The 72089-nt window shown below is 35.7% G+C and overlaps 4 protein-coding genes across 4 annotated transcripts; all 4 read left to right on the forward strand.

Moving 5' to 3' along the window:
• The first annotated feature begins 7582 nt into the window (after positions 1-7582).
• On the forward strand, positions 7583-8826 carry LOC106082246 (uncharacterized). The gene is made up of 2 exons (XM_059363367.1): positions 7583-8013; positions 8053-8826. The coding sequence occupies exons 1-2, from the start codon at positions 7596-7598 to the stop codon at positions 8499-8501; spliced, it is 867 nt and encodes a 288-aa protein (XP_059219350.1). The 5' UTR covers positions 7583-7595; the 3' UTR covers positions 8502-8826.
• A 5238-nt stretch (positions 8827-14064) lies between these two features.
• LOC106082250 (uncharacterized) lies at positions 14065-15681 on the forward strand. Its single transcript, XM_013244641.2, has 2 exons — positions 14065-15042; positions 15121-15681. Exons 1-2 carry the CDS (start codon positions 14658-14660, stop codon positions 15465-15467), a joined length of 732 nt encoding a protein of 243 aa, XP_013100095.2. The 5' UTR covers positions 14065-14657; the 3' UTR covers positions 15468-15681.
• A 4697-nt stretch (positions 15682-20378) lies between these two features.
• On the forward strand, positions 20379-21589 carry LOC106082253 (protein D3). Its single transcript, XM_013244644.2, has 2 exons — positions 20379-20633; positions 20712-21589. Exons 1-2 carry the CDS (start codon positions 20490-20492, stop codon positions 21186-21188), a joined length of 621 nt encoding a protein of 206 aa, XP_013100098.1. The 5' UTR covers positions 20379-20489; the 3' UTR covers positions 21189-21589.
• Positions 21590-36482: 14893 nt separating this feature from the next.
• On the forward strand, positions 36483-37370 carry LOC106082254 (protein D3). Its single transcript, XM_013244645.2, has 2 exons — positions 36483-36653; positions 36714-37370. The coding sequence occupies exons 1-2, from the start codon at positions 36513-36515 to the stop codon at positions 37188-37190; spliced, it is 618 nt and encodes a 205-aa protein (XP_013100099.2). The 5' UTR covers positions 36483-36512; the 3' UTR covers positions 37191-37370.
• The last annotated feature ends 34719 nt before the right edge of the window (positions 37371-72089 follow it).

Consider the following 72089-nt stretch of genomic DNA (forward strand, 5'->3'; position numbering starts at 1 on the left):
ATATTCGGACCAAATCGGAACATATTGCGATATAGTTGGTTTGGGGCATAAGGTATGAATTTTTCACCGGATTTTGACGAAAGGTAGTTTATATATATACCCGAGCTGGTGGGTATCCAAAGTTCGGCCCGGCCGAACTTAACGCGTTTTTACTTGTTTTTAAATCTCATATAAACCCGATTTCATAGCTGAATAATCGCTAAAAGTACCAAAATATGCAAATGTTTTCAAGAATTGGGTATGGATGTGTGTGATATGCGCATTCATGTATACGCATGTATGCTTGTGTATGTTACTTAAATCCCCAAAAACGCAGTGTAAACGGATATATTTAAATAATTTAAAATTTTCTATTTTATTGCAGGATATTGTCCAGCTTAAGACTATTGTTTAATGCTTTCTATTCGAAGAATAGTATAGCAAAAAACATTTAAAAAGTCAGCAAAAAGTGTGTTGTTGCTAGAAGCATTTGACTGGTTTCCTTTATCGCGATTTCATTTTCAACCAAGAAAACTCATCAGAGGGATTTGTCAAATGGATCAAGGTGCTTTACAACCATTCCAACTAGAGTAAGATGTAAAGCACACATCTGAATTTGAACAGGGCTCTTTAAGTCGACTTGTTTCATAAGCGCAATAGAGACTTAAAGAGCCCTGTTCAAATTCAGATGTGTGCTTTACAACTTACTCTAGTTGGAATGGTTGTAAAGCACCTTGATCCATTTGACAAATCCCTCTGATGAGTTTTCTTGGTTGAAAATGAAATCGCTAATACAAATACAGTTCCCAAGTAAGTATACCACCATCCTATGCCAGAGGCTATTCAACTAGGCACAAACTTTTCAATGATAACAAAATTGTGAGAATTTTCTTATATATACGCTACCTATTGTTGCCACAAACAACAAAGACTTCAGCTTGTACTTCATAATATTGTAGCATGTGCTTTCCATGGATATCAAACCAATCAATTTCTTAGCATAAATTTAAATTCACAATCATTTTCTCAAAATAAATTAAAATTCAATAAACATTCCATGTGGCACAAAGCATCCTTAATCAAACCTTACCGCAAACGTGTTGTTAAACAAAATTTCGTCAAAATGCGTCTTTAAACAAAATTTTAATTATGAGACCTTTTTTATTGGATTTTGTTTCAATTTTGTGGTTAGACGCAACCTGAAATTCTCATCGACGAAGAACACCTTGCCACAAATACAGTTACGCAGTTGTTGTCACACATAAAAAGTTCATTTACATAGACTTGCCAATATGAATGACGATACATGAACGTGCGCATAATTCCAAAAAAAAAATAATCAAACTGATAAAAACGCTGACAGAAAAAGAACTGAACTGAGTTGTGTTGTATTGTATTGAGTTGATTGAATTCACTTGAGCTGAAACGGAAATTAAAACTTTTCACTTTTCATAACGGGGGAAGCGAGAAAAGGGAAGGTCTTTAGAAAATTTCAATTGTATTTGTAAAGCCAAAACCTTGGTTTTCTTGCCAGCACGAGGGTAATGGAAGGAATAGTAGGAGGATGGATGGCATGGCGCTGAATTTGGCACTTATTAACAAAAGTAAGTAAACAAAATTTTTAAGCGTTCGAATAGGGAAACATTTACAGAAGAGGGAGGTATGCCAATTGAGACTTCTTCGGTCTCAAGAAAAAGTTAGGGTATAGGTTTTTAAGGGGTGATAAGCACCCCTCCATAATTTTTGTTAGAGTAAACTACTGTTAACTATTGAATGTATTCCCCTGTATTTCAAACCTTCCGATTCTAAAAATAAACCGTTGAGGAAAACTTTATTTGTTTGCGAAAGTCGTTCGCGTACTTTATTTGCAAACCAGTGGGCAGTGTACCAAACTGCCATATTTACTGGAAGTTCTTTCCAAAAATATCGAAAAAACCTACAAACAAGGTGGGGGAGTAGTAGTATAGGAAAAAAAAAACATGTAAAAAGCGTTAAGTTCGGCCGGGTCGAACTTGGATATCCACCACATCGGGTATATAAATAAACCACCTTTCGCCATTATCCGGTGAAAAATGAGTAACTTATGCCCCCATAGCAGCTTTATCGAAATATGGACCAAATTCGTCACGGATATTGAGTGGCCTAATAAGTACAAGTCATTGTCCAAATTTGTTTGGTAGCCAAATCCAAATATAGACCGATCGGAACCATATACGACACGGATGTCGAAAAGCCTAACATAAATCACTGTGTCAGATATTTAGCGAAATCGGACAATAAGTGCGCCTTTTATGGGCCCAAAACCTTAAATCGAGAGATCGGTCAATATGGCAAATCTGGACCGATCTGCGCCAAATTGCAGAAAGTTTTTGAAGAGCCTAATGCAACTCACTCTTCCTAATTTCGGCGAAATCGGACAATAAATGAGCTTTTTCTGGGCCTAAGAACCTAAATCGGAGGATCGGTCTATATGGCAGCTATATCCAAATCTGGACCGATCTGGGCCAAATTGACGAAGGATGTCGAAGGGCCTAACACAACTCAGTGTCCCAAATTTCAGCAAAATCGGATAATAAATATGACATTTATGGGCCTAAGACCCTAAATCGGAGGATCGGTCTATATGGCAGCTGTATCCAAATCGGGACCGATCTGGGCCAAATTAAAGTAGGATGTCGAAGGGCCTAACACAACTCAATGTCCCAAATTTCAGCATAATCGTTTAAAATATGTGGCTTTAAGAGCCTAAGACCCTAAATCGGAGGATCGGTATATATGGCAGCTATATCCAAATCTAGCCAGATCTGGGCCAAAATGAAGAAGGATGTCGAAGGGCCTAACACAACTTACTGTCCCGAATTTCAGCAAAATGGGATCGTAAATGTGGCTTTTATGGGCCTATGACCCTAAATCGGCGGATCGATCTATATGGCAGCTATATCCTAATCTGAACCGATCTGGGCCAAACAAACAAACCAATGGATCAATAATTATACCCTACAACACCATTGTGGTACAGGGTATTGCAACTTTGTGCAATTGCTTGCAAAGCTAAGAAGGAGAAGAGCTAGACCCATCGATAAGTATACCGATCGGTTTAGAATCACTTCCTGATTCGATTTAGCTATGTCTGTTGTCTGTCTGTCCTTGTATTCTTGTCATCAAGGTACAGGTTGCATTTGTTATCCGAATTTCCTTAAATTTTGTACAAAAAGGGTTTATGGTCCAAAAATTAACGCTATTGATATTGAAAAAAATCGGCCCAGATTTAGATATAGCTCCAATATTTAAATTTCATCTGATATGCCCTTTTAAAGCTGTAGAAGCCGTAATGTTGGTCTGATCTTTACTAAATTTGGCATCAAATGTTTTCTTTTCACGTCCCAATATGTGTGGAAAATTTCATCAAAATCGGTTCAGATTTAGATATAGCTCCCATATATATCTTTCATCCGATTTAACTTATTAAGCCTGTAGAAGCCACAATTTTGGTCCAATCTTTATGTTATCTTTTAGAATGAGATGTTTCGTGTGACATCTGAATGCAAATTTGGAACTAAGGAACAGTTGGCCATGAATATTCCACTAAGGAACAGTAAAAACTTCTCATATATCAATGAGTGCAGTCCGATTCAAGTTTAAGCTCAATGATAAGGACCCTCCTTTTTATAGCCGAGTCCGAACGGGGTGCCGCAGTGCGACACCTCTTTGGAGAAAAGATTTACATGGCATAGTACCCCACAAATGTTGCCAGCACTAGGAGGGGAAAACCACCTCTGAAAATTTTTTCTGATGGTCTCGCCAGGATTCGAACCCAGGCGTTCAGCGTCATAGGCGGACATGCTAACCTCTGCGCTACGGTGGCGTATTAATACGTGTGCAAAATTTTATCAAAATCGGATCAAATTTAGATATAGCTGCCATATATATCTTTCATCCGATATGGCCATTTTGGTTTGATCTTTATAAGTTTTAGCGTGAGGTGTTTTATTTTACGTCCTAGCGTGTGTGATAAATTTCTTTAAATTCGGGCAAGATTTAGATCTATCTCCGCTTTATTTTTCATCTGATATGGCCCTTAAAGTCTGTAGTTGCGACCATTTAAGTCCCATCGAAAAAAAATCTTGCAAGGATCTATTTAGTTTCTCAACGGGTTTCATATATTGAAAGTAGTATGTATGTTGACTCGGTGGTGTAGGGTATTATACAGTCGGCTTCGTCCGACTTTTGCCTATCCCTTCTGGTGTCATTTTAGAAACCATTATAAAGGGTGGTTTTTTAGCTATTATACTTTTGGCAATACTGGTTTAAACAGCTCACGCACTATTCGTGTTTTTTCTTAATGTCAAATATCTTCAGTTTGGTTTATAATTTAAAAAATTTTTGGTTCAATGGGTACGTAAAAAAGCAGAATTGTCAATTTTGGAGTTAAGATCAGAGCTACCAGTGCATCCAGAAAAAGTCACAGTTTGGTGCGGTTTATGGGCTGGTGGCATCATTGGGACGTACTTCTTCAAAGATGATGCCAATCGTAACGTGACTGTGAATGGTGAGCGCTATCGTGAGATGATATCCAACTTGCCAGAGCTTGAATTGCATGACATGTTGCTTGAACAAGACGGTGCCACATGCTACACAGCACGCATAGCAATGGACTTATTGAAAGGCGAGTTCGGTGAACATTTTATTTCACGTTTGGGACCGTTCAATTGGCTGCCTAGATCAAGCGATTTAACGCCTTTAGACTATTTTTTGTGGGGCTATGTTATAGCTCATGTCTATACAGACAAGCCCGCTTCAATTGACGCATTGGAATACAACATTGAAGTATTTATTCGTGATATACCGGCCGAAATGTTGGAAAGAGTATGCCAAAATTGAATTAATTGGTTGGACCATTTGAGACGCAATCACGGTCAACATTTCCATGATTTAGGACACTAAAGAAAAAGCTTGAAAAGTTCTAAAAAACATGCATAATGTTCAATGCCATTGTATACCGTTAACGAGGTATGAATTTTTATACCCTCCACCATAGGATGGGGGGTATACTAATTTCTTCATTCCATTTGTAATACCTCGAAATATGCGTCAAAGACCTCATAAAGCTTATATATTCTTGATCGTCGGGACATTTTAAGTCGATCTAGCCATGTCCATCTGTCCACCCGTCTGTCCGTCCGCCCGTCCATCCGTCTGTCGAAAGCACGCTATCTTTCGAAGGAGTAAAGCTAGGCGCTTGAAATTTTGCACAAATACCTCTTATTAGTGTAGGTCGGTTGGGATTGTAAATGGGTCAAATCGGTCCATGTTTTTATCTAGCTGTCATATAAACCGATCTTGGGTAGTGACTTCTTGAGCTTCTTGGGGGCGCAATTTTTACCAGATTTGGCTGAAATTTTGCACGTAATGTTTTGGTATCACTTCCAACAACTAGGATTCGAACCTGAGCACACGGAGCAACCGCGAAAGCCGTTGCCGTTGTCTAGCGTTCGAAGCCATCCATACAACTTCCAACAGATGCACAAAAGCATGTGTATTACGGAAGAAGTGTAATAGCCACAGAAAAAAGTCTATCATTACACAAAAACACATGCATTGGGAAAAAGTACAGCTAATAGACAGGGTTGTCGAGCGTGCTTAATGTGGTAATTGTAACGATTCAAATACAACATAACAACGAAGACGAAACGCGTCCCATAGTGGTTGGTATGTGTTGCTATGTTTGGCTTTCCTTTTCCATTTGCAATCTCCGATCATTGAGCTCATGTCGAAAGAAAAACTAACAAAATTTGAAAAATTTAATAATCTTCGCCTAACAGGCAAAAAACTTTAAAACTGATTTCATAAAATAAAAATTAAAAGTCGAATATCCCCGAAACCAGTGAAAATATTTTGGTGTGGATTTTTAAGCACTCTCTAGCAAAAAATTTTCTTGGACACTTTAACAGCACTTTCCTCCAGAAATGTCTATAACATTTTGTACCGCTAATATCAACAGACAAAAAAAAGGAGACTTATTTCCAATATGGCTTTGGCTTGTTCATGTTCTCAGAATGAATAAAGAAACTCCAGTGACTAAGTCTTTTGAAGGCGATGACGGTGGTACTCGCAAACCAGGACAACCAAAAGCCCGATGGAAACATCACGTAGTGAAAGAAATCTGAAAACTTGGTGACAGAGATTGAAGAAGGCACGCAAAAGATCGAGGCGCGTGGAAGGCAATTCAAAGTTCAACTAAGGGACTATTGTACTGTATAGCCATTTTAAATAAAGAAAGATATTCATAACGGTCGGTGATGATGAACAAAAAAAACATATTGGAAATATTTTCAACAACGCCTGTTCCTCATAATGACACCGTTGGAGCAGACTTATGCAACTTTATTTCTATCAGTGTAGGATCACAATGGGCCAATACTGGCCTGAACCTAAACCTCACATATGCCATTATAACTCTGTTGTGGCATTGCTCCCATTTATTTTTTTTTTTTTTCAACACTGATCATACCAACCTCATCACACTGCACTTTGGCAGCGAACGACTTCAGTCTGTTTAGTGTCTTTCTTAGCTATTGTCAATTGTAATTTAACGTCGTAAGACATATAAGTCTCGCATACTAATTACCCCCCCGATAATGTTCAAAGTCCTAACAATTCAATATTTGTGTAGCAGAAGACATTGTAAGAAAGGGAAAAAATAACACCATCTACACATTAAAGGTAAAAAGAAGGAGCATACACTGAATCGTCACCCACAATCATAGCAGTGGGCTGGCTGACAGGTGTCGAGGTCGGGGTGGGATGGGATGGGAGAGAAAAGGAAAAAATTCAATTAATGTGTACAAGAGCAGGTAAAACTAAGTAAGTATGGCCAAAATGCACTTTCTGGTGGGGGAAGGCTTCAATTTGGACATAACCATGGTAGTGAAGACGACGTAACTCGCTATGTGTTGAAATCGCATACGAAAAATCTGATGACAAAAATTTGAATTTATTGGCATTGGTTACAAATATTCACCAAAATGGTCAGTGGATAGATGGGATGGCTGGTGGTGTGGCGTGGTGTGGTTGGTGGGTAGTGGGTTGCTTGGATAGAAAGTGCTGTAGGTAGTGGCGGTGTTTTGACCAATTACCAAAAACAAAAATCAATCAAAAAAATCTAAAAAAGACATTTTTAATATTTGTTTGAAGAAAAAAAAAATTCAACTACAAAACTGTGCCGTTCAACTAAAAGGGGCTTCGGACAAAATCGAACCCATGTTTCGCCATAGCCCCAAAAATAGTTTAATTCAGTATTACTGTGTTTTTATTTTTTGGGGACAAACGCCAGAGGTGGCGTCTGTTGTTGAAGCACAACAGCGTGCGGACTCTCTTCTGCCGGTCGGCCGGTCGTTGGGTGACTTTGACTTTGGCTCTTGAGCACAGTGTGTGTTGTAGACCAACTTTAGCCATTGGCTGTTTCTTATGTATGGGGGAGCGGCAGTATAAAATCTTGAGTACTGTTTGAAATTTAAATCATTGTTTTCCTACCGATTCCATTGTAAAGACTAGCACAACACGGCACCAGCACTAGAATAGTTAAAAAGATAGTTAATTGCAAAAGTAGCTTAACCATGGCTTATCGTTACACATCCTTTTTGGCCATTGGCTGTATGCTGGTCACCATTGGCTGTAATGCTGCAGCCATTCAAGACAATGGGGTGGCCGAGCCACGCATTCACTCATCGGAGGAACTGATTTCGACCATTGTGGAAGATTGTTTCCATGCAAATGCCATGCATTGCTTGCAAGAGAAAGTTTTGACCTATTTGGATACGGTGGCTGGTGTAGATGAGGATGTAAGTGGTCGCGCTCTCAGTGATGATGTTGTGGATAAGGTTATTGTAGATCGTGTGGCCCGCATCTTGAATGCCAACGAAATTCGTGTTCAATTGCCTCAGACTTTCTTTGCCAATTCTGTAATCTCTTATCGTGCTGATCGTGGTTTCGATTTGGAACTTCCTCAAAATGAAGGTAAGGTTGAGTCAGAGAGTTTCTATGAACTTGCGATTACATTGTCTTCTTTTCCAGCTCGTGACCGCAAGAAGGATGACAACAACAAAGCTTTCTTGCCCTTGTTGTTATTGATGAAATTGAAAATGAAGGTGGTCATGCCCATCTTGATGGGTTTGATTGGACTTAAAGCTACCAAGGCTTTGATTTTGTCTAAAATCGCCATCAAGTTGGTCTTGGGCTTCCTCATCTATAACATTATTCAAAAATTGGGTGGCATGAAAATGACCATGCAACCCATGATGCCTCCTATGCCCGCTGCCGAATATGGTGTACCCACCACCACAGCCTCCTCTTATGATCCCAGCAGTTGGGAACCCTCCAACGGTGGTCCCTATGCTCGTGCTGATGCCCAATATATGGCCTACAACAACTATCATCCCAGCAGCAGCAGCAGCACTGGTAGCAGTTCGCACTCGAGCACCGGCTCCTCAGCGTCTTCCAGCAGCTACAGCAGTTCTTCTTAAAAATCTGAAAATCTAAGCGGCAAACAGGAGAACCAAACGAAATTCTCCTTTGTCCCTTGGTTAAAACAAACTCATGTTAGATGATTGAGTCATCCTTGTCCTCTGAAGAACAAAAACCCTTAGGTACAATGCGTGAAAAGGATATTGGTAACCCTGCCATACAAAATAATATTCTTTTATTTTTATGGTAATTGTAAATTATTGTATTTATTTATGAAATTTTCTATTCATTTTCACACCAAAACTCTTTGATAAGAGCCCATGTAAGCCATAAACTTTCGAACTTTTCTAGTCTATTCACTTAGGTATTCTTCAACTTTATTTCGGTTTCTACAACAAATCTTTCCCTTTTCTCTGTTAAAACATTCCAAGAATGTTTTTCAGTTTCCATTCCCTCTCTCTGTATCGATTTTTTTCATTTTCACTCTCAACGACCAAATAACTTTTACAAAACCAAACCAAGTTTAAGTTAATATTTATTTAATTTATTTACAAAAATGCAAACTAAAAAATCCGCAAAAAAAAAATAAATTTGAAAAATATTTTTCTAATTATTGTTTATGTTTTTATGAAACAGGTGGGTAACAATCAAATCAAAAATCGCTTTGAACTCAGTGCCTTAGTGGAATGCAAAATTTGCATTTACAAGAAATTTGTAGCCAAAAGCCAATCTTGACTTCCCCTAACTATTGTTTTTAATTTTTCTCGATTTTTATACATGGCTCAGTGGGATACAACTGAAAAAAACTATTAAAAAAATATGCAGTGTGAAAACGAGTAGAGATATCTCTTTGGAAATTGGAATGTCTTGAGCTAAGGTGTTAGCGAGAGATGTGAGAAATTTCAAGGCCTTAGGTTGCCCGAGCGCCTTTTGGCAGTCCCCTAACTTGGGTCACGTCGGTACTTCGACACCAAACCATCGTTTGTGGTCCGATACCCAATACAAAAAAGTCTGCTGAGGTCTACAATATCTCGTCTTGTTTGGAGGATATTCAACTTTTCATTTTTTATACCCACCACTGAAGGATGGGGGCATATTCAATTTGTCATTCCGTTTGCAACACATCGAAATATCCATTTCCGACCCTATAAAGTATATATATTCTTGATCAGCGTAAAAATCTAAGACGATCTAGACATGTCCGTCCGTCTGTCTGTTGAAATCACGCTACAGTCTTCAAAAATAGAGATATTGAGCTGAAACTTCGCACAGATTCTTATTTTTTGTCCATAAGCAGGTTAATTTCGAAGATGGGCTATATCGGACTATATCTTGATTTAGCCCCCATATAGACCGATCCGCCGATTTAGGGTCTTTGGCCGATAAAAGCCACATTTATTATCCGATTTTGCTGAAATTTGGTACAGTGAGTTGTGCTAGGCCCTTCGACATCCTTAGTCAATTTGGCTCAGATCGGTTCAGATTTGGATATAGCTGCCATATAGACCGATCCTCCGATTTAGGGTCTTAGGCCCATAAAAGCCACATTTATTATCCGATTGTGCTGAAATTGGGGACAACGAGTTGTGTTAGGCCCTATGACATCCTTCGTCAATTTGGCCCGGATCGGTCCAGATTTGGATATAGCTGCCATGTAGACCGATCCTCCGATTTAGGGTCTTAGGCCCATAAAAGCCACATTTATTATCCGATTTTGCTGAAATTTGGGACAGTGAGTTGTGACATCCTTCGTCAATTTGGCTCAGATCGGTCCAGATTTGGATATAGCTGCCATACAGACCGATCTCTCGGCTTTAGGTTTTGGGGCCATAAAAGGCGCATTTATTATCCGATTTTGCTGAAATTTGGGGCAATGAGTTATGTTAGGCCCTTCAACATCCTTCGTCAATTTGGATCAAATCGGTACAGATTTTGATATAGCTGCCATATAGACCGATCCTCCGATTTAGGGTTTTAGGCCCATAAAAGACGCATTTATTGTCCGATGTTGCCGAAATTTGTGACAGTGAGTTAAGTTAAGCCCCTTGACATACTTCTGATTTATGGCACAGATCGGTTCAGATTCGGATATAGCTGCCATATAAACCGATCTCTCGGCTTTAGGTTTTGGGGCCATAAAATGCGCATTTATTGTCCGATTTCGCCGCAATTTGGGACAGTGAGTTGTGTTAGGTCCTTCGACATTCTTCTTCAATTTCACTCAGATCGGTCCAAATTTGGATATAGCTGCCATATAGCCCGATCTCTCGATTTAATGTTTTGGACCCATAAAAGGCGCATTTATTGTCCAATGTTGAAGAAATTTGGGACAGAGAGTTAAGTTAAGCCCCTTGATATATATCTGCAATTTGGTCTAGATCGATCAAAATTGGCATATAGCTGCCATATAGACCGATAACTCGATTTAAGGTCTTGGCCCCAAAAAAGGCGCATTTAAATCCGATTTAACTGAAGTTTGATCCATTGACTTATGTTAGGCTTTTCGACAATGACTTGTACCTATTAGTATTTGATCCAAATCGGATTATATTTCGATATAACTGCTTTGGGACGTAAGGTATGCAATTTTCAGCGGATTTTGATGAAAGTGGTTTACATATATACCCGAGGTGGTGGGTATCCAAAATTCGGCCCGGCCGAACTTAACGTCTTTTTATTTGTTTTGCAATTTTGACCTAGACCTGCTTTTTCATGCAAATTTTCAGACAAAGTAGATAATAGTTGGGCTTCAAGAGGCTCAAGTAGTAAAGAGTGATTTTTTAGCTATTACTTTTTTGGCAACACTGCTATAAACAGCTCACGTACGTTACGATTTTTTTTCACTGTCAAACATCTTCAGATTGGTCTATAATTAACCATGAATCGTCTTACAAACAAACAAATCTTGAAAATGATTGAATTTTATTATCAAACTGCGTGCTCTGCTAAGAAAGATTATCGCGCGCTTCTTCCATTTTACGACGAAGCTCATTTTTGTCTCAATGGATACGTAAATAAGCAGAATTGTAAATTTTGGAGTGTAGATCAGCCAGAAGCATTGCAAGAGCCACCAATGCATCCACAAAAAGTCAGAGTTTGCTTTGGTTTATGGGCTGGTGGCATCATTGGACCGTACTTCTTCAAAGATGATGCGAACCGTAACGTAACTGGGAATGGTGAGCGCTATCCCGAGATGATATCCAACTTTTTTTTTTGCCCAAATTGCTAGAGCTTGATTTTCATGACATGTGGTTTCAACGAGACGGTGCCATATGCCACACAGCACGGGTAACAATGGACTTGGACAATGGCCGCCTAGATCGTGCGATTTAACGCCTTAAGACTATTTTTTGTGGGGCTATGTTAAAGCTCATATACAAAATTGAACCATGCGGATGGACCATTTGAGGCGCAGCCATTATTGCATGAAATAATCTTCAAACATTAAATTACTATCGATTCAAAAAAAGATTTTATGCCTTTTTCAGAATTTAATGTGTTTTTTTTTAATATCTTTCCTATAGCTCTTAAAAAATCACCCTTTACAATCAGAAGATCGGTTTATACATGAGCTATTTCAGGTTATGAACCGATTTTGACCACTGTTGTTGGAAGTCATGACAAACCACCTCATGCAAAATTTCAGACCAAATCGGGTAAGAATTGCGCTCTCTCGAGGCTTGGGAAATCAAGATCCCAGATGGATTTTTATGGCAGCTATATCAGGTTCGAATTTCACAGGAAACCAGTGGAGTTATTGTAGACCATTTTTCTGAAAGGATTTTTGAGCACTATCAAGAAAAGAATTTTGGAAATCGGGCTACTAAAGCAGCCTTAGAGGCCTGCCAAAAGGCACCCGGACAACCCAGGTACTTGAAAATTTGCAAACGATTTTGCTTAGGTCTCAGCTCTAACCTTTTTAAATTTCCAAGAAATATCACTATCCGTAGCGTAGAGGCTAGCATGTCCGCCTATGACGCTGAACGCCTGGGTTCGAATCCTGGCGAGACCATCAGAAAAATTTTTCAGCGGTGGTTTTCCCCTCCTAATGCTGGCAACATTTGTGAGGAACTATGCCATGTAAAACTTCTCTCCAAAGAGTTGTCGCACTGCGGCACGCCGTCCGGATTCGTCTATAAAAAGGAGGCCCCTTATCATTGAACTTAAACTAGAATCGGACTGCTCTGATTGATATGTGAGAAGTTTGCCCCTGTTTCTTAGTGGAATATTCATGGGCAAAATTTGCATTTGCAGGAACCGAACAATGATGATCGACCGACCGGTTTACATTGGACCTATATCAGGTTATAGACTGGTTCGGACCGCACTTGGCAAAGTTGTTGGAAGTCATAACAGAACACTACAAGCTCAATTTCAGCCAAATCGGACAAAAATTGCGGAGTGTAAAGTCTCAAGAAGTCAAATCGGGTGATAGATTTATATGAGAGCTATATCAGGTTATAAACCGATTTGAACCGTAATGGGCACAGTTATTGGAAGTCATGGTGGAACACCACATGCAAAATTTCAGCCAAATCGGATAAAATTGCGGCTTGTAAGGGCCCATGAAGTCAAATCGGGAGATCAGTTTATATGGGAGCTATATCAGGTTATAGACCGATTTGGACCGTACTTGGCACAGTTATTAGAAGTCGTGGTGGAACACCACATGCAAAATTTCAGCCAAATCGGATAAAAATTGCGGCTTGTAAGGGTTCAAGAAATAAAATCGGGAGATCGGTTTATATGGGAGCTATATCAGGTTATGGACTGATACCGTACATGGCACAGTTGTTTCTATGACAGAACATTACATACAAAATTTCAGCAAATTCGGACAAAAATTTTGGCTTCCAGGGACTAAAGAAGTCAAATCGGGACATCGGTTTATATGGCAGCTATATCTTAATCTGAACCGATATGGCCCATTTGCAATGCCCAATAACCTACATTAATATTAAGTATCTGTGCAAAATTTCGTGATTTCGACGGTCGGACGAACATGGCCAGATCGACTCAGAACGTCGAGACGATCAAGAATATGGGATCTTAGACGAATATTTCGAGGTGTTATAATCACCCATCCTGTGTATACAAAGCACCCATCCTATGGTGGTGGGTCTAAAAATAAATAGTAAATTTTAAAGGATAGGAGAGTGTAGCGGAGCGAAGGATAATTTGCCGGAGCGGAACGGAAAAATGTTTGCCGGAGCGAAAGGGGGAAAAAAACTACCCGTTTAAAACACACAGGACTCTTTCTATACAAGATCCCCTCGATCGACATTTCAACTTTCATCGCCTTGCATGGAGTTTCAAGTGAAAATTTCCTAGCGATCATTTTATTTCAAATTCAATGTCAACTTGGACATGTAATCCAAGGGAATTACCAAGATTATGTCATGATGTTAAAAAAAAAACTTCCAGTAGGATGTAAATTACAATTCCGGCAAGCAAACAAGTGAAACAAACAGTGAAGAAATTATCACCATGCACTCTCTGAGTGGGAATTAATTAAATCGAAATTGCCATCCATTTTTTTATTTAGTTCAAAGCAATTACGCGCAGCACTTGGTTTAGTGTCATCGCTTGTTTTGACAAATTATTCGAAAATTTGTTATCGTATTGGTCGGTGTGAAAAATTATGTGCGCCATTGAAGACGGTGTCGACAGCGACGACAATAGCGGTGGCGGCAATTGGCGGACAGAGCATAACGCATAGCGCATAGCAGCATAGCAATTGGACTTGTTACTCCATAAACTAAAATAAGTGCGTACATATTAAAAAGCCAAAAAAAAACCATGGTGGTTTTAGAGGTGGAGGTGTTGGGATGGATGGCCAATACCGCTGCCGCCTTACCAATATTATTGCTGCCGCTGTTGCATGTAGTTGTTGCTGTGGTGGTGGGTTAATTGTTTGTTGATGGCGGTGGTGTTGGTAGTACCTTTGCAAAGCGCAGCGATTTCCCATGCGCCATGGACACTTTTGGACTCTCTGCTCTAGGCATTGACGTTTTCATTTCGCCGTACCTTACCCTAATGGGGGTGGCCTTCGATTTCTTTGGCTTGGCTTGGCGGTAGTATAAAATCATGAGTATTTGGTGAAATTTGTATCATTGTTTTCGTATCAATTCCATTGTCAACATCGGTGTTGGAGAGGCCGGATTTTTTCAGTTACAAATTTTTTTTTTGGGAAAAATAAAACAACTTTGGTAAAAATGATCCCCCATCGTAGTGTTCAAATTTTCACAGTGCTTCTGGCCATTTCCGCTGTCTGGGCTGAAAATTCGGTGGGTGAGCCCCGCATACACTCCTCGGAGGAATTAATTTCGACCATTGTGGATAATTGCTTTACGGTCAATGGCATGTATTGTCTGAAAGAGAAAGTTCTGACTTATTTGGATACCGTGGCTGGCATTGAGGAGGATGTAAGTGGACGTGCCTTCAACGATGATGTCATCGACACTGTGATTGTGGATCGTGTGGCCCGCATCTTGAATAGCAATGAGATTCGTGTGCAATTGCCCGAAACCGTTTTCGCCAGTTCCGTTTTGTCTTACCGTGCTGATCGTGGTTTCGATTTGGAAATTCCCCAAAATGAAGGTAAGTGAAAAGCTTCACAGCCTGGCCCAATATTTTATGAAATGTTTCTTTTTTTTTTGTTTGGAAAAAAAATTTCAGCCCGCGAAAAGAAGAAGAACAACAATAAACTGATGTTGCCTTTGTTGTTGCTGTTGAAATTGAAAATGGGTGTCATCATGCCCATCTTTATGGCTTTGCTGAAATTGAAGGTCATCAAGGCTTTGATTTTGTCCAAGATTGCCATCAAATTGGTTTTGGCTTTCCTTTTCTATAACTTGATTCAGAAATTGGGAGGAGCCAAAATGAGCATGACTCCCATGCCAGCACCGTCTTCGTATGAGCCCAGCAGTTGGGAAGCCCCCAATGGAGGTCCCTATGCCCGTTCAGATGCCCATTACATGGCCTATAACAATTATCATCCCAGCAGTTATAGCAGTTCATCTTAAACAACGACTTCTATTAGTAAAACAGAGAGAGAGAGAGAGAGAGTAAGAAAGAGAGCCTACTTTCTCTCTCTCTCTCCCATTTAACCCCTAATCTCTAAGAGGTTGATAGAAGAAAGACACACCAAACATTTGAACTGATTACTCCCTTCCATTACCCCCCAAAAAAAAACCTCGAACCCCTTTCCCCAGGAAACAAAACATAGGTAAAATTTGAAAAAAATAGGGAACCCCTCCCTTCCCCCGACACTTAAGTTGTTATTTATTTTTGTAGTATTTGTAAATTAATTTAATTATTTTTTTTTTTAGTTTTTTTTTCTTTTAATTTATTTATCAAAGCTCTTTACGAAGAGGCCATAAAGTCATTTTCCTAACAGGTCTGAATTTTTCCCCAACCTATCTCTTACTACTCTCCTATGCTAACTGCACTTTCAACATGTTCCTCCGTCCCTTTCTGCTATCTTCTCTTATTCTCCTTATAAGACTGTCTTTAGTTTTCAAAACTTTCTAAACCCACTTTCCTCCTAAACGACCAAATGACATCCCAAAAAAAAAAACAAGAACCAACAAAGATTAAGCTAATATTTATTTAATTTATTAAAGAAAAAAGTTGAAAAATATGAAAAGAGAAGAAACACAAAAATAAATGTGAAGAAAAAATTTTATAAAGTCAAAATGTTGTGCATTATTCAAAAAAGCTTCAATAATATTTTCATCATATCTTTTGATGGGAAATATAAGAAGAAAATCGAGGCCACCTTAGAACAAAATTAGCATGTCCGCCTATGACGCTGTATGCCAGGGTTCGAATTATGGTGAAAACATCAAAAACCAGTAAGGAAAGGCAAAAGTCGGGCGGTGCCGACGTTATAATACCCTACACCTATCCAATAAGTGATAGCTATATCTAATTCTGAAGCAATTTTGATGCACCCCGGCGGATGTTTTCAGATAGGTTATTAAACAATCCATATTAAACTTCGAGCAAATATATTCAAACTATAATAAACTAGCTGTCCCGGGCCCGCTCCGCGGCACCTTCTTTTACTTTATATGGGACAAAAGTTTCCTTGGAACATATATTTTCGACAATTAAAGATCTTTTAGTGAAATGCCATGCTACGAAAATAGTATATCGATTGACTAACAGTTTACCAATATAAGTGCCTTTATCTGAATCCCATATGATCTTTATTGGTCTACGAATTTAAGTTTGGATGTAAGGTGTACTCCAGAGATGGTCCGTAAGACGATTTTTTAGGTTTCCGACTGTCAAAAAGTTGTAAAAGTCGAAAACGTCGTATACTTGTATAAAACGTAGAAAAAGTCGCAAACGTCATAAACCTTAATAACTCAGTGTAAAAGTTTGATTTTTAACAAATATTATTGTTACTTATTTGTTGTATATAGAAGAGTTTATATGTAAAAAAATTTCGCAATAAAAGAAATATTAAGTTTTTTTTTAAATTTTTGCATTTACATTTTTCACACAATAAATTGGAAATATACGCAAATTTCAAGTCAATTTATAAAGTAACGTTTAAGGATTTTTTGTGAAGCAAAAAATCAATAAATTATTAGTTTTCATCAATTATATTTAGAAATTGCAATTATTTTGTATCCTTTTGCAAAATTATTTGCTTCTCCCATTTTAATTTGCTTTTTGAAAGCTGTTGTAAACGACATATGTTAAAAATGCATGACATCTGAGGAAGTGTCAAGTGAAATGGTACATGGAGTGTTAATTATGTTATTCAATAACAATACTTAAAAATAACATTACTTATTCAATAAAATACTTAACACGCCATCTTCCATTTCACTTGACATTACCTCACATTAGCATACTTAACACGCCATCTACCATTTCACTTGACACTACCTCAGATGTCATTCATTTTATAACAATATTGGTAAAAATCGTGTAAACCTACGGTAGCTTTTTCTAATTCTGAACCGATTTTTTCCAATTTCAATGTTGTTCGTCTCCAGGAGGAAAAAATTACTTATGCCAAAATTTTTAGTTAATCAGATCAAAAATTCGACATTTTTTCGTTGGAATTTTTTTTTCTGTCAGAAACCTAGTTTTTTGGCTAGGTTTACGACGTTTTCGACGTATGTAATATACGTCGGAAATGTATGTCATATACGTCACTGTTTCTGACAGGCCATCTCTGGTGTACTCCATTCTTAAAATACTTTATTGCAGCCCGCTACTCTCATGATATCTGATTTAGGGGTGTTTTCGAGGGTGAGGTGGTCCCCCAGGCACATGGCCCTGAAAAAAGATCAGCATCGTGCTCTTCTCTAAAATACCATTTATTTAAACCCCATATTGCCATTGGCTTAAGAGGAGTTTACAGGATGAGGCGTCCGCCAAACACATGGCCCCAAAATAGGTTATCAAATTCGTTTTCTAATCTCAAATAACTTTCATTTGAGCCACATATTGGCATGGTCGAAAAATGTAACCTTTTGGGGAAGGGTTATACCTTTATTTGAGCCCCATATTGCGATGGTCACTAAAAAATTGCAGTTTGTGGGGTATTTTGGGGGTAGATCCCCAGAAAATTGGTCCCGAAAATGGGTATCAATTCTTGCTCTACCCCCCAATACCTTTCTTTTAAGCTCCACATTGTCATGGTGGGTAAATATGCCCGATTTAGAATAGAATATTGAAATATTTTCAGTGCAAAGCGTTTGGGTGACCACCCCAATCGCCAAAACAGGGGGTGTTTTGGCGATTGGGGTGGTCTCCCAAACGCTATGCCCTGAAAATATTTCTATTCTCATATATTTGAATCCCATATTGCCATTGGCCTCAAAATTGGATATCAAATTCGTTTTCTAATCTCAAATACCATTCACTTAAACCCCTTATTGAAAAAGCCAGGAAATATGTCCCGTTTTAGGTATGGGCCCTAAAAGCTATGAATATCGAGTTCCACTGTCTTGATTACCTAAATTGTCTTGGTGACCAAATACGTCCTATTTGGGGGTTGTTATGGTGGTGGAACGTCCGCTAGACAGTTGGTCCCTAATGTTGATATCAGATACGTGGCCTACTCCCACATACCTTTAATTTGAGCCCCATATTTCCATGGTCGGCAAACATGACCGGCTTGGGGGGTGTTTTGGGGGATGTCAACTCAATGAGTTGACCTTGAAAATATATCAGATCCGTGTTCTACTTTAAAAACCCTCTTATTGGAGCCTCATATTGCAATAGTCAGAAAATACTTACTATTTGGGTGGTGTTATGGGGGTGGCGTGGCCCCGTAGACACTTTTGCCGAATATTGATATCAAATTCGTGCTTTACTCCCAAAGACTTTTCATTTGAGACCCATATTGCTATGGTCGTAAATTTGTCCCCTTTGGGGATATTTTTGGTGAGAGGCAGCCCCCCAAACACTTGGTCCCATATTTGGATATCAGATTCGTATTCTACATTTAAATACCTTTTATTTAAGCCCCATATTCCCATGGTCACTAAATAAGTCCTGTTTGGGGCTCCACATTTGGATATCAGATTCGTATTCTACTCGCAAATACCTTTCATTTGAGTCATTTGAGTGTTTTGGGGCTTGGGGTGGTTCCCCTAGCACTTGGTCCGACAATTGGATATCAGATACGATTTCTTATCCCAAATACCTTTCGTTTGAGTCTAATATTGTCGTGATTGGTCTAAATATATGTGCCCCTACCGAAATTTGGGTACCAAATTTTTAATTTTAGGGTACTATATGAAAGCACACAAAATTTCGCTTAAATCGCACCAACCATCTCCAAGATCTGGCGTTTCTGAAAATTATGGTAATGGGGAGGGTCCGCCCCCCCTTCAGATATCAAGAAATGTAGTACCCTATTTTCACCACGGGGTCATTATGCACCATCTGTGAAAATTTCAAGAAAATCGGTTCAGCCGTTACTGAGTCTTTAAGAAACACACAAACATACAAACAAACCTACAAACAAACACAAATTGATTTTTATATAAATATAAGAAGATTGTTATGAAATTTTGCAAGTCTTTTTTTTTGGTACAAGGACGAACGCTATTGATTTTAAACAAAAACGGTTCAAATTTAGATATAGCTCTCATATAGCCACAATTTTGGTCCGATCTTTGCAAAATTTGGCATGGGGTGTTGTATTCAACGTAGTATGACGACGTGTGCAAAATTTCGTCAAAATCGGGCCAGATTTAAATATAGCTTCCATATACATCTTTCATCCGATAAGACCTTTTAGACTGTAGAAGGCACAGTTTTTGTCCGATCTTTACAAAAGTTAGCATAAGATGTTTTATGTAACGCCCCAATTCCTTTTCCAAAATTAAAATCGGTTCAAATTTCGATATAGCTCCCATATATATCTTTCATCCAATATGGCCTATTAAGGCTGTGACTCTATTCAATATTTCAATAGGTATGCAAAATAAAAGTTTAAATAGATTTCAACAAAGGTTCATGTATTTGGTATAATATAGTCGGCTCCGCCCGACTTCTGACTTTACTTACTGGTTTTTTCTTAAATAGAAAAATGTGAACGGCCATATCTCCTAAACAAAAAATCTGACATGCCCGTACCATTATGCCACGGTTAATAATTGTTACTGAATTTGTGTGAGTTATAAATTTATCATAAACATCTCTTAAATTTCTCTCAATGTATTAATTACTCACATTATCCCCTAACGTATACATATCGCACAAAAACTTGCGTGCATTGCGTGACTGCAGTACAAAAGCTTTGACTCAGTCAGTACGAAAAGAAAGAAAAAAAAAACAACACACACACACACGCAAGAAAAAAAGCTCCACTTTGCAACGAAGCTTAGACATCAGATCGAACACGAAACATGTTGAACGGACAGCAGCAGCTGTTCGAAACTTAAAAATGAGATTTTAATCAATTAGAAATTCAGTTAAGATTTAACATTAAATCCAAACAGATCTCAAAGTTTTCAAAATTCAATAGAGCTCCGAGCTGCGGCTGCTAAGGCGAAAGAGAATTTGGAAAGATGACCTTTAAAGTGTTGTTGGCCATATGTCTTGTCAGTGGCTTGGCCGCTGTTAATGCTGAGGATAGTGAGATAACAAAGTTCATGAAACATTTGGAGGTGATACCCGATGTTCTGGATGAGGGACCCAAGCATTTTCTAAAGGTGGGTAGAAAAAACCAACATCAGGGAGAAAAAAGGACTTGAACAAGAGTTTTTTCTTTTGTCTGCCTCCCTTCTTAGATTACCTATGACAATGGCATTTTGGCGGACAAGGGTGTTGAGCTGACCCCTACACAAGTGAAAAATCAACCCAAAATCGAATGGCAAGCTGAGGCTGGCACCTATTATACCCTTATCATGACCGATCCTGATGCACCCTCTCGCAAGGAACCCACCATGAGAGAATGGCACCATTGGCTGGTGGGCAATATACCCGGTGACCAATTGAACAAGGGCGAAGTTCTTACCGAATATGTGGGCTCTGGTGCACCCAAGGATACCGGCTTGCATCGCTATACCTTCCTGTTGTTCAAACAACCCAAGAAATTGGAATTCGATGAGAAACGCCTAACCAAGAACCAAGGGGCTGGACGTGAGAATTTCTCCACACGCAAATTCTGTGAGAAATACAAATTGGGTGAACCTTTGGCGGGCAATTTCTTCCAGGCTCAATATGATGATTCTGTGCCTGGTTTGTACAAGCAATTGGGTTTCTAGGCAAAGGGTGAGGATAAAACTCCCCCATAACCTCTCCTCAAAATAGACATTTTTGCCTTGTTCCATGCAGTGTGTGTGAATTTTGTAATCTCACAAATAAGTCAAAGTTTGTGTTTCAAAATCAAAATCGAAAAAAAAAATATTACCAAAATTTCAAACTAGTTTCGTGTGGTTGAGAAAGACTATCCACATCCATCCATCTATCTCTCTATCTATCCATCCACAGCGGCAAACCACCATGCACAACCAACCGGTAGATTTAAGCTATAAACCTAATAAATCTTTTAATTAGCATTAGCCGATCGATGCTTTTGCCGCCGCGGCGAAAGCAACAATACCAACAACAAAACAAAAATAAAATAAAAGTTAACAAAAATTAAAAACTAAGCATAAATTTTAAATGCAAATCTTTCATCACATTTGGTCTTTGAAAATGCTCACATAAATCCCCTCCAACAAATCGCTGCTGTATACCTCCCAACAAAAGCTAACAACGAAAAGAGGCGGGCGCTGCGATCTACTGATCTGTTTTATAGCCGATACTTGCATGCTGAGTTTCTTTCCCATATTTTCAAGTTTATTATCTCTTTTTTCAAGGCCATGTGTGAGTTATGCAGCCTAAGCCCCCATTGACGTCTTTCTCTACATTCAAGTACACCCAAGAAATGTACTTAGTTTTGGTTAATAACCAACTTTTTTTTTCTTTCTTCAAAGAACAGTTAAATACCACCGACCGGTGTTCTTTTTCACAGTGGGTCGTTTGGTTGGCTGGTCTGTAGTTCTGCTATTTGGCAGGTTGTCAAGTTGTCAGCTGCTGCATCTGGTCCAACTGGTTCGGTGGTGAATAAAATGGTAGCTGAACTTTATTGCCTGCCATTGGTATCATCGAAACATTTTTTTTTTTTTTTACTTTTTTATAATAATTTTTCCATCAATTAGAATATGCACACAAACGTTTGTTTCTAATTTTTTAGACGGCTAATATTGAAAGCGGTGGTTTCTTATGCCGGCATTTAGCTGCATGCGCAAACGAGTAGGTTCAAATTCATATGGCGCACAGTGGGTTGGAATCCGAAAAAACTAGTAAAAAGTCTGCCATTAAAGAACGGGCCAAGATGACTTTGAACGAAATTAAATGCAAAATTTCAAGGCCCTAGCGTCTCTTGGTAGGCCTATCAGTAGGGGTATCAAATCTTCATTTGTGGTCCGATTTCCGATTGCTAGCTAGTGCTCAAAAATCCCTGCAAACAAGTCTGCTTGAGATCTTTAATATCTCGTCTGATCTCGGTGATTTTCGATTTGTTTATACACACCACCGAATGATGGGGGTATATAATTTAGTCATTCCGTTTGCAACTTATCGAAATATTCATTTCCGACCCTATAAAATATGTATATATTCTTGGTCCTCGTAAGATGGGTTATTAAACAATCCGTATCAAATTTTGAGCAAATATGTTCACACCGTAATAACTACGGTTGACAAATGACAACATTATCGCAAATTATAAAAAATCTAACAAAAATATATATGGGAGCTATATCTAAATCTGAACTGATTTCTATGAAATTCACTAGTAATATCGAAAGTCAATTATCGGGAGAATCGAATAACACATGAGCACTTTATTGCAATATTTCTCAAAATCGAACGAAAATATACATGGGACCTATATCTGAATCTGAACCGATTTTGAACAAACTTCTCAGATGTTGTGGTAGTCATCGAAGAAAGCGTTGTGCAAATTTTCAGCAAGATTGGTCAATAAATGGGCTCGGGCGAGATATATATATATGGCAGCTATATCTAAATCTGAACCGATTTCTATGAAATTGATCAGTAATGTCGAGAGCCAAAATAAAATCCTTCCTGATATAATTCGTGAGAATCGGTTAACAAATGCCGATTTTATTGCATTATTGCTGCAAATCGGACGAATATATATATGGGAGCTATATCATAATGTGAACCGATTTTTCCAACTTCAATAGGCTTTGTCTCTTGGCCGAAAAACGTGTCTGTACCAAATTTAAAGGGGATGGGACGAAAACTGCGACCTCTACTTAGTACACAAATTAACAAGGACATACGGACAGACAGACAGACGGACGGAAAGCTTAATCGGATCAGAAGTGATTCTGAGTCGATCGGTATACTTATCAAGGGGTCTATCTCCTTCCTTCTGGGTGTTACAAACAAATGCACTAAGTATAGGGTATAAAAACGTCCCTTATCATCGAGTTTAAACTTAAATCGGAAAGCACTCATTGGTGTGTGAAAAGTTGCCCCTGCTCGGTTCCTGGACAAATTTTTACTGTACTCCCAAATGCCTTTCTTTTGAGTCCTATATAACTGTATTGGTAAATATTTCCGATTTAGTACGTTTTCCGGTGGTGGGGTAGCCACCCAGATACTTGGCACTTGAAGAAAATATAATATTCGTGCTCTGCTTTCAAATACATTTTATATGAGCACCATAATGGCATGATTGGATAAAAAAAGTTTTGTTTGAGGGTGGTGTGGACCCCTGGATTTTTGTCCCGAAAATGAGTATTAATATCCCAAAAATCAATCAATCAATCCACCACAAATTGATTTTATATATTAGGGAGGTATAATAGGTTCGGGCGGCTCCCCAAACACATGGCTCTTCAATTGGATATAAAATTCGTTTTTTTTTCTTTCAAGCTCCTTTCGTTTGAGCTCTATATTGTCGTGATTGGTCTATATATCCATTTGGCGGATTTTGGGCGGCCCCCGAGACCCTCGACCACAACAACAGAAACCATATTTCGTTTTTGGTGACTTGGAGAGCGCAAAAAAAATTGAAATGAATCACATTACCAATCTCCGAGATTTGGTGTTTTTGAATATTAGAGTAATGAGAAGTGCTTTTTAGGGAGTGATGGCACCTTAGACATTTCGAACCAAAAATGGATGACAAATTCGTGCTCCACTCCCAAATCCCTTTAATTTAAGCCCAATATTGCCGTGGTCGGCAAATATGAACCGTTTGCAGGGTGTTTTGGGCTGGGGCGGCCCCCGGCACTTTGCCCTGAAAATAGATATCCAATTCGTTCTTTACTCCCTAATTTCGCTATAGTCGGACATGAAGTTCAGTTTAGGGCGTGGTTTAGGGCGTATCCCCAAACACTTGGCTACGAAATTGTATATAAATTCGTTTTCTCCTTTCATTTGAGTCCCAAATTGCCATAATGGGTCAATTAACCTATTTTACTTATTTTTATATCGAAAAACGCCACCTAGAGTTCAACGCAAATTTTAATAATATTCTTAATCTACTCTCAAATACCTCTCATTTGAGTCCCATATAGCCATGGTCGGCTAGTATGCCCATTGGCGGTATTTGGGGGTGGGACGACCCCCCATTACTTGGCCTTTATGCGATATTTGTAATCTACTGCCAAATAGCTTTTTTTGAGTTCCATATTGACATGAACGTTGAATATATCTGTTGGGATGAGTTTTGACGTTGGGTGCCCCGCCGGGAACTTGAACCCCAATTTGAATCTACTCCTGAATACCTTTCATTTGAATCCCATATTGACCTGATCGGTACACTTTTGTTTTTGGATGGTACTTTTGTGGTTAGGGGGAGGGTCCGCCCCCCTTCCAATATCAAAAAATTATATAGCCTATGTTTCCTTTTAGACCAACCTACACAATCTGTGAAAATTTCAAGAAAATCGGTTCAGCCGTTTAAGAGTCTATACGGAACAAACAAACAATCCGACAAACAAACACAAATTCATTTTTATTTTTTTTATAATTTGTCTTTGAAAAAGATTTCATTGAAAAAATCTTTAAAAAAAATTACATTTATATGTTGTGTAAAAAACAAAAACCTCATTGAAATTTAATGTATGGAAAAAGCCGTCATTAATGCTTCAAAAAAAAAAATCATTGAAATTGTATCTTTAAAAAAATCAATGAAATTTTGTTTTTGGAAAAATTTTATTAAAACCTGGTATCACAGGACAAAAATAAATTTTCTTTTTTTGTGAAATATAGGGGGATACAACTACATGGGAGCTATGTCTAATATAGCATACCTGATTTCTATGAAATTCACCAGTTACGGCGGGAGTCATAGAATCTTATGTGCCAAATTTCGTGAGAATCGGTAAACAAATGACTAAAGAATTGCAATTCTAGTCCAAATCGAACGAACTATGGGAGCTGTGTCCAAATCTATACCGATTTCTTCCAATTTGAATCCCACGACTATAGGATGGTAGCCATTCTAATCTAGTGATTCCATTTGTAACACCTAGACATATTGATCTGAGAGCCTATAGAGTATATATATTCTTCACCGCTTTGACATTCTAAGTCGATGTCCATGCGTCTGTCGAAATCACGGTGGCATTCTAACGAATAAAGATATCCGATTAAAATTTTGCACAGGTACTTCTTATCGATGTAGGTCGTTGGGGATTGCAAACGACCCATATCGGTTCAGATCTGAATATATAGCTACCATTTAAACCGATGATTAGTTTTGACTTCTTGAGATATTCATGCGATTTGGCTGACATTTGACACAAGGACTTGGGTACTGATTTCCTATATCATTGGCGAAAATGATCCGCATCGGTCTATAAACTGATATAGCCCCCAAACAAACCGATCCCCGGATTTAACTTCTTGAGCCCCTAGAAGCGTCAGCATTCATCCGATTTGTCTAAAATTTGGCACAAAGACTTCCTAGTATGATCCGAATCTGTTTATAAACTGATATAGCCCCATATAAACCCATTCCCAGATTTGACTTCTTGAGCCGCTAAAAGCTTTAGTTTTCATCCAATTTTCCTAAAACTTGGCACAAGGTCTTCTTTTCTGACTTCCAAAACATTTCCGTGTATTATCCGAGTCGGTCTATAAACTTATATGGCTTATATAACTTCTTGAGCTCTTAGAGCCCTCAATATTCACCTGATTTGGCTGAAATTTGACACAAAGACTTCTGCTAAGACTTCCAGCGTTCGTGCCAAGTATGATCCAAAGCGGCCTATATACTAATATAGACTGGTTTAGACCCAGAGGTCTCAATGTAAGCCCAGAGAAAACTGAAATATGTCTGTTCACGAGAAGGACGAAGGTGGGCCTATTTCGCGCACCACGTTTCCTCAATAAGATGATTTCGATATCTAACAAGGTCAAATACCAAGGTGTGATCTTGGAAAGGAAACGGAATTGGGAGTGTCACATTTAGGAGCGTACTGAGAAGGCTCGCAGATGTTGGGCACTAGGTAGACTGAAGGTCGGCTCGAATTGGGCCGAATCCGAGGATAGTTCACTGGGTCTACAGCAGTGCGGTCAGACCAATACTTACATAGGCCTCAGTATGTAAGTAGTTTGGTGGACTGCTATGGAGAAAAAGTGAAACATAAGGCCCATAAAACAAGTTCAGAGAACATGTTGTCTTGGCATAGGTGGAGCGAAGAAGACCACGCCCACTAGGGCACTGGAGACTATTCTAGATATCCGACCATTAATATACAGATTAAGTGTAAGGCAGCCACTGCAGCTATGAGACTTAAGGAGATAGGAGAATGGATTGAGGATGGGAGCAGCTCATACCATCGCGGTATAATCGAAGCGACGAAAGCAAACCTAGAAGGAAGGGAAGAGGTTTCCGATCTGAGATAACTGAGATGAAACTTATGGTCGAGTGCTAGGCACTGCTGTCAGCGGCACAGTCTTGGATTGACGGAACCCTAGTATTGTCATCTGCAAGATCATGTTACACGGATGGATCAAAGCTAGAGGACAGAGTGGTCCTGAGGGTCTACATTGAGATCCCAGGGACTGAGATTTGTTTCAGACTGCCTGACCATAGTACGGTCCTGCAGGTGGAAATCCTGGCAATCACGGAATGCGTGATGTGGTGTGGTACTAGCGCGAGGACGTCGAGTGCGAACATCTTTACGGACAGTCAAATGGCCATATGCGCAATAACAACCAGGAGGGCACGGTCGCGAACAGTCTTGCGGTGTTAGAAGGAGATTAACGCCTTCTCTGAGAATGGCAAAATCCGTATCGATTAGGTGTCGGGCATAACGATATAAGGGGGAATGAAAGGGCAGACGATTTGGCGGTGAAGGCCAGAGGACTGTCGTCAATAAGCCTTTCAGGTCGACGCATTCCGAGTTAAGGGCGTGGGCGACGAATGCGCATGCAACCCTGTGGAACAGCGAAACGGTCTGTAAAACGGCGGAAATCCTATGGGGGGATCCAGATCGTGAGAAGATGTGGCTATTACTGAAAGGAAGCAAGAAGGTGGTCAGTATAGCTATTGGTTTCTTAACTTAATCGGTGCGGCAAGTGATAGCATGTGTAGGCCATGCGGGGAAGATGGTGAGACGCTGGAGCATTTCCTTTGTCATTGCCCGGCTTTCGAGTCTAACAAATACCAGCACTTAAGTGGGGACACTATACCAGACATGAACCAACTTAGGGGAGTTGCATGGAAAACAATTAGGGAATTTGTAAGTAGCACGGAATTCCTAACTTAAATTTTCTTTTTCGATGTTACTTTTTTTGTATTTAGAGCGCACAACAAGCCGATTACTGGCTTAGGTGTATGTCCATAGTGACATTATTATCTGCACCCTCTTTTGAACCTAACCTAACCTTGTTTCGACGACTTTGGCCCCATACCCAATGTGGTGTAGGGTATGAAAAGTTTGGCATCGTTCGGCTTTAGCCCGTCCTTACTTGTTTTCACGTGAATTGGATTAGATTTGAGCCTAAGAAGTCAAATCGAAAGGTCAGTGTAAATTGGAGCTATATATAAGCATGGGCCGAATTAAGCTATTAGCAATCGGTCCATTCTTACTTATAACTCCAATTTACACCGATCTTCTCATTTGATTTCTTATGCTCAAAATCTAATCCAATTTACCTAAAAATTGCGCAATTACTTTTTTATGGCTTCCAACAGTCGTGGCTAGAGCAGAAATCTCAGTCCTTGTGTCCGTCATGGCTGGTCACTGCAAACAGACTGAAGGTTGCAAGTAATGACTTTTGCAGAAGCTGTAAGGACGTTGAGGAAAAAGAGACCTACAGAATAGATCTCCTGTGTGTGTGTGTCGGTCACTGCCTGTTAGAATAAGTTCCACTTTAGGTTCTCATTTTCTTGAGAACTCGGCTTAATTAATGAATGTGAGTTGTTGGGCTTTTTAAAGCAATCTCGATGGTTCAAGGGTAGGAACTATAAGGCATCTTTCTTCTCCTGATACTGAGTGTATCACAATGGACGAAAAAGTCTAAGAGAGTTTGATGGCAGATTGCCATTTAAATCCAACCTAACCTAACAATCATGTTCAGTATGATCCAAATCGGATAAAAACCTTATATAGCTCCCATATCAACCAATAGCATGATCTGATTTTTGGGTTTCTAGAAGGCGGAATTCTTATTAAATTTCGCTGAAGTTTTGTTGATGTCTTCGGAGTTTTTAAACCCATCTATATGGTTCAATGGTAGGAACTAGAAGGCATCTCTCTTCTCTTGTTCCTGTGTGTATCACAAGGAACGTCTAAGTGGGTTTGATGGCAGACTGCCACTTAAATCCGACCTAACCTTACAATCATGTAAAGTATGGTTCAAACCGGATTAAAACCTTATATAGCTCCCAAATCAACCGATTTGACTTTTTTGGTTTGTAGGATACGCCATTCTTATTAGATTTCGTTGAAGTTTTGTATGAAGTCTTAGGTTATGACCTCCAACATTCAATTCAAATATGGTTCATATAGGTCCCATGCCGCGATTTGACTATATATCTAAAAAAAATTCGGCTTCCAGGGGCTCAAGAAGACAAATCGGGAGATCGGTTTTGTATGGAAGCTATATCAGGTTCTTGACCGATTTGGATTTGACTCCCTACGCAACTAGATGTTTCAATTCTCATTAGATTTTTATTTTCTAGCTATAAAATAGGAATCGCCCAAAGACCTCGGCTAATGCGATTCATGATGAAGGGCACATAAGTTTCGATTCAGTCGAGCTTAACGCACTTTTACTTGTGTTTCAATACGCCTTTGAATACATTTTGTAATGACAGCTTGGCATATCCCCTTCTGAATAGAACTTCAAATTCATTTTTAACACAAAAAAGGTACTTGATTTAAATGGCACCTTTATAATTTTTAAATTACACATATTTTATGGCCCATTGCAAAATGGCAATTTTAAAAACTAAACTATTATAATCAATAGATTTAATACATCTAATAGACACTGAATAACAAAAATATACACATATGTACTTCAATAACCATTGAGTATAGGCAGTAAGTTGAGGAAATTGAGAACAATATACCAATTCATAAATAAAACCACATTGCGTGGGAAATAACAAAATTGGATGATTAAATTTTTTTCTTTTCCATTCAAGCATCATTTATCGAATCGTATCATTATCTTCATCGGCATCGACCACAAAGTGCATTGAAATGAAAATAATGCAAAAATAGAAATAATATGTTGGTCGCACACACCATTAATTATGGGCCTAGTATGCAATTAACTTTTGTTTTTTTTTTTGCATTTTGTGGTTGTTGCTCTTTGCTGGTTATTATGTAAATACAATATATCACGATACATATGAATATTCAAATCATTGTGGTCAGGCGATAATTGCTACAATTCTAGTTAACTGTTTCTGCCAATTATTTACGCAAATTATATTAAAACCTTATATTAAACTAAAACCAATTTCGATTAGAGTTCCATTCATGCTAATGTTGAAGGAAATATTTTCGATACGAATGAGATGGCATCGATTGATTTGAAATCGTAAAAAGTTCCAGCATACTATTACACTCTAAGAATTTTGCTTAGAAATAACAATAAAATGCTGGTAACACTCACCTCTGTGAAACGCATTTGTGAAGTTCTCATGCAATTAGCAATACGTATACAGCTGTATACGTATTGCTTACTGCAGTTGCTCAAGATGTAAATTGAGAAGTTCTTAGTTTTTGGTTTTACAAATTACGCCACTGACCATATTAGGAATAACTGTTAGAAATCATGATGGAGCTTAACATGGCAAATATTTACCAATTTGAATAATAATTACATCTTTAAGGGTTGTAGGGTTTAAGCCACGAAACTAGTGGCCGAACCCTATAAACTTCTGACCTGGATGAGTGACGTTGAGTGCTTAATCGTAGAAAACTTTGATGGTAATATCATATTGGGTTGCCCAAAAAGTAATTGTCAGTAATATACAATTCAACGGCTTGTGACTCTGTAATTGCATTCTTTCTTCTGTCAGTTATCAGCTGTTACTTTTAGCTTGCTTTAGAAAAAAAGTGCGCGAAATTTTGTTTACATTTGTTTGTTTGGCGTCAATTTTAATATGGCTACCACATGTATTGAAAGAAATTCATGTAACAAACCGAATCAACGCTTGTGATATGCACCTTAAACGCAATGAATTCGATCCGTTTTTAAAACGAATCACAACTGGAGATGCAAAATGGATTGTTTACAACAACGTTAGTCGAAAACGATCATGGTCCCAGCATGGTGAACCAGCACAAACCACTTCAAAGGCTGATATCCACCAAAAGAAGGTTATGCTGTCTGTTTGGTGGGATTGCAAGGGTGTGGTATATTTTGAGTTGCTTCCAAGAAACCAAACGATTAATTCGGATGTTTACTGTCAACAATTGGTCAAATTGAATACAGCCATCAAGGAGAAGCGACCAGAATTGGTCAATCGTAAAGGTGTCATATTCCACCAGGACAACGCTAGACCGCACACATCTTTGGTCACTCGCCAAAAACTGGGTGAGCTTGGCTGGGAACTTTTGATGCATCCACCATATAGCCCTGACCTTGCACCATCAAAATACTATTTATTTCGATCTTTGCAGAACTTCTTAAATGGTAAAACTTTCGGCAATGATGAGGCTATAAAATCGCACTTGGTTCAGTTTTTTGCACATAAAGGCCAGAAGTTCGATGAGCGTGGAATACTAAATTTGCCAGAAAGATATCAAAAGGTTATCTATCAAAATGGCAATTATATATTTGATTAAAGTTCATTCTAAGTTTTATTAAAAATGCATTTACTTTCTTTTAAAAAATCCGCAATTAATTTTTGGGCAACCCAATATATATGTATAAACCAAAGAGATGGCAAGAAATAATGGTATTCATACCCAAGTCGGTGAAGGCTTTTGAAACCTCGAATAATTATAGGCAAATAACATTTATGATTTACTAGCTGACCCGGGCCCGCTCCGCTGCGTCTTTTTATACCCTCCACCATAGGATGGGAGGTATACTAATTTGGTATTTCTGTTTGTAACTACTCGAAATATTCGTCTGAGACCCCATAAAGTATATATATTCTTGATCGTCGCGACATTTTATGTCCATCTAGCCGATCCGTCCGTGATATCCAATAACTGAGCTAAGTATGGTTCAAATCGGTTCATAATCTGGAATAGCTGTCATATAAACCGATCTTGGATCTTGACTTCTTTAGCCTCTAGATTTTATCCGAGTTTATTGAAATTTTGATTGTTGTGTTTTGGTATCACTTCCAACAACTACGCCAAGTATGGTTAAAATCGGTTCATAACCTGATATAGCTGTCATATAAACCGATCTGGGGTCTTGACTTCTTGAGCCTCTAGAGGGCGCAATTCTCGTCCGATTTAACTGACAATTTGCACGTAGTGTTTTGGTATTACTTTCAACAACTGTGCTAAGTATGATTCAAATCGGTTTATAATCTGGTACAGCTGTCATATAAACCGATCTTGGATCTTGAGCCAATTGAGCGCACAATTCTCATCCGATTTGGCTGAAATTTTGCATGAGGTGTTTGGTTAGGACTTCCAATAACTGTGCTTAGTATGACGTAAATCGATATAAAGGGTGATTTTTTTGAGGTTAGGATTTTCATGCATTAGTATTTGACAGATCACGTGGGATTTCAGACATGGTGTCAAAGAGAAAGATGCTCAGTATGCTTTGACATTTCATCATGAATAGACTTACTAACGAGCAACGCTTGCAAATCATTGAATTTTATTACCAAAATCAGTGTTCGGTTCGAAATGTGTTCATTCACCGTTCAGCGATGAGGCTCATTTCTGGTTGAATGGCTACGTAAATAAGCAAAATTGCCGCATTTGGAGTGAAGAGCAACCAGAAGCCGTTCAAGAACTGCCCATGCATCCCGAAAAATGCACTGTTTGGTGTGGTTTGTACGCTGGTGGAATCATTGGACCGTATTTTTTCAAAGATGCTGTTGGACGCAACGTTACGGTGAATGAACACATTTCGAACCGAACACTGATTTTGGTAATAAAATTCAATGATTTGCAAGCGTTGCTCGTTAGTAAGTCTATTCATGATGAAATGTCAAAGCATACTGAGCATCTTTCTCTTTGACACCATGTCTGAAATCCCACGTGATCTGTCAAATACTAATGCATGAAAATCCTAACCTCAAAAAAATCACCCTTTATAACCTGATATAGCTGCCATATTAACCGAACTGGGATCTTGACTTATTGTACCTCTAGAGGGCGCAATTCTCATCCGATTTGGCTGAAATTTTGTACAACGGCTTCTCTCATGACCTTCAACATACGTGTCTAATATGGTCTGAATCGATCAATAGCTTAATACAGCTCCCATATAAACCTATCTCCCGATTTTGCTTCTTGAGACCCCACAAGGCGCAATTCTTATCCGAATGAACTGAAATATTACACAATGACTTCTACAATGTTCAGCATTCATTTATGGTCCGAATCGGACTATAACTTGATATAGCTCAAATAGCATAACAGTTCTTATTCATTCTTCTATGTTTGCCTAAAAAGAGATACCGCGCAAAGAACTCGACAAATGCGATCCATGGTGGAAGGTATATAAGATTCGGCCCGGCTGAACTTAGCAATTAACACATCGAATCTCTTATTAGTGAGGGAGACTCATCAGCCAAGATCTACTCTTTATTTCTCTCAGGTGATGGAACCTAATCCTTCTATGTTGCAGGCATTTTGGATTACATATTGATAAAACCGTCTAAAAGAGCTGCATTACTAGCTTAGATTAGGTTTATGTATCATTAGAGTCACTTAGACGTTTTCGTTCATTGTCATACCATAGGAACAGCAGAAGGGAGATGCCTTTCGGCGGTTTGAATTTAAGCCCCAATGCAATTAAGCCCCTAACGGAAAATGAAACAAGTAAAAACATGCTAAGTTCGGCCGGGCCAAATCTTGGGAACCCACCATCATGGATTCTGCTAAAAACGTATACAAAACAAATTTAGTTGAAGGGCATAATTTTATTCTGTATACCAAACTTCTGCCAAACCAGCAAAAATTAAAGTTCTAGGAACCGAACAGAATCGAGAGGATCGGTTTACAAGTTCTTTACCGTACTTGGCACAATAATGGGAAGTCATAACAGAACACTATGTCCAAAATTTCAGCCAAATCGGACAAAAATTGCGGCTTCCAGGGGATCAATATGTCAAATCGAGCGATCGGTTTATATAGGAGCTATATCAGGTTATTGACCAATTTAGACCGTACATAGCACAGTTGTTGGAAATCATGAAAGAACACCAAGTCAAATCGGGCGATCGGTTTATATGGGAGCTATATCAGGTTATTGAACGATTTGGACCGTACCTAGCACACTTGTTGGAAATCATAAAAGAACACCACGGACTCAAAAAGTCAAATTGGGAGATCGGTTTATATGAGAGCTGTATCAGCTTAAAGACCGATTTAGACCGCACTTGGCACAGTTGTTGGAAATTATAACGGAACAATACATGCAAAATTTCAGCCAAATCGGATAAAAATTGCGGCTATCAGGGGCTCAAGAAGTCAAATCAAAGTCCCCAACGGCCTACGTAGATATTAAGTACCTGTGAAAAATTGCAGGCGGCTAGTTTTACGCGTTCGATCTTTATTTTGATTTCGACAGACGGATAACCACCACTGAAGAATCGGGGTATTTTCATTTTGTCATTTCGTTTGCAACACATCCAAATATCCATTTCCTACCCTATAAGTTACATATATTCTTAATCGTCGTACAAATCTAAAACGATAGCCATCTCCGTCCGTCCGTCCCTCAGTCTGTTGAAATCATGCTACAGTCTGTAAAAATAGAGATATTGAGCTGAAACTTTGCACAGATTCTTTTTTTGTCCATAGGCAGGTTAAGTTCGAAGATGGGCTATATCGGACAATATCTTGATATAGCCCCCATACGGACCGATCGCTCGATATCGTTCTTCAATTTGGCCCAGATCGGCCCAGATTTGGATGTAGCTGCCATAGAGACCGATCTCTCGATTTAAGGTTTTGAGCCCATAAAAGGCACATTTATTTTCCGATGTCACTGAAATTTGGGACAGTGAGTTAATTTACGCCCCCCGACAAACTTCTGCAATATGGCACAAATCGGTCCAGATTTGGATATAGCTGCCATATAGATCCATCACTCGATTTAAGGTTTTGGGCCCATAAAAGGCGCATTTATTGTCCACTGTCGCCGAAATTTGGAACAGCGCTTTGTGTTAGGCTCTTCGACAGTTTTCTGCAACTTGGCCCAAATCGGTCCAGATTTGGATATAGCTGCCATATAGACCGATCTCTCGATTTAAAGTCTTGGCCCCATAAAAGGCGCATTTAAATTCGATTTCACTGAAATTTGACACAGTGACTTATGTTAGACTTTTCGACATCCGTGTCGTATATGGTTCAAATCGGTTTATTTTTAGATATAGCTACTAAAAAGATCAATATTTTTTTATACACAATTGATCAATGACTTGTTTTTATAAGTATTTGTTCAAATCGGATCACATTTCGATATAGCTGTTATGGTGCATAAGGTATGCATTTTTCACCGGATTTTGACGAAAGATGGTTTACATATATACCCGAGGTGGTGGGAACCACAACTTTGAGACAGTCAGTAACTTTATCTATCTCGGCATCGCCGTAACCGAAACGAATGACCCCAGTTTTGAGATAAAGCGAACAATAATACTGACAAACAGATGCTACTTTGGACTAAGTAAGCAGTGTAGAAACAAGGCCACCTCTCGACAGACGAAGATTACACTATACAAGACACTGACACTACCCGTGCTGTTATATGGTACTTGTGAAAGCATATGAGAAAGTGCTTGGAGTATTTGAGAGAAAGATTCTTCGTAAAATATATAGACCAGTTTGCGGTAATGGAGAATATAGGCGACGTATGAACCACGAGTTGTATGAGCTGTATGACGACGATAGTTACACGCATCAAAATACAACGGCTGCGTTGGCTAGGTCATGTTGTCAGAATTTATGAAGAAGCTCCAGCAAAGAAGTCTTTTGAAGGCAAACCCGTTGGTACACGCAAACCGGGAAGTCCAAAAGCCCGATGGAAAGATCAAGTGGTGGGAGACACCTCGAAACTTGATGTCACAGATTTTAGAATGAGCGCAGAAGATCGAGGCGCTTGGCAGGCTATTCTACGTTCGGCTAGTGGAACAAATATTCTGTCATAGCCAATTAAAGTAAAGTAAAAGGTTTTGGTCGTGTTTGGTAGGATTTTTCTTAAATTTTGGTAGGAAATAATTTTATTGAGTGGCAACACTGGTCAGGTCACTGTCTAATCTGAAAACGATGACGTCCAAGAAGAGATCATATAACATCTGCTGTGTGTGTCTCCTGCACTGACAAGCAGAAGAAGTTTCACTTTTAGTTCTCATTTCTTTGAAAAGTTATCTTAATTATCGAAAATGTTGGGGTTGGAACTAGCGGACATTTTCTTTCCTAAATAAGAGGAAGTGAACCATTCGCAAGTGTTGGGCTTTTTGGATACTTTAACGGCAGGAACTTTATGGCGTTTTCCTTCTTCTGTTCCTATGGTAATAATGGACGAAATTGTTTAAATGAGTCTGATGGCCAACAGCCACTTAAACCTAACCTTATTTTGACTTGTTTGCCTTATTTACACTGGCATATAATATGACCGGAATGTTGGCCATTTTAGAAATTGGATTACTCCCAAAGCAATGACAATCAGCATGCTTGCAATAACAAATTACACATCTGGGAAAATCACACCACTGGGTTTCACACCACTGTATGATTTTTTTTCTGTGTTCATAATAGAGCTGAACTGAAAGCTTTTAACAAAAAGCTCACAGCCAATCAAAAGCAAAAATGCAAATATAAATATAATGGCCAATCGAAGCGTTAACTTCACTTTAAATTTAAATTTACAATTGAAGACATTTTACAATGACATCGTTGGCCGCAAGCATTGTCGTATTAACGATATTGCATTTGATTCAAGCGCAAGAAAATGAAATTGTCAAAGCCATGTTGTTGAATGAAGTTATTCCAGATGTCTTGGACGAAGGACCAAAGGAAGTGCTAAAGGTATCATTGATACAAAGTAATATTTGAAATTAATTTAAATCAACTTCAATTGAAATGCAGGTCACATTTGACAATGGCGCCAAAGTTAATATGGGCAACGAATTAACACCCACTCAAGTACAAAATCAACCTCATGTCGAATGGGAGAGTGAGGAAGGAGCCTATTACACTCTTCTAATGACCGAATCAGATGCTCCATCTCGTGCCGATAAAAGTGTGGGAGAATGGCAACATTGGCTGGTCGGAAATATTGCGGGTAATAATGTAGCGAAGGGCACCCTGCTATCCGGCTACCAAGGTTCTGGTCCTATGCTAGGCACTGGCCTACATCGCTATGTTTATTTGTTGTTTAAGCAACCGCATCAGCTAGAATTTGATGAGAAATTTTCTCCCAACACAACCACTGAAGGACGGCCACTTTTTTCTACACGAAAATTTATGAAAAAATACAATTTGGAGACTCCGATAGCGGGGAATTTTTATGAAGCCCAATACGATGAAATCGCCGGTGTACTTTTGGCTCAATTGGGATTTTAAACTAAAATTTCTTCTCTAAGCTATGTTTGTGGATATAAGGTTTTAGATTTCAGTTTGCAAGGATTTAGTCAATGTTGTTAGTCATTTCACTGTTAAATTTAGGAAAACTTGCACATTTTATATGATGGAAAATGGTTTTGCATGGATGAACAGAAACAATAAAAAATCTGCAGGACAATATATGGGGTATTGAAGGAAAGATATTGGGAGTTGAGTACGAATATGGTAAGAAAAAAAAAAAAGAATTTGAGGTCAATGAATATGAATCCGCCCACCTGTTAAGTATCCTTTAATGGCCACGCTCTACAAATATCAATTAAAATCATCCTGGTAATCGAAAAAACCAATCATATAAACAGAATATTTTATCAATTATACTCAAACAATAATATAAATATTTTCCAATTAGTAGAGAATTTAATTAAATTTTTAATTGTTTATTTTGCCACAGAATTAATAACGTCGTAATCATCATCATATTGAAAATGGATACGGTCAAAGAAATTACGATAAATACCTTTCAAACTATTAATTTGTATTTGTACTTTTAGTTATGATTCCATGACAGTACAAAAAGTATTAACTTATAATTAGTACTGTCAGTTGGGCCAAAATGCCCCTACAAAGTATTATAAACAATTTATTAAATTATGTGACTTAAAATAATAATAGAATGGAAAGTAAAGGAAATAAGTTTAATAAATAAATTAAATTTAACAAGTAAAATCGTGCTTAGTTCGGCCGGGCCGAATGTTATATACCCTCCACCATGGATCGCATCTGTCTAGTTCTTTTCCCGGTATCTCTTGTTAGGCAAATATATGGTAAAAGAAAAAAATTACTGTGATATTGGAGCTATATCAACTTACGGTCCGATGGTCCGGATCATAATTAAACGGAATGTAGAAGTTGGTGTGTAAAATTTCAGCCAATTCGAATAAAAATTGCGCCCTTTAGGGGCTCAAGAAGTAAAATAGAAGTCGTTGCACAAAATTTCAGCAAAATCTGATTATATTGGGTTGCCCAAAAAGTAATTGCGGATTTTTTAAAAGAAAGTAAATGCATTTTTAATAAAACTTAGAATGAACTTTAATCAAATATATAATTGCCATTTTGTTCGATAACCTTTTGTCATCTTCCTGGCAATTTTAGTATTCCACGCTCATAGAACTTCTGGCCTTTATCTGCAAAAAACTGAACCAAGTGCGATTTTATAGCCTCATCATTGCCGAAAGTTTTACCATTTAAGGAGTTCTGCAAAGATCGAAATAAATGGTAGTCTGATGGTGCAAGGTCAGGACTATATGGTGGATGCATCAAAAGTTCCCAGTCAAGCTCACTCAGTTTTTGGCGAGTGACCAAAGATGTGTGCGGTCTAGCGTTGTCCTGGTGGAATATGACACCTTTACGATTGACCAACTCTGGTCGCTTCTCCTTGATGGCTGTATTCAATATGTCCAATTGTTGACAGTAAACATCCGAATTAATCGTTTGTTTCCTTGGAAGCAGCTCAAAATATACCACACCCTTCCAATCCCACCAAACAGACAGCATAACCATGCTTGGACCATGATCGTTTTCGACTAACGTTGTTGTAAACAATCCATTTTTCATCTCCAGTTATGATTCATATAAGAAACGGATCGAATTCATTGCGTTTAAGGTGCATATCACAAGCGTTGATTCGGTTTGTTACATGAATTTCTTTCAATACATGTGGTACCCATATTAAAATTGACGCCAAACAAACAAATGTAAACAAAATTTCGCGCACTTTTTTTCTAAAGTAAGCTAAAAAGTAACAGCTGATAACTGACAGAAGAAAGAATGCAATTACAGAGTCACAAGCCGTTGAAAAAATTGTCAACGCCGACTATATTACCGACAATTACTTTTTGGACAACCCATAATTGCGACCTCTAGAGGCTCCAGAAGTCAAGATCCTAGATCGGTTTATATGGCAGCTATATAAGGTTATGAACCAATTAAAACCATATTTGGCACAACTGTTGGAAGTCATAACAAAATACATCATGCAAAATTTCAGCCAAATCGAATGAGAATTGCGCCCTCTAGAGGCTCAAGAAGTCAAGATCCCAGATCGCTCATGAAGTCAAGATCCCAGCTATTTCAGGTTATGAACCAATTAAAACCATATTTGGCACAACTATTGGAAGTCATAACAAAACACGTACTGCAAAATTTCAGCCAAATCGGATGAGAATTGCGCCCTCTAGAGGCTCAAGAAGTCAAGAACCCAGAACAGTTTATATGGCGGCTACATCAGGTTATGAACCAATTAACACCATATTTGGCACAACTGTTGCAAGTCATAACAAAATACATCATGCAAAATTTTGGCCAAATCGGGTGAGAATTGCGCCCTCTAGACGCTCAAGATGTCAAGACCCCAGATCGGTTTATATGAGAGCTATATCAGATTATGGACCGATTTGAACCACACTTAGCGCAGTAATTGGAGATGATAACAAAACACCTCATGCTAAATTTCAGCCAAATCGGATGAGAATTGCGCCCTCTAGTGGCTCAAGAAATCAAGATCCAAGATCGGTTTATGTGGCAGCTATATCTAAATATGGACCTATGTGGCCCATTTACAATCCCAACCGACTAATAAGATAATATTCGTGCAAAATTTCAAGCGCCTAGCTTTACTCCTTCGAAAGTTAGCATGCTTTCGACAGACAGACGGACGGCCGGACGGACATGGCCAGATCGACTTAAAATGTCATGACTATCAATAATATTTTGGGTTGCCCAAAAAGTAATTGCGGATTTTTTAAAAGAAAGTAAATGCATTTTTAATAAAACTTAGAATGAAATTGATTCAAACAAACTTTTTTTACACTTTTTTTCTAAAGCAAGCTAAAAGTAACAGCTGATAACATGATGACAGAAGAGAGAATGCAATTACAGAGGCACAAGCCGTTGAAAAAATTTGTCAACGCCGACTATATGAAATATCCGCAATTACTTTTTGGGCAACCCTATATATACTTTATGGGGTCTCAGAGGAATATTTCGAGAGTTACAAACAGAATGGAGGCCACCGTAGCGCAGAGGTAAGCATGTCCGCCTATGACGCTGAACGCCTGGGTTCGAATCCTGGCGAGACCATCCGAAAAAATTATCAGCGGTGGTTTTCCCCTCCTAATGCTGCCGACATTTGTAAGGTACTATGCCATGTAAAACTTCTCTCCAAAGAGATGTCGCACTGCGGCTTGCCGTTCGGACTCGGCTATAAAAAGGAGGCCCCTTATCATTGAGCTTAAACTTGAATCTAAACTCATTGATATGTGAGAAGTTTGCCCCTGTTGCTTAGTCGAATGTTCATGGGCAAAATTTGCAATTTGCATTTACAAACAGAATGACGAAATTAGTATACCCCCAGCCTATGGTGGAGGGTATAAAAATGAATAAATATAAAAAATTTTTAACAAAAATTTATTTTTAAACCTAGTAAAGACTATTTCACCATAATAGTAACTAAATGAAATGCCTAACAAATAAAAGCGTGCTAAGTTCGACCAGGACGAATCTTGGATAACCACCACCAAGGATTCTGCTTAAAAATTCATCTAAACTAAATTTAGTTGAAGGGCACAATTTCATTTAACATACGAAACTTCTGTCGAAGCACAAAAATTATAGCTTCTAGAATAATCGAGAGACCGGTTTATTGGCAGCTACATCAGGTTATAGACCGATTTGGACCGTATTAAACACAAATGTTTAAAGAATGTTCAGAGAAAATTTCATTGAATTTTTGTCTTTAGAGAAAATTTCATTGAAATTTTGTCTTTAGAGAAAATTTCATTGAAATTTTGTCTTTAGAGAAAATTTCATTGAAATTTTGTCTTTAGAGAAAATTTCATTGAAATTTTGTCTTTAGAGAAAATTTCATTGAAATTTTGTCTGTATAGAGAATTTCATTGAAATTTTGTCTTTAGAGAGAATTTCATTGAAATTTTGTCGAAAGAAAAAGAAATATTCTCTAAAAACAAAATTTCAATGAAATTTTCTCTAAAAACAAAATTTCAATTAAATTTTCTCTACAGACAAAATTTCAATGAAATTTTCTTTAAAGACAAAATTTCAATAAAATTTTCTCTAAAGTTAAAATTTCAATGAAATTTTCTCTAAAGACACAATTTCAAAGAAATTTTCTCTAAAGACACAATTTCAAAGAAATTTTCTCTAAAGACACAATTTCAAAGAAATTTTCTCTAAAGACAAAATTTTATTAAAATTTTCTCTAAAGACAAAATTTTAATGAAATTTTCTCTAAAGACAAAACTTCAATGAAATTTTCTCTAAAGACAAAATTTCAATTAAATTTTCTCTACAGACAAAATCTCAATGAAATTTTCTTTAAAGACAAAATTTCAATAAAATTTTCTCTAAAGACAAAATTTCAATGAAATTTTCTCTAAAGACACAATTTCAAAGAAATTTTCTCTAAAGACACAATTTCAAAGAAATTTTCTCTAAAGACACAATTTCAAAGAAATTTTCTCTAAAGACAAAATTTCATTAAAATTTTCTCTAAAGACAAAATTTCAATGAAATTTTCTCTAAAGACAAAATTGCAATGAAATTTTCTCTAATGATAAAATTTCAATGAAATTTTCTCTATAGACAAAATATCAATAAAATTTTCACTAAAGGCAAAATAAATGAATGACAATGAAACACAAATAGTAGAATGACTAAAAACCAGTAAAAATTTACTAACAAAAACGTTATTATTAGCAATTGTATTAAATGTTACCCTAAATTGTACACACAATCCACAGTATAAATAATGCAACACTGATGTTGATGAATAATGCTAGGATAGGGCCCAGTATGCAACTCAAGCGAAATTTTCGGTAGCACACACAGGATGACAAAAACCATGCATTCTTCGTTTAGCCAATCTGCCACACTTTTTTGCTAATGAAGTAGGCATTTGGGAAAATAAAGCGGTATTTTGTAGAAATAAAACCATTATGTGGTGCAAAAAATTATCAAAGCAACTCTTCTCTTGCAATGAAACCAAAAAAATATCCAATGCTTTTAATGCCACCATTGGAGACAAAATAAACCGAAAATTTCGCTTAAGAAATTCAATGCATTTGCTATGACAACGAAAATTTCATTTGAGGTTCATACCGCCCCTATGGCTGGTACTATGCTGGGTTTTCACAGCTGAAGACACATGTATTTCGCGATAATCTAAAAAAGTTATCAAGAGAAAATTTACCGAAAAGCGAACATAGTACCAGCCTTTAAAGAAAAACTAATCTCATTCCATAATAACAATGAATTACATTATAAGAGCAATGCCATGTTTATCATTTTTAAAATATTTTCTTTTTAACTTACCGCGAAGAAGATTACTTGTAGACCGACTGCGTAATGGTGAAATGTCAATCAAAGCCTGAAAAGAAACGACAAATTAAAAACTACTTTCGATGCGGAAAATAATATTTTCGCTAGTATTTATTTTTTTTTTTTTGGTTGTTTTCATTCAATAAGTCATTAATGAAGGAATGACCAACTGAATGAAATCTTCAAATCGTTTTGTTTTAAAATCTGTTATCTAAAAAAAACTAATCGCTAAAGTTTTCATCGGAACAAAAGGAACAGTACCATCCTTTATACACAAAAACATTAAATGCATGCATTTTTCCGTTACACAAGGTTTCCCCTTTTTTTCTATTCATAAGCCCAGTATTACTACCACATAATGTAAGAACAACTTTTTCACTTACAGAACAAAACAAAAAAACCTAAACAGGCTTATCTTTGAAATGAAAACACTGCAAAAGCAAATTGTATAATAGTTTTACCAACTCCGTCAACCAAATATAACAACAGCAGCAAAAAACCACTTCGTTCCCTTATTTACTCCCAAAAGATACGGAAGAGAGAGAGAGAGAGAAAGAGAGCATACAAATGCCAATCATTTATGTTGAAGAGTTCATAACACGAATAAGATCTGAGGGCAGACATTAGCCTTGCAAAAACACACACACATACACCACCCCAACCCCAACTACACAGCTGAAATATAAAAAACATACTTACATGACGTCACAGAAACAAAAACACTTGTATTCAATCCCAACTAACGGGAAACAAACACATTGTCCCAATTCACACAAGGCAATTTTACTTGCAGCACCACTTATTTTGTAGGAGGAGAGGTAAGGTGAATATCCCGATTCATACTTTGAATTTGTGCATGAAAATTCCAAATTTGCTATGAGTCGAAACATTTTTTATATGCTTTGCATTTGCGTTGACTCTTTGGATTTTGTGTTAATCGTAAATCAAAAAAGTGCATCCAAACACCGCAACGTAGGGATGATTGAAAGTCAAACAGAAAAGATTATATAGATTATCAAAGGTGGGAACTTAAAAAGCCAATAAAAACATTGTGCAATGTAAGAAACTTCACTAAAACATTGGTTTATATTAATATATTAATTGATCACTTTACATTGTTTTCAAAACGTTTAACAATAACACTAGAACACGACAAATTGTTCACCAAAAACCTCTCGATAACACTAAGCGAACGTCGTTTCATGAACAAGAACCGCGACAAACTGAATTGGACCTTCGATCAACTATACAAACAGTCTTCCATTGCTATGACCAAAGCTCTAGAAAAATTCTGTGAGGAAACGGACAATGGAATGGTATAAGAAATTGAGTAGAGGAATAAAATAAATAGGGACATGTAAAAGAGATCTTCCGAGTAAAGGTTTTCCCATTAAACATTTAAAGTTTTGGTCGTTCTGTTAGAATTTAACATTTTCCCAAATAACATAAACAGCCAGCATTGGTAGAAGAATGTACCTGTATCATAGACAAAGGAAATCTATTGACTCATAACATGTTCAAAAAAGCTCTTACAAATAGGATAACGGTCAAATTCTCAGTCATTTATATGGCAGTGAGCGAGGAACCCGGGCGACATGCAACGGAGAACTTGTGAGTTATTGTATAAACATTTTGAGTTTCAATATCTATAGATTTCCTTTGTCCATGAATGTACAGATGCCAAGAAAGTGTTTGAAAAAGCTCTAACAGATGGCGTAGCATTCAAATTCTTAGTTGTTTATTTGTAAAAGCGCAAACAACACAGACGGCATGAAAGGGAAAACTTTTAAGTTATTTTAGTTACATTTGCCATCCCAAGGTCTATAGCATTGATCAGTATTAACAGATTTCTGGTTTTATGTGAGAGAGTTAAAACAACGATGTCATTTCATTTTACGGAAATGTGTGGAAACGGAAAAAAAATAAACTGAGAGGAAAAAGCTTTGGATATTTTAAAGACATACATTCGCCAATTAGCAGTAGTGTGGGCACAAAAATAAAAAGGAGAAATATTTTTTAAACGAATGAGAGAAAAAGGTAACGGAATGCAGCTTCTTTTTCTACGAATAACTCTGGATACAGAATGAAAATAAATGCGGAAATTTTGTAGCACACACGTATCGTTGGTAGGAGAAAAAAAATAAAATACGAAGAACGATGAATAGAAAAATTATGTTTAAATACACAAACATATTTTTCCCTAGACAACAGCATTGAATAGTGAAATTATGTACATTTGATTATAAGTACCATTTTAAACCGATATTCATAAAAGTTAATGTAGATTTGAAATGCAGTCGAATCCGCTTAATGGAACATCATTTAAATGGAAAAATCGGTCCATTGAAAAATTTACCTGGACTAAATGATTTTTCTCTAAAGACAAAATTTCAATGAAATTTTCTCTAAAGACAAAATTTCAATGAAATTTTCTCTAAAGACAAAATTTCAATGAAATTTTCTCTAAAGACAAAATTTCAATGAAATTTTCTCTGAAGACAAAATTTCAATGAAATTTTCTCTGAAGACAAAATTTCAATGAAATTTTCTCTAAAGACAAAATTTCAATGAAATTTTCTCTAAAGACAAAATTTCAAAGAAATTTTCTCTAAAGACAAAATTTCAATGAAATTTTCTCTAAAGACAAAATTTCAATGAAATTTTCTCTAAAGACAAAATTTCAATGAAATTTTCTCTACAGACAAAATTTCAATGAAATTTTCTCTAAAGACAAAATTTCAATGAAATTTTCTCTAAAGACAAAATTTTAATGAACAATTTTTCTATGAAATTTTCTCTAAAGACAGAATTTCAATGAAATTTTTTCTAAAGACCAAATTTCAATGAAATTTTCTCTAAAGACCAAATTTCAATGAAATTTTCTCAACAGACAAAATTTTTATGAAATTTTCTCTAAAGACGAAATTTCAATGAAATTTTCTCTAAAGGCAAAATTTCAATAAAATTATCTCCAAAGACAAAATTTCAATGAAATTTTCTCTAAGGACAAAATATAAATAAAATTTTCTCTAAAAAAAATTTTCTTAAAATAAAATGTCAACAAAATTTTCCCTACAGACAAAATTTTAATTAAATTTTCTCTAAAGATAAAATTTAAATAAAATTTTCTCTAAAAAAAATTTTCTTAAAATAAAATGTCAACAAAATTTTTAAAATTTTCCCTAAAGACAAAATTTCGCAAAAATCGCAAAAACATCACCAAAAACATTAAATGCATGCATTTTTCCGTTATACTTGGTTTCCCCTTTTTTCTATTCATATGCCCACTATTACTGCCAACATGGTGCAAATAATGTAAGAACATTATAAAAAAAAAGAAACTGGCTTATCTTTGAAATGAGAACACTGCAAACGCAAATTGTATTATAGTTTTACCAACAACGTCAACCAAATATAACAACAGCAGCATAAAACCACTTCGTTCCCTTATTTGCTACCAAAAGATGTGGAAGAGAGAGAGAGAGAGAGAAAGAGAGTATACAAATGCCAATCATTTTTTTTGAAGAGTTCATAACACGAACAAGATCTGAGGGCAGACACTAGCCTTGCAAAAAAACACACACACACATGCACCACCCCAACCCCAACTACACAGCTGAAATATAAAAGACATACTTACATGACGTCACAGAAACAAAAACACTTGTATTCAATCCCAACTAACGGGAAACAGACACATTGTCACAATTCGCACAAGGCAATTTTACTTGCAGCACCACTTGTTTTGTAGGAGGAGAGGTAAGGTGAATATCCCGATTCATACTTAGAATTTGTGCATGCAAATTTGGATAGCTATGAGTCGAGACATTTTTTATATGCTTTGCATTTGCGTTGAATCTTTGGAGTTGGTGTAAATCGTAAATCAAAAAAAAAAAAGATGCACCCATACACCACAATGTAGGGATGATTGAAAGTCAAACAAAAAAAATGTAAAAATCAAAGTTAAAAAGTCAATAAAAGCATTGTATAATGTAAGAAATTATACTAAAACATTGATTTTTATTTAAATATTGCTTGATGACTCAAAACGTTTAACAATAACACTAGAACACTTGACAAATTGTTCACCAAAAACCTCTCGTTACCACTAAGCAAACGTCGTTTCACGAAGAAGAACCGCGACAAACTGAATTGAACCTTCGATCAATTATACTGTCTTCCATTGCTGTGACCAAAGCTCTAGAAAAATTCTGTGAGGAAACGGACAATGGAATGGTATAAGAAATTGAGAAGAGGAATAAAATAAATAGGGACATGTAAGAGATCTTCCGAGTAAAGGTTTTCCCAGTAAACATTTAAAGTTTTGGTCGTTCTGTTAGAATTTAACATTTTGCCAAACAACATTAACAGCCAGCATTAGAGAGGAATGTATCTGTACCATAGACAAAGGAAATCTATTGACTCATAACAATATGTTCAAAAAAGCTCTTACAAATGGGATAACGGTCAAATTCTCAGTCGTTTATATGGCAGTGCGCGAGGAACCCGGGCGACATGCAACGGAGAACTTGTGAGTTATTGTATAAACATTTTGAGTTTCAAAGTCTATAGATTTCCTTTGTCCATGAATGTACAGACTGCCAAGAAAGTGTTTGAAAAAGCTTTAACAGATGGCGTAGCATTCAAATTCTTAGTTGTTTATTTGTAAAAGCGCAAACAACACAGACGGCATGAAAGGGAAAACTTTTAAGTTATTTTAGTTACATTTGCCATCCCAAGGTCTATGGCATTGATCAGTATTAATAGAATTCTGGTTTTATGTGAGAGAGTTAAAACAACGATGTCACTTCATTTCACGGAAATGTGTGGAAACGGAAAAAAATAAACTGAGAGGAAAAAGCTTTGGACATTTTAAAGCCATACATTCGCCAATTAGCAGTAGTGTGGGCAAAAAAATAAAAAGGAGAAACATCTTTTAAGCGAGTGAGAGAAAAAGGTAACGGAATGCAGCTTCTTTTTCAAAGAATAACTCTGGTACCGATTGAAAATAAATGCGGAAATTTTGTAGTACACACGTATCGCTGGTATGAGAAAAAAAAAATAAAAATACGAAGAACGATGAACAGAAAAATTATGTATGTTTGAATACACAAACATCTAGTTTAAATACACAAACATATTTTTCCCTTCACAACAGCATTGAATAGTAAAATTATGTATATTTGATTATAAGTACCATTTTAAACCGATATTAATAGAAGTAAAGTAGATTTGAAATGCAGTCGAATCCGCTTAATGGAACACCATTTAAATGGAAAAATCGGTCCATTGAAAAATTTACTTGGACTAAATAATTTTTCTCTAAAGACAAAATTTCAATGAAATTTTCTCTAAAGACAAAATTTCAATGAATTTTTCTCTGAAGACAAAATTTCAATAAAATTTTCTCTAAAGACAAAATTTCAATGAAATTTTCTCTAAAGACAAAATTTCAATGAAATTTTCTCTAAAGACAAAATTTCAATGAAATTTTCTCTAAAGACAAAATTTCAATGAAATTTTCTCTAAAGACAAAATTTCAATGAAATTTTCTCTAAAGACAAAATTTCAATGAAATTTTCTCTAAAGACAAAATTTTAATGAAATTTTCTCTAAAGACAAAATTTCAATGAAATTTTTTCTAAAGACAAAATTTCAATGAAATTTTTCTAAAGACAAAATTTCAATGAAATTTTTTCTAAAGACAAAATTTCAATGAAATTTTTTCTAAAGAAAAAATTTCAATGAAATTTTTTCTAAAGACAAAATTTCAATGAAATTTTTTCTAAAGACAAAATTTCAATGAAATTTTTTCTAAAGACAAAATTTCAATGAAATTTTCTCTAAAGACAAATGAAATTTTCTCTAAAGACAAAATTTCAATGAAATTTTCTCTAAAGACAAAATTTCAATGAAATTTTCTCTAAAGACAAAATTTCAATGAAATTTTCTCTAAAGACAAAATTTCAATGAAATTTTCTCTAAAGACAAAATTTTAATGAAATTTTCTCTAAAGACAAAATTTCAATGAAATTTTCTCTAAAGACAAAATTTCAATGAAATTTTCTCTAAAGACAGAATTTCAATGAAATTTTCTCTAAAAACAAAATTTTAGTGAACAATTTTTCTATGAAATTTTCTCTAAAGACAGAATTTCAATGAAATTTTCTCTAAAGACCAAATTTCAATGAAATTTTCTCCAAAGACAAAATTTCAATGAAATTTTCTCTAAAGACAAAATTTCAATGAAATTTTCTCTAAAGACCAAATTTCAATGAAATTTTCTCAACAGACAAAATTTTTATGAAATTTTCTCTAAAGACGAAATTTCAATGAAATATTCTCTAAAGGCAAAATTTCTATAAAATTTTCTCCAAAGACAAAATTTCAACGAAATTTTCTCTAAAGACAAAATTTAAATAAAATTTTCTCTAAAAAAAATATTCTTAAAATAAAATGTCAACAAAATTTTCCCTACAGACAAAATTTTAATGAAATTTTCTCGAAAGATAAAATTTAAATAAAATTTTTTTTAAAAAAAAAATTTTTAAAATAAAATGTCAACAAAATTTTCCCTACAGACAAAATTTTTAAAATTTTCCCTAAAGACAAAATTTCGCAAAAATCGCAAAAACATCACCAAAAACATTAAATGCATGAATTTTCCGTTATACTAGGTTTCCCCTTTTTTCTATTCATATGCCCACTATTACTGCCAACATGGTGCAAATAATGTAAGAACATTATAAAAAAAAAGAAACTGGCTTATCTTTGAAATGAGAACACTGCAAAAGCAAATTGTATTATAGTTTTACCAACAACGTCAACCAAATATAACAACAGCAGCATAAAACCACTTCGTTCCCTTATTTGCTACCAAAAGATGCGGAAGAGAGAGAGAGAGAAAGAGAATACAAATGTCAATCATTTTTTTTTTGAAGAGTTCAACACGAACAAGATCTGAGGGTAGACATTAGACTTGCAAAAGCACACACACACTTACACCACCCCAACCCCAACGACACAGCTGAAATATAAAAGACATACTTACATGACGTCACAGAAACAAAAACACTTGTATTCAATCCCAACTAACGGGAAACAGACACATTGTCACAATTCGCACAAGGCAATTTTACTTGCAGCACCACTTGTTTTGTAGGAGGAGAGGTAAGGTGAATATCCCGATTCATACTTAGAATTTGTGCATGCAAATTTGGATAGCTATGAGTCGAGACATTTTTTATATGCTTTGCATTTGCGTTGAATCTTTGGAGTTGGTGTAAATCGTAAATCAAAAAAAAAAAGATGCACCCATACACCACAATGTAGGGATGATTGAAAGTCAAACAAAAAAAATGTAAAAATCAAAGTTAAAAAGTCCATAAAAGCATTGTATAATGTAAGAAATTATACTAAAACATTGATTTTTATTTAAATATTGCTTGATGACTCAAAACGTTTAACAATAACACTAGAACACTTGACAAATTGTTCACCAAAAACCTCTCGTTACCACTAAGCAAACGTCGTTTCACGAAGAAGAACCGCGACAAACTGAATTGAACCTTCGATCAACTATACTGTCTTCCATTGCTGTGACCAAAGCTCTAGAAAAATTCTGTGAGGAAACGGACAATGGAATGGTATAAGAAATTGAGAAGAGGAATAAAATAAATAGGGACATGTAAGAGATCTTCCGAGTAAAGGTTTTCCCAGTAAACATTTAAAGTTTTGGTCGTTCTGTTAGAATTTAACATTTTGCCAAACAACATTAACAGCCAGCATTAGAGAGGAATGTATCTGTACCATAGACAAAGGAAATCTATTGACTCATAACAATATGTTCAAAAAAGCTCTTACAAATGGGATAACGGTCAAATTCTCAGTCGTTTATATGGCAGTGCGCGAGGAACCCGGGCGACATGCAACGGAGAACTTGTGAGTTATTGTATAAACATTTTGAGTTTCAAAGTCTATAGATTTCCTTTGTCCATGAATGTACAGACTGCCAAGAAAGTGTTTGAAAAAGCTTTAACAGATGGCGTAGCATTCAAATTGTTAGTTGTTTATTTGTAAAAGCGCAAACAACACAGACGGCATGAAAGGGAAAACTTTTAAGTTATTTTAGTTACATTTGCCATCCCAAGGTCTATGGCATTGATCAGTATTAATAGAATTCTGGTTTTATGTGAGAGAGTTAAAACAACGATGTCACTTCATTTCACGGAAATGTGTGGAAACGGAAAAAAAATAAACTGAGAGGAAAAAGCTTTGGACATTTTAAAGCCATACATTCGCCAATTAGCAGTAGTGTGGGCAAAAAAATAAAAAGGAGAAACATCTTTTAAGCGAGTGAGAGAAAAAGGTAACGGAATGCAGCTTCTTTTTCAAAGAATAACTCTGGTACCGATTGAAAATAAATGCGGAAATTTTGTAGTACACACGTATCGCTGGTATGAGAAAAAAAAAATAAAAATACGAAGAACGATGAACAGAAAAATTATGTATGTTTGAATACACAAACATCTAGTTTAAATACACAAACATATTTTTCCCTTCACAACAGCATTGAATAGTAAAATTATGTATATTTGATTATAAGTACCATTTTAAACCGATATTAATAGAAGTAAAGTAGATTTGAAATGCAGTCGAATCCGCTTAATGGAACACCATTTAAATGGAAAAATCGGTCCATTGAAAAATTTACTTGGACTAAATAATTTTTCTCTAAAGACAAAATTTCAATGAAATTTTCTCTAAAGACAAAATTTCAATGAATTTTTCTCTGAAGACAAAATTTCAATAAAATTTTCAATAAAGACAAAATTTCAATGAAATTTTCTCTAAAGACAAAATTTCAATGAAATTTTTCTAAAGACAAAATTTCAATGAAATTTTCTCTAAAGACAAAATTTCAATGAAATTTTCTCTAAAGACAAAATTTTAATGAAATTTTCTCTAAAGACAAAATTTCAATGAAATTTTTTCTAAAGACAAAATTTCAATGAAATTTTTTCTAAAGACAAAATTTCAATGAAATTTTTTCTAAAGACAAAATTTCAATGAAATTTTTTCTAAAGACAAAATGTCAATGAAATTTTTTCTAAAGACAAAATTTCAATGAAATTTTTTCTAAAGACAAAATTTCAATGAAATTTTTTCTAAAGACAAAATTTCAATGAAATTTTTTCTAAAGACAAAATTTCAATGAAATTTTCTCTAAAGACAAATGAAATTTTCTCTAAAGACAAAATTTCAATGAAATTTTCTCTAAAGACAAAATTTCAATGAATTTTCTCTAAAGACAAAATTTCAATGAAATTTTCTCTGAAGACAAAATTTCAATGAAATTTTCTCTAAAGACAAAATTTTAATGAAATTTTCTCTAAAGACAAAATTTCAATGAAATTTTCTCTAAAGACAAAATTTCAATGAGATTTTCTCTAAAGACAGAATTTCAATGAAATTTTCTCTAAAAACAAAATTTTAGTGAACAATTTTTCTATGAAATTTTCTCTAAAGACAGAATTTCAATGAAATTTTCTCTAAAGACCAAATTTCAATGAAATTTTCTCCAAAGACAAAATTTCAATGAAATTTTCTCTAAAGACAAAATTTCAATGAAATTTTCTCTAAAGACAAAATTTCAATGAAATTTTCTCTAAAGACAAAATTTCAATGAAATTTTCTCTAAAGACAAAATTTCAATGAAATTTTCTCTAAAGACCAAATTTCAATGAAATTTTCTCAACAGACAAAATTTTTATGAAATTTTCTCTAAAGACGAAATTTCAATGAAATATTCTCTAAAGGCAAAATTTCTATAAAATTTTCTCCAAAGACAAAATTTCAATGAAATTTTCTCTAAAGACAAAATTTAAATAAAATTTTCTCTAAAAAAAATTTTCTTAAAATAAAATGTCAACAAAATTTTCCCTACAGACAAAATTTTAATGAAATTTTCTCGAAAGATAAAATTTAAATAAAATTTTCTCTAAAAAAAAATTTTTTAAAATAAAATGTCAACAAAATTTTCCCTACAGACAAAATTTTTAAAATTTTCCCTAAAGACAAAATTTCGCAAAAACATCACCAAAAACATTAAATGCATGAATTTTCCGTTATACTAGGTTTCCCCTTTTTTCTATTCATATGCCCACTATTACTGCCAACATGGTGCAAATAATGTAAGAACATTATAAAAAAAAAGAAACTGGCTTATCTTTGAAATGAGAACACTGCAAAAGCAAATTGTATTATAGTTTTACCAACAACGTCAACCAAATATAACAACAGCAGCATAAAACCACTTCGTTCCCTTATTTGCTACCAAAAGATGCGGAAGAGAGAGAGAGAGAGAGAAAGAGAGTATACAAATGCCAATCATTTTTTTTGAAGAGTTCATAACACGAACAAGATCTGAGGGCAGACACTAGCCTTGCAAAAGCACACACACACTTACACCACCCCAACCCCAACGACACAGCTGAAATATAAAAGACATACTTACATGACGTCACAGAAACAAAAACACTTGTATTCAATCCCAACTAACGGGAAACAGACACATTGTCACAATTCGCACAAGGCAATTTTACTTGCAGCACCACTTGTTTTGTAGGAGGAGAGGTAAGGTGAATATCCCGATTCATACTTAGAATTTGTGCATGCAAATTTGGATAGCTATGAGTCGAGACATTTTTTATATGCTTTGCATTTGCGTTGAATCTTTGGAGTTGGTGTAAATCGTAAATCAAAAAAAAAAAGATGCACCCATACACCACAATGTAGGGATGATTGAAAGTCAAACAAAAAAAATGTAAAAATCAAAGTTAAAAAGTCAATAAAAGCATTGTATAATGTAAGAAATTATACTAAAACATTGATTTTTATTTAAATATTGCTTGATGACTCAAAACGTTTAACAATAACACTAGAACACTTGACAAATTGTTCACCAAAAACCTCTCGTTACCACTAAGCAAACGTCGTTTCACGAAGAAGAACCGCGACTAACTGAATTGAACCTTCGATCAACTATACTGTCTTCCATTGCTGTGACCAAAGCTCTAGAAAAATTCTGTGAGGAAACGGACAATGGAAAGGTATATAAGAAAGTGAGAAGAGGAATAAAATAAATAGGGACATGTTAAAGAGATCTTCCGAGCCAATGTTTTCCCAGTAAACAGTTAAAGTTTTGGTCATTCTGTTAGCATGTAACATTTTGCCCAATAACATTAACAGCCAGCATAGGTAGAGGAAATCTATTGACTCATAACAACATGTTCAAAAAAGCTCTTACAAATGGGATAACGGTCAAATTCTCAGTCGTTTATATGGCAGTGCGCGAGGAACCCGGGCGACATGCAACGGAGAACTTGTGAGTTTTTGTATAAACATGTAGAGTTTCAAAGTCTATAGATTTCCTTTGTTCATGAATGTACAGACTGCCAAGAAAGTGTTTGAAAAAGCTCTAGCGTAGCATTCAAATTCACAGTTGATTATTTGTAAAAGCGCAAACAACACAGACGGCATGAAAGGGAAAACTTTTAAGTTATTTTAGTTACATTTGCCATCCCAAGGTCTATGGCATTGATCAGTATTAACAGATTTCTGGTTTTATGTGAGAGAGTTAAAACAACGATGTCATTTCATTTCACGGAAATGTGTGGAAACGGAAAAAAAATAAACTGAGAGGAAAAAGCTTTGGACATTTTAAAGACATTCGCCAATTAGCAGTAGTGTGGGCACAAAAATAAAAAGGAGAAACATCTTTTAAGCGAGTGAGAGAAAAAGGTAACGGAATGCAGCTTCTTTTTCTACGAATAACTCTGGATACAGAATGAAAATAAATGGGAAAATTTTGTAGCACACACGTATCGCTGGTATGAGAAAAAAATAAAAATCAAAAAACGATGAACAGAAAAATTATGTTTGAATACACAAACATCTATTGTAGTTTAAATACACAAACATATTTTTCCCTAGACAACAGCATTGAATAGTGAAATTATGTATATTAGATTATAAGTACCATTTTAAACTGATATTCATAAAAGTTAATGTATGTAGATTTGAAATGCAGTCGAATCCGCTTAATGGAACACCAAAATTTCAATGAAATTTTCTCTAAAGACAAAATTTCAATGAAATTTTCTCTAAAGACAAAATTTCAATGAAATTTTCTCTAAAGACAAAATTTCAATGAAATTTTCTCTAAAGACAAAATTTCAATGAAATTTTCTCTAAAGACAAAATTTCAATGAAATTTTCTCTAAAGACAAAATTTCAATGAAATTTTCTCTAAAGACAAAATTTCAATGAAATTTTCTCTAAAGACAAAATTTCAATGAAATTTTCTCTAAAGACAAAATGTCAATGAAATTTTCTCTAAAGACAAAATTTCAATGAAATTTTCTCGAAAGACAAAATTTCAATGAAATTTTCTCGAAAGACAAAATTTCAATGAAATTTTCTCGAAAGACAAAATTTCAATGAAATTTTTCTACAGACAAAATTTCAATGAAATTTTCTCTTAAGACAAAATTTCAATGAAATTTTCTCTAAAGACAAAATTTCAATGAAATTTTCTCTAAAGACAAAATTTTAATGAAATTTTCTCTAAAGACAAAATTTTAATGAAATTTTCTCTAAGGACAAAATTTCAATGAAATTTTCTCTAAAGACAAAATTTCAATGAAATTTTCTCAAAAGACAAAATTTCAATGAAATTTTCTCTAAAGACAAAATTTCAATGAAATTTTCTCTAAAGACAAAATTTCAATGAAATTTTCTCTACAGACAAAATTTCAATGAAATTTTCTCTACAGACAAAATTTCAATGAAATTTTCTCTCCAGACAAAATTTCAATGAAATTTTCTCTAAAGACAAAATTTCAATGAAATTTTCTCTAAAGACAAAATTTCAATGAAATTTTCTCTAAAGACAAAATTTCAATGAAATTTTCTCTAAAGACAAAATTTCAATGAAATTTTCTCTAAAGACAAAATTTCAATGAAATTTTCTCTAAAGACAAAATTTTCATGAAATTTTCTCTAAAGACAAAATTTCAATGAAATTTTCTCAACAGACAAAATTTCGATGAAATTTTCTCAACAGACAAAATTTCGATGAAATTTTCTCTACAGACAAAATTTCGATGCAATTTTCTCTAAAGACAAAATTTCAATGAAATTTTCTCTAAAGACAAAATTTCAACGAAATTTTCTTTTAAAACAAACTTTCAATGAAATTTACTCTAAAGACAAAATTTCAATGAAATTTTCTCTAGAGACAAAATTTTAATGAAATTTTCTCTAAAGACAAAATAAAAAAAATAAAAGAATGAAATAGTAGAATGCCTAAAAGCCAGTAATATTTAGCAAATTTATGTTATAATCAAACCTCAAAAATTACTAACAAAAACATTTTTATTAGCAATTGTATTAAATGTTACCCTAAATTGCACAAACAATCTACAGTATAAATAATGCAACACTGATGTTGATGAATAATGCTGGGATAGGGCCCAGTATGCAACTCAAGCGAAATTTTCGGTAGCACACACAGGGTGACAAAAACCATGCGTTCTTCTTTTAGCCAATCTGCCACACTTTTTTGCTAATGAAGTAGGCATTTGTCGAAATAAAGCGTTATTTTGTAGAAATAAAACCATTATGTGGTGCAAAAAATTATCAAAGCAATTTTTCTCTTACAATGAATCTTGAGATTGTGGATTTTGAAGCAAAAGATCTTGTTGTCTTTATTCAATAAGTCATTAATGAAGGAATGGCCAACTGAATGAAATCTTCAAATAGTTTTGCTTTAAAATCTGTTATCTAAAAAAAACTAATCGCAAAAGTTTTCATCGCGAAAAAGGAACAGTACCATCCTTTATACACAAAAACATTAAATGCATGCATTTTTCCGTTACACAAGGTTTTCCCTTTTTTTCTATTCATATGCCCAGTATTACTGCCACATAAAGTAAGAACAACTTTTTCACTTACAGAACAAAACAAAAAAACCTAAACAGGCTTATCTTTGAAATGAAAACACTGCAAAAGCAAATTGTATAATAGTTTTACCAACTCCGTCAACCAAATATAACAACAGCAGCAAAAAACCACTTCGTTCCCTTATGTGCTCCCAAACGATGAGGAAGAGAAAGAGAGTATACAAATGGCAATCATTTATGTTGAAGAGTTCATAACACGAACAAGATCTGAGGGCAGACACTAGCCTTGCAAAAAAACACACACACACATGCACCACCCCAACCCCAACTACACAGCTGAAATATAAAAAACATACTTACATGACGTCACAGAAACAAAAACACATGTATTCAATCCCAACTAACGGGAAACAAACACATTGTCCCAATTCACAAAAGGCAATTTTACTTGCAGCACCACTTATTTTGTAGGAGGAGAGGTAAGGTGAATATCCCGATTCATACTTAGAATTTGTGCATGCAAATTTAGCTAGCTATGAGCTATGAGTCGAAAAATTTTTTATATGCTTTGTATTTGCGTTGAATCTTTGGAGTTAGTGTAAATCGTAAATCAAAAAAAAAAAATGCACCCATACACCACAATGTAGGGATGATTGAAAGTCAGACAGAAAAAAATTATGTAAAAATCAAAGGTGCGAAACTTAAAAAGTCAATAAAAACATTGTGCAATGTAAGAAATTTCACTAAAACATAGATTTTTATTCAAATATTGCTTGATGACTCAAAACGTTTAACAATAACACTAGAACACTTGACAAATTGTTCACCAAAAACCTCTCCTTAACACTAAGCAAACGTCGTTTCACGAACAAGAACCGCGACAAACTGAATTGAACCTTCGATCAACTATACAGTCTTCCATTGCTATGACCAAAGCTCTAGAAAAATTCTGTGAGGAAACGGACAATGGAAAGTTATATAAGAAATTGAGTAGAGGAATAAAATAAATAGGGACATGTAAAAGAGATCTTCCGAGTAAAGGTTTTCCCATTAAACATTTAAAGTTTTGGTCGTTCTGTTAGAATTTAACATTTTCCCAAATAACATAAACAGCCAGCATTGGTAGAAGAATGTACCTGTATCATAGACAAAGGAAATCTATTGACTCATAACAACATGTTCAAAAAAGCTCTTACAAATAGGATAACGGTCAAATTCTCAGTCGTTTATATGGCAGTGCGCGAGAAACCCGGGCGACATGCAACGGAGAACTTGTGAGTTATTGTATAAACATTTTGAGTTTCACAGTCTATAGATTTCCTTTGTCTGCTAAGAAAGTGTTTGAAAAAGCTCTAACAGATGGCGTAGCAATCAAATTCTTAATTGTTTATTTGTAAAAGCGCAAACAACACAGACGGGAAAGGGAAAACTTTTAAGTTATTTTATTTACATTTGCGTCTTCATTGATCATATGAGAGTTAAAACAACGGAAATTTGTGGAAACGGAAAAAAAATAAACTGAGAGGAAAAAGCTTTGGACATTTTAAAGAGTCTAATTCATACATTCGCCAATTAGCATTAGTATGGGAATAAAAATAAAAAGGAGAAACATCTTTTAAGCGAGTGAGAGAAAAAGGTATTCCGTTACCTGTTTTTCTACGAATAACTGTGGATACGGAATAGAAAAAATGCGGGAATTATAGCATACTCCTATCGCTCGTATGAGAAAAACAATAAAAAAAAGCGATGAACAGAAAAATTATGTTTGAATACACAAACATGTAGTTTGAGTACACAAACATATTTTCCCCCAGACAAGAGCATTGAATGTAGAAATTATGTATATTTGATTGTAAGTACCATTTTAACCGATATTCACAAAAGTTAATGTTGGTTTGAAATACAGTCGTATCCGCTTAATGGAAACACTATTTAATTGAAAAAATTTCTTGGACTGAATGATTTTAAGGGCTTTTTTACACATTTCACTTGCTTTATTCAAAAGCCGCTTAAATTAAAATTTAAGCGGTTATTATTTTACCAATTTCTAACTAACTTCACATCACATATTTTTCATAATTTTTATATTTTTAAACCTTCGACGAATAAAAAAAACACATTATTTAACTTAACTTCTCCTAATGGAAAACATTCTTCATTTTACTAACTTTTGTTAATTGAAACGTATTTCAATTATCCTGACTTCGCGTAATTAAAACATCGGTTAATTTAAAGAAATTCCCTGCATTTTGCTGTTTTCAATTGAATGGATTCGACTGTACATATGTTAATTTGGCAGATTTCCTGTGATTTTTGAGCTATTATCTTTTTGGCAACACTGGTTTAAACAGCTCACGCGCGTTTCGTATTTTGTTTCACTGTCAAACATGTTCAGTTTGGTTATTAATTTAACCATCGTCTTATAAACGAACAACGCTCGCAAATTATAGAATTTTACTATCAAAATTTGTACTCAGCTAAGAAAGTTCATTGCGCGCTTCTTCCAACGAAGCGACGAAGCTCATTTTCGGCTCAATGGGTACGTAAAAAAGCAGAATTGTCGATTTTGAAGTGAAGATCAGCCAGAATCATTGCAAGCGCTACCAATGCATCCACAAAAAGTCACAGTTTGATGCTGTTTATGGGCTGGTGGCATCATTGGACCGCACTTTATCAAAGATGATGTGAATCGCGTGAATGGTGAGCGCTACCGTGTGAGATGATATCCAACTTTTTTTTGCCCAAAATGCAAGAACTTAACTTGCATTATATGGGGTTTCAATAAGACGGTGCCACATGCCACACAGCACGCGTAACAATGGACTTATTTAGAGGCGAGTGCGGTGAACATTTTATTTCACGTTCGGGACCGGTCAAATGGCCGCCTAGATCGTGTAATTTAACGCATTAAGGCTATTTTTTATGGGGCTATGTTAAGGCTCATGTCTATACAGACAAACCCGCTTCAAATGACGCATTGGAAGCCAACATTGAAGCATTTATACGTGAGATACCGGCCCAAATATTGGAGAGAGTATGCCAAAATTGGACTAAGCGGATGGACCATTTGAGGCGCAATCACGGTCAACATTTGCATGAAATAATATTCAAACACTAAATTATATGGAATTTTATGTGTTTTTTATTTATTTTCTTTTTTTGAAAGACTTCCCCATATCTTTTAAAAAATTACGCTTTAGAACTGTTTAATAACCCTTTTTTAAGGCTTCATAAAGTTTTGTGAATACGGCCGTTAATTTTCAAACTTTTCTTTATATGATTTTTGATTGGATATTTAGCAATTAATTAATGTTGGGTATAATCGTTAAAGAAATTTTATTTGAAAGCCAGTTTTGCCAAGACTATTGCTAATTAATATTATTATAAGTTAATTGCCGTATTATTTAATTTTTTTAGCAACAAATAATTTTTAAATGTATTTCATATTTTTACGATTTACGTCCGTCTAAGGCGCCGAGTTCGTAGCGTGATCGGATTGTAAGAGCGGGTGTGTGAGTTTGATTCCCACCAGAAGCATTGGTCTGTTACTACTGTGGTATCACAATTGACAAAAAATTGTCTAAGTGAGTCCGTGAGGGACTGCCACTCTCACATAATCTACGTCCAGCTTAGACCAATGGGTTTTTTTGGTTTATTTCTATTTCGAATAGAAACGCAACAAAACAAATATTCTTTAAGTAATGAAGGCAAACTATGGTGTGCAAAATGCATTGGGCAGGCTACCGTATCTGCGATTTTGGCCTCACCAAGAGTCTCGTCGGATGGCTTTATAAAAATCTCAATGATAAAATTTTTTTTTTTTTAATTGTTTTAGAAGGAATGGACAAATGTCCTATTGAATGAAATAAGCAAGTTTTTTTGCTTCAAAATCTATAATCAAAAAAAAGTAATCACGAAAAAATTTCGTGAAAAGCGAATATAATACCAGTCTTTAAAGAAAAACTAATTTTATTCCTTAATAACCAAAAAAGTATGCATAAATAAAAAGATCATAGTATTGCTATATGATACATTTAGAATATTTTTTTAGCTTACCCCGAAGAAGAATGCATTGACACTTGTTGACCAAATGCGGAATGGTGAAAAGCCAGTAAATGCCTGAAAAGAAACGACAAATTAAAAATTTAGAAAACGTATTCGCGACGAAATTAAAATTGTTTCGTGATTAATTTTTTTAGATAATAGATTTTGAATCCGAAAATCTTGTTAAATTTATTCATCAATGGAGAAATTACCTACTGAATGAAATCTTGAAATTGTTTTGCCTCAAAATCTGTTATCTAAAAAAAAGTAATCGCAAAAAGTGTTGATTTTGGTCGCAAAAAAATTTCATGCATGCATATTTCCGTTGTACTAAGTTTCCTATTTTTCTATTCTCTCTCTACTCACATGCCCAGCATTACTGCCAAATAATGTAAGAACAACATTTCCACTTACAAAACAAAACAAAAAAAAAAACCGAAACAGGCTTATCTGTGAAATGAAAACACTGCAGCAGTAAAAAACCACTTCGTTCCCTTATGTGCTCCCAAACGATGAGGAAGAGAGAGAGAGAACGAGAGTATACAAATGCCAATCATTTATGTTGAAGAGTTCATAACACGAACAAGATCTGAGGGCAGACATTAGCCTTGCAAAAGCACACACACACATACACCACCCCAACCCCAACGACACAGCTGAAATATAAAAAGACATACTTACATGACGTCACAGAAACAAAAACACTTGTATTCAATCCCAACTAACGGGAAACAGACACATTGTCCCAATTCACACAAGACAATTTTACTTGCAGCTACACTTGTTTTGTAGGAGGAGAGGTAGCCCGATTCATTCTAAGAATTTGTGCATGCAAATTTGGCTAGTTATGAGTCGTAACATTTTTTATATGCTTTGCATTTGGTGGTGTAAAATCGTGAAAGAAAAAAAAATGCACCCAAACACCACAATGTAGGGATAATTGAAAGTCAAACAGAAAAAATTATGTAAAAATCAAAGGTGAGAAACTTAAAAAGTCAATAAAAACATTGTGCAATGTAAGAAATTTCACTAAAACATTGATTTTTATTCAAATATTGCTTGATGACTCAAAACGTTTAACAATAACAGAACACACTAGAACACTTGACAAATTGTTCACCATAAACCTCTCCTTAACACTAAGCAAACGTCGTTTCACGAACAAGAACCGCGACAAACTGAATTGGGCCTTTGATCAACTATACAAACAGTCTTCCATTGTCATGACCAAAGCTGTAGAAAAATTCTGTGAGGAAACGGACAATGGAAAGGTATATAAGAAATTGAGAAGAGGAATAAAATAAATAGGGACATGTTAAAGAGATCTTCCGAGCCAATGTTTTCCCAGTAAACAGTTTAAGTTTTGGTCCTGTTAGAATTAGACATTTTGTCAAATAACATCAACAGCCAGCATAGGTAGAGAAATGTACAGACTGCTAAGAAAGTGCGTGAAAAAGCTTTAGCAGATGGCGTAGCAGCCAAATTCTTAGTTATTATACGTAAAAGCGCAAACAACACAGGCGGCATGAAAGTGAAAACTTTTAAGTTATTTTATTTACATTTGCCATCCCAAGGTCTATGGCATTGATCAGTATTAACAGATTTCTAGTTTTATGTGGGAGAGTTAAAACAACGATGTCATTTCATTTCACGGAAATGTGTGGAAACGGAAAAAAATAAAATGAGAGGAAAAAGTTTTGGACATTTTAAAGAGTCTAATTCATACATTCGCCAATTAGCATTAGTATGGGCACAAAAATAAAAAAGGAGAAAAATCTTTTAAGTGAGTGAGAGCGAAAGGTAGCAGAATGCAGCTTTTTTTCTACGAATAACTGGATACGGAATGAAAAAAATGCGGGAGTTTTGTAGCACAAACGTACCGCTGGTATGAGAAAAACAATAAAAATACAAAAAAATCGCTTAATTGAAATACAAATTATGCTGAAAAAATTACGTTTCAAAGTAATCAACTCCGCTTAATTGAAAACGTTTATCGTAAAATTTTTATAATTGGTCAACTTTTTAAGCATGCGTAGCATGCTGGGATTGTCAGAGCTGGGACTGTGAGTTTGATTCCCACCAGAAGCATTCGTCCGTTGCCACTGTGGTATCACAATGGACTAAAAATTGTCTAAGTGAGTCCGTGAGGGACTGCCACTCTCACATAACCTACGTCCAGCTTAGACCAATGGGTTTTTTTTTGGTTTGTTTCTATTTCGAATAGAAACGCAACACAACAAACATCCTTTAAGTAGTGAAAGCAAACTTGGTGTGTTTCTATTTCGAATAGAAACGCAACACAACAAATATCCTTTAAGTAGTGAAGGCAAACTATGGTTTGCAAAATGCATTGGGCAGACTACCATAACCACGATTTCGGCCTCAGCAAGGGTCTAGTCAGGATGGCATTACAAAAATCTCAATGAAAATTCTTTTTTTTTTAAATTGCTTTGGAAGAAATGGATAAATGCCCCATGGAATGAAATCAGAAATTTGTTTTGCCTCCAAATCTGTTATCTAAAACAAAATAATCGCAATCGATCGTAAAAAAAATGTTTTCTATTCTCTCTCTACTCATATGCCCAATATTACTGCCAAATAATGTAAGAACAACATTTTCACTTACAAAACAGAACAAAAAAACCGAAACAGGCTTGTAACAGGCTTTACAACAGCAGTAAAATACCAATTCGTTCCTTAATGTGTTCCCCAGAGAGAGAGAAAGAGAGTATTCAAATGTCAATCATTTATGTTGAAGAGCTCATAACACGAAGAAGATCTAAGAGCAGACATTAGCCTTGCCAAAACACACACACACATACCCCACCCCAACCCCCACGACATAGCTGAAATATAAAAGACACATTTGCATGACGTCATAGAAACAAAAACATTTGTATTCTTTCCCAACTAACGGGACACAAACACATTGTCCCAATTCACACAACACAATTTGCAGCACCACTTATTTTGTAAGAGGAGGGGTAAAGTGAATATCCCGATTCATACTTATGATTTGTGCATGCAAAATTGGCGAGCTATGAGTCCAGACATTTTTATATGCTTTGAATTTGCGTTGAGTCTTTGGAGTTGAGGTGGTGTAAATCGTAACAATATGAATAGCCTGTTTGTCGATGTCGAACGGTTGTTTCAACAAATGATATATTTTTGTGACCCAACAAAAAAAACACAAAGATTCATTTTTAAGTAAAAAAAATTATTGTTTGAAAAATAAAAAATTATGTTTCTTATAATTTTATAAGCCACCATGTTTTTTATATTTGTATTACATTTCTAAATCTAATGTCTACGACATAAAATCCTACTTGTAGTTCGAAATAGCAGGTCTATAGCCATGACTCTTGTTATAAATACCCTCCACCATAGAATACGAAATTTTTATTTTAATAAGTTTTATGAAACTAAAATATTACGTACTTAGAAGTACAAAATAGATAACCAGGTTAGCCCATTACTGCATAAAACTCAAAAGTAAAGTTTATTTTATTTTTTGTTTTGAATTAAATGGCGCCCTAATACGCGGTTTTAAAAAAAATAAATATTTTTTTAAACGGAAACATAATTTTTGGAGACATTCATTTATAAAGGACAGCGAGAGCGCCCAATACAGGGCAGTCTGCTTCATTTTCGTCATAACTTCATCGGGTATATTGTTAGGATTTGTTCCCACCTGCCGTACAAGTTGAAATATTCCATTTCTCCATTAACGTACCACTAATTTTGAGTTAGTTTTCCTTGCACTCGTTTACCTGGCACAATAGATTTTCTTGGCGTTTTTTTTTTTAAAAAACACTTTAAAGTTCAAACTTGATCAAAATTATGGAATAAATTTAAATTATGATGTGTTCTTACGTCTTTTCTGTGTAGTTTTTTCAAAAAAATACATATAAAAGAACACATTTTTTTTGCAAATTTTTGTCCATGAAAATTCCACTAAGGAACGGGGGCAAACTTTTCACATATCAATGAGTGCTGTCCGATTCAAGTTTAAGCTCAATGATACCCTTATACCTCCTTGTTAAAGCCGAGTCCGAACGGCGTGCCGCAGTGCGACACCTCTTTTGGAAAGAAGTTTTATATGGAGTAGTACCTTACAAATGTTGCCAGAATTAGGAGCGAAAAACCACCGCTGAACATTTTTCTCGCCAGAATTCAAACCCAGGCGTTCAGCTTCATAGGCGAATAAAAAAAAGTCCAATAAAAAGGACATTATGCACTATTGGGTTAATCAAGTTTTGTAAAAAAAAAAAATAATTTATTAAAAAAATCACCACCCACCCTCTTTCCAAAAATAAAATGTCTATTTTAGCGATTCTCAATTCCAATTTATCGATGTAATAAGATAATAAGAAACCAATAGGATTTTTATCCATTTCCTTTCAGAATAAAATTCATGCCATTTGAAAAGACAAAATAAATTAGTGTGTAGTATATAAAAAAATAAAATAACAGTGGTTTAAGAATAAAAAGGTTACAATTTTGCTAAATGAAAAAAAGTTTTATATATTAATAATTTCCAATTTACCTTTTAAGAAAGTCGCTTTAAAATGCCTCCTTTTATTCCCTCTTTTACGGGAATACAACAAACGCAAACGAACGAAGAAACGGAAACGAGAATTCGAATAACTCCACTTGTGCCCCAATTGCATTACATATTGTCTTATTTTCTCATTTAGTTTTTGCTGCTGCACAATTTTCTCACACAAACACGCACGATTACCTGCGAACGCCTGAATACAAATACAATGTTCAGTTTTTGCGATGACATTCGTTGGCCATTGGATTGTTTATATCGTCTTTAAGCACACTTCTTTATGCACAAACATACGAACAGCCAACCTGCCGCTTGCCTTTTTTCATTCTCTCGGCCAAACAACAAACGAAAGAAAACGGCGCACATGCATGGAAATGAAAAGCGACCAAGTAATAAAACGCTATTACCCGCAAACAACAACAACAACACACAACACTTACGCGCGAAAGGTATTCTGTCAATAGTTTGCACCCAACCATTTATTTACAAGTTCACACAATAACATCACTTATGAATGGGTGGCTAATCACTCACGACCGACAATAACTCGCGAACACCCGATCCCGACGCAAAACCGATTCAAACTATGTGTTGTAACCTTTGATCACATTGCCAAATGTCCTATGATCTCTTTATTCAAAGGTTTGTGTATGTCAGTATACATATATGTTTGTATGTACATACTAAAATCAGCAGTGGAGCCATAGGCATACATGTAAGAAGGGAATAAGAACATTTAACGGCATTATAGACAATTGTTTTTGCTTTGCATGTAACGTCAAGTTGCAGAGGTTGCTTTGTAGCTTAAGAAAATTCACAAAATACACATTCATCAATAAAATACCACTTTTTCAATATTAACGTTTCTATTTAAGGCTTTTAGAATGTTTAGCTTTTTTTTTGAGTTATTAATACATATGAACTTTTTTTATTTTAATTCTCCATTGACAAACATAGTCATTTTAAAGTGTGAATGACAAACACAATTAAACAAAACAATGCAATTCACTTATTTTATAATTGTTCTTTGGTTATGCATGGCCTTAAAAATGTTATTTATAATAAATGTATGTATTTGTGTTTGCAGGTATACACTATTTCCCTTTCCCTCCTTTGCTTCTTTTTCCGTATTCCGTATCAATACCGACGACGCGCGAACACTCGATCACTTCTGAGAACCGATACAAACTGAAACCTTTGATCTAATTGCCAAAAGTCCTATGCTCTCTTTTGACGAAGCTTTCAGTATGTACATATGTTTGTTGTATGTTGAGAACATTGGGCCATGGATACACATGTTAAAAGGGAATACAAACATTTAACGGGATTATTGTCTTTTGTTTTTGCTTTGCATGTTAGGGCCATATCGAAGATGTTGTTTTGTAGTATAAGCAGTTCATAAAATGCATATACCAATTAAAACAAAACTTGGTCACTATTTATTTATCCCATTTGTAATGAGTTTAAGAACATTTGGTTTCTTTGTATATCTATACCGGCAACGATTAAGAGTTAGCAATAACTTAATACAATGTTCGGTTCCTTTTTATGCATGCATGTGAATGGCGAATGTTTGCAATAAATTTTTCATTGGACAAAAAAAAATTTAGAGGGAATGGTTAGAAGTGAAACACATTACAATTCACTTGTTCAACTATTGTTCTTTGGTTATAATAAATGGCTCTAAATAATTTATGTACACTTTTTTCCCCGTTTTCCTTATTCCGTATCACTACCGACCACACACGAACATCCGATCACAACTAAGAGCCGACACAAACTGAGTGTTAGAACCTTTGATCCAATGGTCAAATGTCCTATGCTCACTTTTGACAAAGCTTTGAGTATGTAAGTATGTGGTTTGTTGAGAACATTGAATTTGTCGCAGAATGGAGATGGAATGCAAAGTGCAATAGGATTATTAAGAGGGTTGCCATTTATTTGTTTTAACAAGTCGTTAATCTAAATTTGTTGCTTAAAAAAATAAATGCATGGATGAATTAATAAAACTTCCTTTTATAGATTTTTGTTGTGTTTTATTTTAGATTTATCCAGTGCAAGTCAAATATTTTGGATAGAATAGACAAATGTTCAAAAGCAAGTCGAGTTTATAAAAAGTCTAAACAGAGAAGAAAAGTATGGAAAATTAAGGTAAATCAAAGAAGTGAATAAATTAACGTACGATTGCAAAAGCTGTAATCATCTTAAAAACATGCTAAGTACGATCATGATGTGCCTTATAAACTGCCTATATTATAAAACACAGCAAGTATGTACTAATGCAGTGGGTATAGATAAATAATATATTTATAAAAACTGGTTGGTGGGGCTTGTGAATGTAGATAAATGAGAATTATCTAAGAACATTTCAAAAGCAGAATTCTGCTCTTAATGGTATGAAGTTTGCGTTGTTAACATTTTCTTAATATGTATTATTTACTTTTCCACGAAGCAAACTATGGCGTAACGCACATATAAAGGGTGATTTTTTTGAGGTTAGGATTTTCATGCATTAGTATTTGACAGATCACGTGGGATTTCAGACATGGTGTCAAAGAGAAAGATGCTCAGTATGCTTTGACATTTCATCATGAATAGACTTACTAACGAGCAACGCTTGCAAATCATTGAATTTTATTACCAAAATCAGTGTTCGGTTCGAAATGTGTTCATTCACCGTAACGTTGCGTCCAACAGCATCTTTGAAAAAATACGGTCCAATGATTCCACCAGCGTACAAACCACACCAAACAGTGCATTTTTCGGGATGCATGGGCAGTTCTTGAACGGCTTCTGGTTGCTCTTCACTCCAAATGCGGCAATTTTGCTTATTTACGTAGCCATTCAACCAGAAATGAGCCTCATCGCTGAACAAAATTTGTCAAAATTTGAACACATTTCGAACCGAACACTGATTTTGGTAATAAAATTCAATGATTTGCAAGCGTTGCTCGTTAGTAAGTCTATTCATGATGAAATGTCAAAGCATACTGAGCATCTTTCTCTTTGACACCATGTCTGAAATCCCACGTGATCTGTCAAATACTAATGCATGAAAATCCTAACCTCAAAAAAATCACCCTTTATAAGGTTTCGGCAATCGTAGCTCACAATATGTAAATTTTTATTTCTTTTCTTTTTGCTGGAAAATTTAATTTTTTATTTTTTAGGCTGAAGTATATATAAGCAATTCTGTCTAAATTAAAAAAAAAGTAAAAACCCATTAAGTTCGGCCGTCTCGAACGTAGGATACCCCCACCATGGTGGTAACCACCATGGATATTTTTTTATTTATTATTTATTTCTATTTTAATGTCCATGTATGAGCCAATTTGGATCATATTCGGTTCCGGCACAGAGAAGTTTATGTAAATCACAGATTAAAACTTCAAGGAAATCAGGTTATAAATGAGGATATTATGGCTTAAGATTCCAGCTCTGCAGATCGCTCCATATGGCAGCTCCAAATATCCAAATGTTGTCTGGTATGGACCATACGCGGTTCGGATATCGGGTGGCCTAGTGTAACCCATATTCCAAATGTATATCAAAGTATGGTTCGATCTGGACCAAATTTTGTTCAGATAAAGGGAAATCTAGTCAAGTCATTCTAAATTTTATCGAAATAGAAAAATACGGGTTTTTATGGACTTTAAACCCTAAATCGGCAGAACGGTCTATATGGCAGCTATATCGAAATTTGGTCCAATCTGGACTATGTTCAGTTTGAAAAATGAGAGGTCAAGTGCAACTCACTGTATCAAATTTCACCGAAATGGGGTACCAAATGGGGCTTTTCTGGGCTTAAAACCCGACTTTGGCAGTGGGAAGAGTGCAAAGTTTTCCTAAAGGGATAGTCAGTAGCCCATTTTGAGCTCGTATTTCAGCAACGCGAACATTAGAATCTTGGCCTTGACCTAGTAACCATTCATTGGGAGGAAGATTGTCCTCTTTTACTACAATGAATTCATCAGTTTTCGGAATTTGTTGGACAAATATCCATTTTTATCTTCGGTGGATTTCACAGTCTTTGCCATAGATTTATGAGAGTCCAATTATCAGTATAGTCTTCAGGAACAGCGATAAAAGCAGCTCCCCTCATTAGATGGCCAGGGATCTATGGAATCAATATAGTTGGGTCTTCGCTTATAGGGAAAGTTGTCGAGAGTTCAGAATACTTTCGATTCTAACAAGCAGAGTGGAAAATTCTTCCAAAGTAACTTTTAAAGGGTGATTTTTTTGAGGTTAGGATTTTCATGCATTAGTATTTGACAGATCACGTGGGATTTCAGACATGGTGTCAAAGAGAAAGATGCTCAGTATGCTTTGACATTTCATCATGAATAGACTTACTAACGAGCAACGCTTGCAAATCATTGAATTTTATTACCAAAATCAGTGTTCGGTTCGAAATGTGTTCAAATTTTGACAAATTTTGTTCAGCGATGAGGCTCATTTCTGGTTGAATGGCTACGTAAATAAGCAAAATTGCCGCATTTGGAGTGAAGAGCAACCAGAAGCCGTTCAAGAACTGCCCATGCATCCCGAAAAATGCACTGTTTGGTGTGGTTTGTACGCTGGTGGAATCATTGGACCGTATTTTTTCAAAGATGCTGTTGGACGCAACGTTACGGTGAATGAACACATTTCGAACCGAACACTGATTTTGGTAATAAAATTCAATGATTTGCAAGCGATGCTCGTTAGTAAGTCTATTCATGATGAAATGTCAAAGCATACTGAGCATCTTTCTCTTTGACACCATTTCTGAAATCCCACGTGATCTGTCAAATACTAATGCATGAAAATCCTAACCTCAAAAAAATCACCCTTTATATTAGCATCAACTTTCCGCAAATGAGTCTTCATGCTCTTTACAGCCGCCTCCGCGTGAGTAGGAATGAAATGCCATGAAAACTTGTGCAAAATATACCTCTCAGCAACAGATCTTTGTACATTTCCGGTGCGAAGAACCATGTACAGATCCGGGCTAATTTCTGATGCAGGAATGTGCTGTATTTTAAATAAGGCTTCCAGATACGTAAATCAGTGTAATGAAGGCAGGTTTTAGCGTTCAGAGTGACACTGTTTGAGTTTTATTGTGGAAGGCAGCAGCTTACCAGTTCAGATGTTTAGGCACAAGTAAGTTAAAAATAAAAAGCGTCAAGCACTCATACTGATTTTGAAAATACAACAATTATTTTAAGTTAATTCAGCAAAGAAAGGAACATGTTAACTTAAATTGAGTAAAAGCTTTCTGTATGTGACAAAGAAAGGTTTTAAGGTAACCGCTTTGTCAAATTAATGGTATTTAAGAATTCATTTCATAAAGTATTTCAATAAGTTCATATAATTTCTAAAGTTCAATAATTGTGGCACGGAGTTTAATAAGTAGTTCGGTCTACACGGCAGCTTTATCTTATTATGGCCCAATAGGGACCTTTTCCGATTTGGATGCCGGGGCCCTAGTACAATTCGCGATTTCCAATTTCAGCGAAATTGGACAATAAAAGCGACTTTAATGGGTTTAAGAACCTAAACCGGGAAATTGGTTCATATGGTAGCTAAATCTAAATATAACCCGTATATCTCGCTCAAGAATTTAAGTTGCGTACAAACAAAATACGAATCTGTGCCAAACTTTAGCTGAATATTAAAATTTGTTTCTTAGAGTTTTTCGACGATCCAAAATATATATATTTTGTGGAAAGGGATATTTCGAGGAGTTGCATTGCATGGTGGTGGGTATTAAAATCCATGGAGTTTTTTGCTTGATCCTTTTTAGTTTCTGCCTATAAAGAGAAACCGTGCAAAGAACTTGAACTTGATGTGATCAATAGTGGATGGTATACAAGATTCGGCCCTACCGCACTTTGCTCGTTTTCACTTGTTTTGAAAAGACGAAACTTTTGAAAATTGGTACAAACCTGTTCTCTAATATGTTTTCGTCAACGATTTAATGAAAGTTTGCTCTAAAGTTATCTCATGTTCATTTTATAATTTTAAAAAAAATTTAATTTTTATGATTTTTATTTTGTCAGAGTGGAGCAGACTTTGAGATTGGAAACCGCTCCGCTTCCTCTCCGTTCCAGGTTCAAAAAATGTCGCTACCGCTCCGGCAAAATAGGCCGGTTCCTGATTCAATCCGTTGAAATCCAGATGGAAGAAAATTGTAAGAATCTGGCAAATGAAACCTGAGAATAATAACAAAGTTGTTTCTAAGACTACGTTGGCTCGAAAACTTGGAGCAATGTAACTTAGGCACCGGTGTAGGCAAACTGTGGTCTACTGTTAAGTCACTCTCGAACCCTGGTAGAAGGGATGACAGGACCTCAGTCACTTTTGGTGAAATAACCGTGACTGATCTGAAGAGATGCGCCAGGTTGTTCAACCGTCAATTTATTGTGCATCCCGAGAGAGACAGGACAAGTAGGAAAGCCATTCGCCGTATTCATGGTCTGCCTGCCAATGAACAGCCATCACAATTTACCTGGGGGAAGTTACGAATGTCGTGCGTGGCACCAAATCATCTAAGGCGTTGGGCCCCCACGGAATCTCTATATTGATGTTGAAGAATCTGGATTCACCTGGAGTTGAGTACCTCACCACTGTCCTCCACCTGTCTTTGAACATTCTTATAGTGCCCAATGTCAGAGTGGAGCGGACTTTGAGATTGGAAACCGCTCCGCTTCCTCTCCGTTCCAAGTTCAAAAAACGTCGCTACCGCTCCGGCAAAATAGGCCGGTTCCTGGTTCAATCCGTTGAAATCCAGATGGAAGAAAATTGTAAGAATCTGGCAAATGGAACCTGAGAATAATAACAAAGTTGTTTCTAAGACTACGTTTTGCCCACTTTTACCATAAGTGCCAACTAATATTAATCTCATTGAATCAATGAAAAATAGCTTTCGTAAACGTGGCCTATATCCTTTTACTCCAGATA

The sequence above is a fragment of the Stomoxys calcitrans genome, chromosome 2, assembly GCF_963082655.1.
Source record: "Stomoxys calcitrans chromosome 2, idStoCalc2.1, whole genome shotgun sequence".
Taxonomy (NCBI): Eukaryota; Metazoa; Arthropoda; class Insecta; order Diptera; family Muscidae; genus Stomoxys; species Stomoxys calcitrans.

Bases quoted from the DNA above. Each gene is read 5' to 3' on its own strand.
- LOC106082254 (XM_013244645.2), top strand. From the start codon at position 36,513: ATGACATCGTTGGCCGCAAGCATTGTCGTATTAACGATATTGCATTTG. The intron at 36,654-36,713 runs GTATCATTGATA...ATTGAAATGCAG, and splicing joins GACCAAAGGAAGTGCTAAAG to GTCACATTTGACAATGGCGC.
- LOC106082250 (XM_013244641.2), top strand. From the start codon at position 14,658: ATGATCCCCCATCGTAGTGTTCAAATTTTCACAGTGCTTCTGGCCATT. The intron at 15,043-15,120 runs GTAAGTGAAAAG...AAAAAATTTCAG, and splicing joins GGAAATTCCCCAAAATGAAG to CCCGCGAAAAGAAGAAGAAC.
- LOC106082253 (XM_013244644.2), top strand. From the start codon at position 20,490: ATGACCTTTAAAGTGTTGTTGGCCATATGTCTTGTCAGTGGCTTGGCC. The intron at 20,634-20,711 runs GTGGGTAGAAAA...CTCCCTTCTTAG, and splicing joins GACCCAAGCATTTTCTAAAG to ATTACCTATGACAATGGCAT.
- LOC106082246 (XM_059363367.1), top strand. From the start codon at position 7,596: ATGGCTTATCGTTACACATCCTTTTTGGCCATTGGCTGTATGCTGGTC. The intron at 8,014-8,052 runs GTTTCTATGAAC...CTTCTTTTCCAG, and splicing joins AGGTAAGGTTGAGTCAGAGA to CTCGTGACCGCAAGAAGGAT.